The sequence below is a fragment of the Leptosomus discolor genome, chromosome 16 (assembly GCF_034619465.1).
Source record: "Leptosomus discolor isolate bLepDis1 chromosome 16, bLepDis1.hap2, whole genome shotgun sequence".
Classification (NCBI taxonomy): domain Eukaryota; kingdom Metazoa; phylum Chordata; class Aves; order Leptosomiformes; family Leptosomidae; genus Leptosomus; species Leptosomus discolor.
The window spans coordinates 10,176,378-10,248,466 of record NC_141406.1 but is presented as its reverse complement, the minus strand read 5'-3'; the positions used below and the strand labels follow the sequence as shown (position 1 = coordinate 10,248,466).

The window sequence follows — 72,089 nt, the reverse complement described above, 5'->3', positions numbered from 1 at the left end:
CAGACCAAGTGGGTTAGTGCAGATAAGACTCTGGCCAAAGAGCTTTGCATGCTACAATCGGAGCTCAGTAACTTCCACTGTTTCACTCATCTTGTAATCTGCACAATCTGCAATCTCCAGTTAGCACAGATGCTTTAAAAACACTGATTCCCTCTTTTCACGTTCATTAATATTTACAGAAAACCTGCTAATGACTTTCCCTTGTCTACAAAAACTAACCTCCTAATTCCCTCTGTAGTTATCCAAGCAATTAGAACCTGTCTCTGACAAAACCAGACAAGTGGCACATCCCCCAGCCTCCCCTCTAGTTACAAAGCCTAGCTAGCAATTACACCCATGGAGTTTGGGGAAGGGGAGAGAGGGAAAGAACACACATTAATGATAACAAAATAATTATTCTGTCAGATGTCCACTGGCTTTGTACACCTGCACCTTATAATAATAGCTGTATAATGAGGACACTAGTGGTCCTAGTGTGCTGTTATTGAAACTAAGCCAACTGTACTGCGAGTTCCCTAAGTAGTCTGAACAGACGATCAATGTCAAAATCGTTGTCAGCAGTCCCTCTTTTTCCCCCTTGTGTTTCCCAGCTTCCACTGACAGGTCTCTCCTTGGCATGTAAGGTCTCTGGGACAGCCGTCTTTGTTCTCTGTCCCTTCACACAACTACTAGCAATTAAAGCAGTACAATTACAGAAAATCAATGGTGTATTTTCCACTCTATTCTGTTTAGCGAATAGAACAGAATTCCAAACTATTACTGGCGGAAGTCTCATAAAGTGCATAGTAATTCAGGGTTGTTTAAACATTAGAACTGAACCGAAATACGAAGGGGAGGCGGGGAAAAGGACATCACTACATATGTGCTGAACCTCCCAAACTGTTTGGAAGACATTTCAGATACCGAAATAAAAACATAGATGTGAGTGCACTGCAAAAAAGCCTCTGCTGAAACCCTGCAAAGCCAGAGGTGTTCCTTGAGAGAGCCTGTAAAGCCAGTCTCGTTCAGCCACTTATATACCTCCAGAAGCCACCGGGCTGCATGGAGTGGTTGATGCCAAGCAAGACACAGTTATAAATAGTGATGGCACAAGCAGGTGCAGTCATCAGACTTCTGACCTCCAGTCCTGTGATTTAGTCACAGATTATACTATCCTTTTTTCATAGGATCATTCTGTTAGTTGCAATATGCAGGCATCTATACAGGTCCTTAGCAGTACAGAGTAATGGAAGAGGGTATGTGTGTCCGTGTTCATGGCTAGGGAGATTACGTATTATTCTGTCCCTCAAAAAAGCCTTGTAATCTCAGTCCTACAAATCACCAAGTTCAATGTGTGCCTCATTGTAAGTAAACTCAAAATAATGTCAAGCACGCCTGACGCTCACACATGCATGTTGCAGAATGAAGAAGAGTAAGGTTAGTAAACTAGCTTTTAGATTTATTTGTTTCGGGGGTATCCTAAAACTAGAAAATTTAAGAGAAAATAAGTAGGTTCTCAATAGACTTGCAAGGTTCACACCTGTTGTTACCTTACCCAGCAGAGCACTCCCCTGCCCTTTGAAGATCAAGTGAAAATCCTCTCACAGGCTCTGGTGTGTCTGCTCCTCCACTGTGTATTAACAACGAAGTGCAGAAACTCACTGACAGTTTTTCAGTTCCTTCCCTAATTACCAATCACAGCAGCTGCTTGGTGGAAGAATAACAAGCTTTCTTCTTTTTTATTCCTCCTATGAACAAAATCCTAGGCTTGTTTGGTGCACGTTTTTGTGCACTTTTTTCCACAACACTACTACCTGTTGCTGTCAAGAGCCAGTTTGTTTTATTGTTTTAGCTAAGGACACTAAGGCAATACAGGAAATAGGAGATAATTGGATACCTCTGTCCTGCATTTATTAGTTACTGCTGACATACCTAACTAAGAATAGGCCTGGACCTCAGTGCCATTAGGCTGGAAGTCATACAGCATCCAGCTCTTTGGAGCTGAAGACCTGCAGAGATGCTATTACTCAGTACTGCCCAAGGAACAGGAAGCCTCTAAGGCAGAAAACTATCCCGTAAGACCTACCCTTGACTTACTGTCTAAGCAAAATAATTAATGACTACTGGGGCAAGACTCAAGTGAATACAGCAATCTGTTCTTCACAACTAACCATTACTTACCTGGTAAAGCAGCTATAACTAACCTGCCTCCCAGCAGACGAGCTGGAGAGCCCTTGAATCACAGAATCACACAGAATCACAGAATGTCAGGGGTTGGAAGGGACCTCGAAAGATCATCTAGTCCAACCCCCCTGCCAGAGCAGGACCACCTAGAGTAGATCACACAGGAACGTGTCCAGGTGGGTTTTGAATGTCTCCAGAGAAGGAGACTCCACCACCTCTCTGGGTAGCCTGTTCCAGTGCTCTGTCACCCTCTCAGTGAAAATTTTTTTCCTTACGTTAATGTGGAACCTCCCATGCTCCAGTTTGCACCCGTTGCCCCTTGTCCTGTCATTGGCCATCACCGAGAAGAGCCCAGCTCCGTCCTCCTGACACTCGCCCTTTATGTACTTATAAGCATTAATGAGGTCAGTCCTCGGTCTCCTCCAGGCTCAAGAGACCCAGCTCCCTCAGCCTTTCATCAGAAGGGAGATGTTCCACCCGCTTCACAATCTTTGTGGCTCTGCGCTGGACTCTTTCAAGCAGTTCTCTGTTCTCGTAGGTGTTCCCACGAGGAACTCTACTGGCACACAAAAAATCCGGGACACCACCATGGTTTGAAATAGAAATGATAACTAAGCCCAAGATTTATGTGAGGGAGGACACCCGGGTCCAGTCCTGTGGCCAAGCTTGTGACTATCCTTTTACTGCACTAAAGGATTAGGCCAAAATGATCACAAAACACTTTTGGGTATAATTTAGCTTTGACCAGATGCGACTTTTATCACTCAGCTTCAGCTCACAGTTACATTAATACTTTCTGTGGGCTTTTTTCAGAATATTTAGTATTTGACATATTCTAGCTCAGTTTCAATAACTTCCTAGGGCAAAACCTTTATGTGGACTCTACTGAGGGACAGCTCACTTCAAATATTTTAAAAATTTGGGCCTGAGCTCAAAATACTGGACTAGGACTGAAAATCTGTAGCTGGTCCTCAGTTTCTCTATACTCTGTGAGCATTGCTGAACACCATCTTCTGACCAAGCAAGACAACAAAAATCTCCTTTCTCCTGGTTAAACCCTGCCCCGTTTCTGCAGAACAAGAACTCTCTTCAGTCGCTGCCTCACTAAATAGTAAGCAGGAGAGAGTTATCCAAGATAACCTTGGATAAAGATTTGCCTTTTTGTATTTTCACAGTAAAATATGATTTCTCTGTACAAAGCACCAGTACAGTTTTTACAAGAGCTTACTCCCTACAAGTTGTATGCTATCAATGTAACAAACCTTAAAAGAAATTATATGTTTCAGCTACTGGGAAATTTGTTTTTTTATAGAAGACTACAATACATTAATACGTGGCTCAAACCATACATTATTCCTATATGAAGGACAAAACAGCACGCGACCAAAGATGCATCTGGCCTTGCAGTAAAGCTGCTACTATCTGTCACTTAAATAGATGAGAAAAGTTGCCAGTAAGTGCTGCCAACTGCTGCTCCAATAAACAATATTTCTGTCTACAGAAAGCCAGCACCATGTGCTGATTTATAGTAAATGTGCCATTCTTTCCCTGTGCTATCAACACTGAAGACAATAACAAGTAGCTCAGAGCACAAGAATACATTTTTATAAAAACAAAACAGTTGGTGTCGGCACAGCACCTTATCTGTTACTTGTGAGCATAGAAGCATTTGAATTGCCCCAGTGGACACCCTAAGATCCTTTATTACATTTATGCTGTTGGTTTCTTGAGCACAGCTTTGAGAATGAAGACCAATAAATTGTCAGAGAACAGTGTTCAGCGATATATTTGTCACATTGGGATCTATGGACATGTAAGCCAAATCAAAGGCTGTGAAGAGGTAGCAGAGGTTACGCCCTGTTACGGAGGTGAGTTGTATGTGTACTCTGAATCAGCCTGAACATAAAGCCAGCGGAAGTTAAGAGTTGAGCAAATGCTCTGGTTCAGGGATAAATCTGTAAAAATTCCTTATGTGTCTTCCAAATGCCTGCTGTTCAATTACCACCACTCGTAAAGGGAAAAGGAGTCTCTTAGCACAGTACAATCCTTCTTCATCATTAACGGCTGATGGGGAAACATCCTGTTTTGGAGACTGCATTCGCTTACACAAGCATGAAGCTGCAATGTTCCCATCTCCCATCACGTTCAAGATGTTTTCACAGTCGGTTATTAGCCCGGTAGCTATACTAACACTATTTCTGCATGGTGTGCAATATGTACGTTGCTCAGCCTTCCCCAAATGCTCTTCGATTAGCTGTTTCCACATGCACAATACTGTCCTGGGGCCCATCACAATTTTCCTCTCACATTTTACTCAAATCCAATATGAAACATGCTCTTCATTCAGAATCATGCTTCTGCCTAACGCCACAACTCCTTACCTCTTCTCCAGCCCCCTTAGAGGCAGTTGCACTCCATCCTCAGCCAGCTACCCAGAAGGTCTAATCAAATGGCTTTATGGAAAAGTATCACTCTTAGACCTAGTGCAATTATTTACATTTGACTAAATCTTAATGCATCTTTTCCTAAAGTTAATCTTCCAAAAAGATACTTAAGCTTAGTTCAAAGGCATTTCAGGGCAGAGAACTATGGGATTATTGCAGCAGTTGTTATGTATGTCTAATCTTTTTTAATTGGCATATGTCTGGCTTCAGTTTCCATCTGCTGATTCTTACAAAAACACTACTTAGGACCCACACATCTTTTACCATGAAAATACTACTTCATTGTAATTGAAAAGTCTCTCAATCTCTTTAATAACTACGGACACTAAAAACTGAAAATCTCAGCCCATTTTCAGTTACACTTGCAATCTTGGCTATGCACAGTTCCAAACCATCCTCCTGACCCAAACTGGGATTACACAAATATGTTTTGTCTTGCTTTAGTTTCCCCAAACAACAAAGTTTCAACAGGTGCTCAGAAGCACTCACTGCAACCTTCCAACAGTTATTCTTGTGATTTGAGATAAAAGGGCACTAACTGGGGACTGTCTGACCAGATCCTGCCTAGAGCCGATAGTTATCTTTACAGATCATGACAGGGATGGTGCTGCTTGGCAGACACTGGTGGAAATTTCAGGGAAGCCTTCAACTGTTTTTGTATGTTTAAAGCTGCTCAGAGACAAAGACAGAGTGGTTTCAAACTAACTCACGATTAGTCTACTCTTTTTCATTGACAAACATCCAGGGTGACCACGAGCACATTAAATGTATTCTGAAGAGAGGTATTTTGGCCTACAAATTCCCATGGAGAGGAGGGGACAGGACACTACAGACCACCCACCAGACAGGGCCACTTTCAGTGACCTGGTATGTGCTGAACACAAGGCCGTGTGAGGTCAGGTCTCTCAAGTCGTAAGCAGCAGCTCCCAGTGCTGGGGCGTTCAAACCCATTTCTGTCTTGAGGCTCTGTATTGCAGGTTTGTGCTGAATCTCTGTGCAATGCCCAGCACTTCCATACCCAGCTGACAGAAAAAGGGACGCTTTTAGAAAGACAAAGAAGAATAATTTTCACATACCGCATTTAAAAGGGAATATTCCTCAATAACAGAAGCTTTTTACACCACACTATCAAGAGACTGAATTTTTAGTTAAGGCTTTAATATTGCTCAAACACAAGCAAGCATTTAATTACAGGACAGTTCTAAAATAACACATTAAGGAGAAATTTAGATGAAATTGAGTTCTATCCATCCAAAATCAGAATAGGCCATGACTGGCTAATAAACTACTTCTTCCTAGTTGGGAACTTTCACCTGGTGTTTTAAGATTTTTTTAAGCAGAAAATTGACTCTACAATATGGGTACATTAAAGTATAATCATGAAAATATTTGCTATATAAATGTTAATTTGTTTGAAAACACAGTTTGTTCTGTCCTTAAATTTACATTTAATGGGAAACACATCAAAGGATGAAGTAACTAATTAGAGGGACACATGTTTGTTTGGGACCTACCCAAATAGCTAACAGATCTGGGCAGAGAAACACAGGATCTTTTAAGTGAACAGTAAAATGCTGTAAATTAAGTTACTTTTCTGGTATTTTCTGTGCATTTCTTGGGTTAGCTTTTGTTTGTTTGTTTGGGGTTTTTTGTCTGGTTTGGGGGTTTTATGCATGTTTGGTTGGTTGGGATTTTTTCAACTGTTGGTGCAAATCTGACCAATGCTGTCCGTTATCTTACAGAGCTGATTGATTACACAAAAGGTTTTTGAAACAGCTGCATGATCCAGAGACAGAGAAGCTGGATCAAACTAGTGCTTTTTCTGCCCTCTTAAGCATCAATGATCAGCCAACAGTCAAGGCAGACTAATTTAACCCTCTAAGTTAGCAGCTTTCTCCATGTCTGAAAAAAGAGCTGGTGATTTCAGTAGAAAAAAGGCTTTGGACATTTCTAGATATCTAAGGACTGGAGAAGAGGATATAAAGAGCCTACATAGCCCAGAAATCAAGCAGACTGCTCAAAACTCCACCAAAACAGAAAAACAATGCCAAGCTCTTATATACTTAACCTTGTGACACAGAGAAAATTTTTCTTTAATAGCTTTCCTTCTTCTGCAGCAAAAGTTATGATCACATTCCAGAAAGGTGACTGGGTGCTACTTCAGATCTTTATTTTTTTTAACAGTTAAAAAGAAAACTAAGTAGTAACTGACTCCTTGATACAGAGAAAACACTCTGCTAAAAGTATTTTCTTTATACTGAAGACTACACTGTTACCCTTTGTTACACAGAAACTGTGGCTCTTGTAAAAGTTGAATAACATTCACCTGGGAAACAAAGAAAGAAGGGGGGGGGTGGGGAACTGATCTTTAATTTTGTCTCGGGCTTTTGCCCTTCTTCTGAGATTATATGAGAAGAAAATACATCTGGAGCCTTCTCTTACTGAAGCTGACAAAACACTTTTCAGACCTAGGCTTTTGGCAAAGGCGGCTGAGGAGAAGAGCTTAGGCAATCAGGTGTAACGTGGAAAGTTATCAAAAAAGGACAATGTGTTGAATATTCTTTTTAAATGGTAAAGTTTAATAAACAAATTTGGCTTTTTTTTTTTTTTTTTTGCTTTCTGCCATTAAGTTGAAAGCAAAGCATAGCTTTTCAGTGGCCTTTTTGACCAAGTCTAAAAGAAATACTGAATTCTTCTGTAAATAATCCCACATAAAATACTACCAAATTACAGTAGCATTTCTTTAACATAACAGTTTGAGGGGGGAAAAAAAAATCTGTTAACGGTTGGCAGCTACTGTACATAGCTTCCCATTTTTCTAGAAATCCAGCCAAGTATTCCTCCTCCCTATGCACGGAATTAAGGCCATCATGCTAGAAAGCATGTATTACCAAACACTTAGGAAGAAACAAACATTCTTAGGAATTCTATGCTAAACACAGAAGGAAAACAGTATCTGTTTCACGTGGGAAATGTAGATAATCAATATGAAAGTTTAATTTTTTTGTTCTTTTAGCTAATTACAGAGTAGTTTTCCTTTAAAAAGGATGAGGCATTGCATTGCGCTAAACGCAGTGAGATTTTGAGAAGCATCGTAAAGATTCAAACTTACAGGCTAGTTTTCGAATTCCACATGCTTTTTCCTTTTCCCAAATATCTAACTTGTGCCTTTCTTCACTCCAGAAAGAGAAGTGAAAATCTCACCATCCAACGTGCAATGTATATATTAATGCAGTTTGGCTGCTAACAGGCCACTTGACAAGAAGGCCTAAGCAAAGTCTCAGGGACATTGTGATGAAGCGAAGTGTTCTACTTTTGTATGAATTTTGGCTTTTGCTAACATTTCAATTAGGGGTTGTGAAACTGTTTGAAACTTTGGGTCGTGAAACTCTGCATAGCCTGTTTGCTGATGAAAGAGGAATGTACGGAAACTGCAGAAATCCAGGAACAGCAGGATCTCCCTCAAAGCTATATATACACCAGCTAAGGAGACATCAAGGAGACAAAGCTATCTACACATGCCGGATGTTGAAGTCTAGCAAACAACTACACGATTGTTACAAGAGGTTGCATCAGAAAAGGGGCCCTGACTTGCGCTCAAGGAGGATTCAGCTAGAGGACACCATGAAGAAGACTATGGACCACCACTAAAGACCCTCGAAACACCACTGACCCATTTAGTTCTGCTTGACAGAGCGTGCGCAAGTGGGAAGGAACCTATGTAAAACATTTCTGGGAAATAATTAGAATAACACTGCCTTTTTGGGGAAAGATGGTGAATGTATATTGAGAAAGGTCTATAAACGCTGTAACCATGTGACCAAAAAGCGTGCTCACCTCTGAGAAATGATCCGCGTGTGCACCCAGCACTGCAATAAAGAATGCCTTCTAATACCTACAAATTGGTCTTAGAGAGTTATTGATCCGATATTTTGGTAACAGTTGCAGCCTGCTGTCCAGACCAGCAGAACTTTCTGGGCACACTGAATGTGAAAAATAGCATAGGAGAACTAATTATACTTTTGATCCTATAGGAAACTATGATAGAGGGTAATCCCTTTTCCATAGTCTTAGAAGACAGATTTTTTTCTTCTACCATCACTACACTGAACATGAAAGCATCAGCACTACTGATCTTCACATTAGCTTGTGCTGTTAGCCCTGAATATTGTCCAGCATCAAATTATTCTGTAACAGATCTAAATATGCAATATATTCCAGTTACAGGACTTCACCGAGCTATTCAGTACTTCTGACATCACTGAGCTCTGCTGCCCTTTTCTTAAAGTCAGCCGAAACATCATGGGGTTTATTTTCCCTTTAGCCTGAAGTGGAGCATTGGCACATGGTAAAGGCTCCCAGGATATTCAGGCAATTTTGCCAACAGATGCTTTTCAAAGCTTTCCAACAGCAGGAATGGATGACTCTCACGGCAAAACATTTTACCATTTTCAAACGCCACTGCCAAATATTAAGTTGTGCTTCTTCCAAAACCTAGGGGTATTACTACCCAAGAAATAAATTAATATAAAAAAACCCAGCTTGCCAAAACATGCCCCATGCCCCCATCTAAACCATTTTTTTGGTAACAAAGATTCAAGCCAAAAACTTATGCAGGAGAGGAAAATTTCATGCCCAATACTTAAAGCTTGATAGAATTACAGTTTTTGAAGCTGAAAACTATTTTTCAGGAGAGATTTTTAGGCAACCTTAAAAGAAGAGCTACAGGTCAATTTAACACTTTTTATTATTATTATTATTGTTTTGGAATTTTGGCCAGATCTGAAGTTATTTACACTCCTATTGTACTCAGGCTTCTCTCACAGCAATACCTCAATAACATCAGAGTTTTTTACCTAAGGAAGGAGCCAGGTAAAAATGCCAGACTAATGGCATAGAAAATAATTAAACCCCACACTGCAGTCTCTCACTAAGTATCCAGCTTTGCTGGTTCAATATACCAAATCACCTGGGAATTTTATTTTTATTTATTGTGAGTGGGCTTCACTACATCTGAGTAAGATATGCTCTTATGGGAGCAAGTGGGTTGTACTGGATTTATAGCAGAACACCACAAAGACCAGCAAAGGAAAGACTTATTTTAATACCTTTTCTTTTTTTTGTCAATAAACTGCTTATAAAGAAAGACTAAGATCAGATGCAATGTGGAATTGATGTTGGAGGAGGTATGAAAAGATTCTCATTTTCTGTGTCCTGTGATACGATCATGTCTCAAAGAAAGAATAAACCTACCAGACTTCAAAAACGTGGTTAGAGCAGATTGTCACACACGAGAAAGGCACAGAGCGGAGTCATTTCCAGCATTACATTCCTGGCAGCCTGAATTTTAAGATCGATAATTAATAGAAAAAATTCTTCCTTTGGGATAACAGAAATCTATTTTTTTTTCTGGGCATAAACTTCTGAAAGCCACTAATAAAATTACCAATAAAAAGAACAAAGAAGCGAACTTTGGGGAAGTTCCATCAAGAACAGGTTGTTGTGGGGAGAAAGGAAAGTGCTTCTTCACTAGACTGCCATGACAGAAGTATCCCAGGAGAAAGTCAGCCTTAAATAATCCTGCTCAGAGTACGCATTTGGGAAAGGTTTGTGTGGTCAGATCCTGTCTAATGGCAAAAATCTGTGCAGTGGTTTCTTAGATTAAGTGTTTCAGCAGACAACTACCCATTTGAGAACACAATGGTATTCGCTTCTTGCATTTCTGAAACACTGTATTAGACCTTCTCAAGCTTCTCATTGCTGTAACAGTCCCCACGGAAAACAAGGAAAACAACACTGAAGTGCTCCAAGTGAGTATTTCTGACATGGCTGAAAGTCTCTTTTAACAAGCACTGTTTCTTTTTCCAGACAAACCAGCAGTAACTAGGTAGGAATAAGAAAGTCACCTATAGATTTTTTTGTAGTTGTGAGGACCAAAGCTGCAAACAAAGCACTCCATTCCTAGAACACATTCCAAAAACACACTGACATTTTACAAATACAATTAGACCAACAATTAACTAGTGTAGCATGATCCAGAAAAAAAATCTTATGAAGACAGCACGTTGTCAGTAGTCACCCACAAAATAAACAACCAAAAAAGCAAGAACAGTCTGTCCCTGCTTCAGTACAGAGATGATCCCATTCCATCTCTGTCAAATCACATAGCTTTTTTGAGCACAGCAAATTGGGGTTCCTGCAGCTTTGCTAAGACGATGCTAGGTCTGACAGCATTAAGGTCTTTTACCAGTGTGAGTTCACTGGTGTCTGAGCTCAAAATGCAGATTTTACCTTTGGAGGATTTTCTCTAATCTAGGGTTTCTCTAATCCTGATGTCCTGTTTACACAAATTGATAGAAACCTACGTTTGAGACATCTACTTTCTGTCAAAGTTCTCCCACAGAGGCTTTCAAAGATTTTTAGTCAGCCTCTGTGTTTCAAAAGAACACATTTTCTAAGTCTTCAGCTTAATGTTTGCATCTTGCTTAAAGTTTGCATCTAGTAGTTCTGTGCTCTGTCTGGTTCATGCCTCTAACCCTCAGTTCAGTGATCAAGGCCATCTGATGTTCATTTAGTTCAAACTCGGTCCATTCCCAAGTCTCCACACTTGAACAGAAGTCAAACCCAAGTCAAACACAGTCAATTAAATAATACAGTGTAATCCCTGACAACCTTCCTCTAACACTCCTTGTCAAAGCCCTTTAAACCTGCTCTCAGATTATGAGACAAGACCAGAAATTCAAGGAAGCAAGTGCTCTTCATTCTCCTGTTGCTAGCAAGGCAATCACACCCTCATGTATATTAGTTCCAGCTTAGCCCAAACCAGGACAGCAGGTACACACCCATACATGTTATTTAAAATTAAAAGCTTTTCATTGATCCAATTCTTGGCAGAAAAGTGTTAAGTGTGATTCACATAGATGTATTATTGTCTGTCTTGCTCAATGAAATAACCACTAGTCTTTTGAAGATTGTTATCTCGCCTGCTGGCAAGCATGAGTTCCCAGGAAATGCAACAGGGAAAGAGTAACAAACTGCACTGAAAAGATGGAAAAAAATGAGGACCCTTCAGCAGTGGCAGCTTCCTGCATGACGTGTAATTTAAGAAGCCTTGATAATAAAGAACAATGCAACCCCAGCCAAAATTCTGGAGAACAAGTGGAACAGTGGCTAGAGAGGAAAACTTAAAAGTAGGCAAAATCCACATTTTAGTTTTACAGCAGCATAGACCCAACTTGCTACCCATCACTGCCTGCATCCCTAACGGAGAGACAGACCCTGTAGAAATTAATGGGATCATCTATTCCTCACACTGAGTACGTGTCAGTGGAAGGGATGTACAGATTCACAGGATCATTCAGATTAGAAACAACGTGGAGGGGGGTGGTCACCAGCCCAACCTCCTGTTCAAAGCAGGGTCACTATGAAGTCAAACCAGGTTACTCGAGGCTTAAGCCAAATTCTTGGGCTGGGCATTGTATGTCTTTCAGATCTTTTTTATGTTACAATCTTCTGAAGATACTTCCCCTTCCGGAAACTGAATTTATGGAAACTGCATGAAGTGAAGCTTGAAGAAATCACCTTGCCTGTAAAGTACCCTGGAAAATAAGAAGTTTGCTATGAAATAGCAACCCTGAGCCTCAGGGGGGAGTTCATTACTCCAGATTTTAAGGATCCCTGTGTGGGGTTGATTCTATTTTTCCTTGCTTCTGTCATTAGGACAAAGATATAAAGTAGTTTCACAATATCATGTGTAATGTGCATAATTAACATTCTCCTTTCAGTTTGCATGTTATTTTCATCCATCCTAGCTTGAGTTCCTGTCACCAAAATGTTGCTGCTTATGCCATAAATTAGATCTCTAAGACATTAATTCTATTTCCCAAGACATATCAAAACCATATATGATGTTATTGTTTTATTTTCCTTTGAAACATGAAGCAGCTGTCTGATGCAATATTTCAAACCTGTAAGTTCTTAAACAGAAGCCACAAAGGTATTGAACATAAATGACTTCTGCTGGAAAGAACTTCAGGAATGACTGACTGCTGCGCAGCATTTATTTCCTTTCCACATTACCACATTTAGGTGTGCTTTCCTTCAGTCTGATACTTTTTTAACACAGTAAGATATGACCAAGTTTGTGCAGATCAGAACAGAAGCAATCCCACTATAATTATCAAGTCATTCTGCCTCAGGTCTGTATCAGTAGAAACCCTTGGGCTTATTGAAGAGGTTAACACAAAGTGATCTTTAACACACCTATTCCTTTCCTTGTAAAGTTTTTCTTTGACCCATCGGATTATTCAAGAACCACAATGCCAGTATAAACAAGTTATTCTGAGACATGATTTAATGTCTTCAACACAAGTGTACTCCATACAAAATGCAAATGAATAAAGATTTAGATTGCAAACAGTAGCGAGCCAAGAAGAAAATGTTACTAAAATTCTCATCCTACGACTAGATCAGCACAGGCACACAGACATGCCTGAGCAGCTGTACTGATACACAGATCATTTTGGCTGCGTGGAGGCAGATACTAGGCTGAGAGCTTTGCCTTTGAAGTTTTCCTATATTATATAACCTACAAAAATAGGAAAAACATCACAAGGCTTGGATTGCTTGTATGCTGAGATTCCAGCCTATCGTGCTGATCAATGATGTCTCCTTACTGTGTGTGCTTCCCTTTTACGTCAAAACTGCACACAGCATGGAGATGGTAAGTTCGCCTTGTCTGGGTGTCTTTACTAATCGAGCAGATTTTATTAACTTACTCAGCACTATGAAGCATTTGTTTTGGCTTCTCCTGTACAGTCAAGTCGTATTAACTGAAATGTCTTATGCAGTTCAGACTTTCAAGCAAAGAAAACCATAACCATTGTATTAGCAGAGAGGCACCTTTATGAAGCATCAAGAATCTTGGAGCAGTTTGCTTCCAGATTTGGTTGCTCAGGTTTTTCCCCTCAGAGCAATAATGTTCTGAGCCTTGCACACAGAATTACGTATCACAAAAAGCAGCAATCAAAGAAGAAAAGCTGTGCGAACTGACATCAATAGAAGAAGACGGTACAACAGGAACAACTTTGAGAAAAAAAGTCAATGAATTTTAGAATAATGAATTCTAATATAGGATGTCCCTTTCATCACTTAATTAGTGTTTTCTACTCAAATATGTCTCAGATTGAAGTATTTGAGCTAAATAATTGGATCCAAGTACAAGCCTTTAAGTACAGGTATCCTATTCATCTTTATCCACCTTCAGAAATGGATGTTACCTCAATCACATATAGCAGAGGCTAAGGTATTTAAGCACATTTCCATGAACAGTGGCAGTGAGCTTCATTTTTAATTTGGATTCAAGTCTTAGATATTGCCATTATGGAAAACCTAACAATTTTATACCCAGTAGATACACCATGAAGGGACAACAGCTCCACCAGCCTCCCATGTCCCTCACTTGGTCCCAATCAATGTGCGAACGGGAAGGACAAGAGTTTTGCAAGGGATGATGGCGAGTTGCACCAGCGGAAAAACACATGAAGAAAGTGGCAAATTACACATGGCTTTACACTGACTGATTTGAAGGCACAGTGTGTAGCACACTCTGAAAGCACCAGCTGTTGAGTATAAAACACTTGACGCTGCTGAGACATTTGGAAGCCAAACATCAAACACTTAAAGAGAAACTTAAGGATTTTTCATCCAAGACAATTTGAAGCCTTAGAGGGAAGAGTCAACTGGATTTGATTACTCAAACTGGCGATATCAATATGAAGGCACTTCAGCCTTCTTATTTGTCATCTCTGTGAATCATGTAGCCTTACAAAAGACAGTGTTACTGGAGATCTTCGCACAATAGTCAGCTTCAAGATGCAGACAGCCATAAGCAGCAGCATGCAGTCTATTGTCCCACTGTGCCATCTGGCACTGGGTTAATGTGACTATCAGCAACTGCTTTCACACTCCTGACAAGTTATTACTCAGCTACATAACTGATAGGTCTACTTTGATTTGTAAGCTTTCTACCCAAAAGTCACCATTTTTTAAAGTTAAAGACTCAAAGAAATCTTTATTTTAAGAAGCATTTTTCAAGTGTTTTAGACTTACAAATTTTGCTGCAGTAAGATCTAATAAAAAAGCATGTATGAAATATCACGGTCACAGCAGTTGCGTACTAAGGACAGCATATAAACAAACTTTTACTTCTAAGTCCACACAACTACATCATTTCACGCACATTATCAAGGGCTTGATAGCAACATTCCTGCCTACAGGCTTGTTAGGCAAACTGTCCATGTAGCACTTGTTCTTGCATCCGGGCAGACTCCATCAGCAATCCTGAATGTAAACCTTACAACAGACAACTTCTCTCCTTTTCACCCACACACAAAGGTGCAGTAATGTTGATTCCTATCTGACAACAACCAACATTACAGCTCAATCTAGTCAAAGTTTAACTTGATTTTCCATCAAGCCAAATACAATTGTATTCAAGGCTGATATCCTACAATGTGGACCAAAAGTTCTGCTTTCTATTATGGACCAACAAAAGCCCCAGTGACGTGAATGGCAGTCTAGCAAGCAGATGACTCACTGCACAGATGGATTAACAGACTTAAGAAATTGCTATTTGCGAACATTCACAGGAACTAGAAAGTAATTGTGAGGCAAACAACAACTAAAAAGTCAAAAGGAAAAGACAGTAAAGTATACTTCAATCTGTTCACAAACAGTATGGCAACAAAGGGGGGAAAAATAATTTTTGGTGGTTTATTTTATCTTTTTATAAATTCCCATGTCTCTTCTGATGGATTAAAGGAACCAATGAACTACATTTATTGACATTCAACTACCAGCATTAAAAACAAAACAAGATCACCACCCAGTATAGCCCCTGCCATGGGAGGCTTAAGAGCTCCTCTGACGTCTCCTATCTAGGAAACCTTTCAACATGTTATCTTGAATGACTAATCTTTGGTAAGGCATTTAAAAATTAAGCGCAAATTAAATTAAAATCTTAAAAAAAAATACTCTGTAGAAGAAATATCTCAACATTAAAGAAGCTGATAAACAATACAAACTGCTGCTGCTCCACCTTTTTCCTCTACAAGTGACTAGTAGTCTACCCAGCCCAAATCTTCAGCGATTATTTCCACACAGGAGCACAGTATTGATTTCTCCAAAGCACACAGAGGGCCAGGAGTGCTTTAGCATTTGAGAGAGAAGCCTCAAAAAAGCAGTGGCTGCTGAAGAACATTTACTTCATTTGCAAAAAAAACCCCGTAAAATTAATTGCCAGAGCCATGAAGTGTGCAAGTAAGCCTTTCCCTAGCTTCCACGATCATTTTATTGTGTAAAATGACAGCCAACACTAATCTGTATTTCCTTGTTGTTATTAGTAACAAATATGGCCTCACAATCCATTAAAGCTAATGAATCTGTCTTGGGTCCTTTAAGCATGCTATTATTATAAATAACTAACAGTGGCTTTAATACAGGGTTACACAAGGACAGACTTTGACCTTTCGATGCTGTATGCTCCCAACAACGTTATAAACAAACAAACAAACAAAAAAAAGCAGAAAGCATTTATTTCTTCATGTATCAAGTGGGGTTCTCTTCAAGAAGCAGATCAATGATCATCAAGGTTTACTCAGGAATGCTATCACACCGTCAGACAAATGGTACTGCTCATAAAAAAATCAGTTTATTTTCTGTATGCAGTAAACCTGCTCAGCTATGACCTTCTCTTCTTTTGCAGAGAGGATTCCTCTCAATGGCTAAGAGGAGATGAAATACAATTGGCCTGACTGTAACACAGGGTTAGCGGTTCTGTTGCACAAAGGATTTAGTGTAAAACCTCCCTGCCATAAGATAGGTACACTAGAACTTTGAAGGTTGCCCTTAAACACATCAGTGCTGTCTACAAAGCAGCAGTTCATTTTGATTACTTTATCTGCAAGACAAAACATTACTTTAAACACAAGAACAAAACAGTGTAAGTTACTATCCAGTGAGACTACGCTTTGCAAACAAAACACATTCCTTACAGAACCTGTGTCATGGGCTTCCACAGTAAAAACAAAAGCAAATCTATGATGAAAGCTGAATGTAAAGAATTCGGTTAATCACAAGCTGATTATATTTTAAGACTATTTTACCTTCTCTATGAATCTTTTGTACAGTAATAGAAATTTCTTGTTGCACACTTTAACTGAAAATCTCATACACAAGCATTTCTTTTGCGAAAAACTGTAAGAAAACAAAGCTGCTGCTGTAAGAGAATTCAAGAGCACATCCAACATTGATTGTTAGTGCTACTCGTAAGATTTAATTTACCTTTTTCAAACACACAGTAATAAAACACCTTATAAAATACAACAGTGAAGATGGTTTTGAATAAAGAAAAGAGAAAGCAAAGGGAAGAGAGACGGGACAAGCTTTGTGTGTTTTTTCTGTTTACATTTATGTGCATCTTTGCTTCTTACAACGAGCCTCAAGAAAGGAGTCCTCTGGCCTAAAGACTGTAACCAAATAAATTAGTCACTGAAATTGGCAGGCTGTGAAATACACACACACACAAACCCAAAACAAAACAAAAGAAAACCACTACCAAGGGATACAGGGCATATCGGTGCAGCTTGCCAGCTTACAAAAGGTGGTCAACAGATAAAAACACAGTACTAAAAAGAAGAGAGGGAGTTTTACCTCATTTTTTTAAGAGAAAGAGGTAAATAGAATCTTTGTACAATTCATAAAAGAGGTAAGCAACTCTCTGGATATAAAGTGAGCAACTAAGATATGAATTACAGCAAGCTTATAATTAAAAAGAGCTGGAAATCCTTAACCACTACTCTGCACCCAGTCATTAACGCAGCCAGTACACACTGCAGTCATTAACATACCCATAAATTGTTTACCTAGCTACTGCTATACAGCATTTCTGTATTTAAAATGTGATTCCAATTCAATTGGATTGGAATCACCGTATGTTTTATACGTGGATGCTACAGTAACAATAAAATCTGCTCCAAAAGTCATGATAATCTAGAGAATATCTTTAAGAGAATGATTATGTACAATTTCGGTGTTCAAGGAAACCTCGCAGGTTCTGTACATCCTTCCCTAAAGAACACAAGACACCACTGAGACAGAATAAAGTCTGACGGCAGTGCGGGTTCCTGCCAAGTTCCATAATGAACACATGATGACCAAGAAAAAAAAAAACTTAGATCTTGGCTCCAGCCTGACTAAGCAGAGCATTTTCTACAAAATTAACAAACATACTTCTATAGTTTGAGAGTGCTAACATCAATATAGTGATACACAAGCTTCCTATTTTTCCTATTAAAAACATTGCACTTGTGTTGATCAAAAAAAATCCTTTATGGTAGCACTCTCATATACAGTTTTGTCCCGTTATAACAATATAGAAGACTACAAGCCTGTTCTTCGAATTTATCGCAAATCCCACTCCCAAATTATAGTTTCTTAATTACTGAAAAATTGCATGTGTTTCTGTACTGAACTGCTTACCCATCCTGTGCTTTGTTTTCTGCAGAGTCTCTAACTCCAGAGCTTCAGATTTCATATCTCCCATGTGCTTGGAATAACATTTGATGCATTCTTTTGGTATGCTGAAAATGCCTTTGTATCTCTGGAATGTTATATAAATGGTATTTTTCATTAGAATCGCACAACACACTTTTCTTTCAAATCTATTCAGAACTAAAAAATAATGTGCTATTATAGACTTTTAGCTAAAGTTAAACTTTAGATGACTACACTTCCATTAAGATAGAGGAAAGAAAGACTGGTGTTGGCCTAGGAAAGAAAGGTTTGGTTTTACTTGCTTTATTCTTGCTTTCCTACCTATAGCAAAATGAAAATCAAGAGAGAGAGACTAATTTTGTAGATTTTTCCTGTTAGAGCCAGCCTTTCTTCATCACAGCCAGGACAGTTGGGACTAATCAAGGATCTGAATGAAATAACATCCACATCCTACCATATAAAGACTTTAAACCAGAAACCTATAGTAATTTCAGAGTACTTTTTCTTATTATTTGGATGTGTTTTTAAATGTGGTAAAAAAGCATACCCTATATGATGGTTAGCACTGAGTTTCCTCATGTGCTGTACTGCACTGATATACAGTAAAAAACCCACCCAAAAAATGTTAAAAAGTCCACTTCTTTACACACAGTGGGAAAAAAAGGGAGGAGTGCTTTCTCATTAAAACGCAAATTCATAATGCACTGTGACATGCTTTCTTACATATGTTAAAGCTCCCTGAATGAAGTCTGCTCATGTTCCTACTTCTTTTCCTCAATAATCTGAAAATAACTATTGTGCTGTAGAGTTGTTCTTCCAGAAACCTCTCTTCATCTCTTTCCTGTTTACAGGCTAACGACATGTGAACAAATAGCCTAGAACATCACATGCTGCAACAAACAGCAAGATGCTGCCCCAGGCCTCAGGTGTTATTTTGTCCCCTTTTTCAAAAACAGACACAGGGTTTCCCTTTTCCATTTCTTCACATTATTTTCAAACCACCAAACTAACATAGATTAGTTTTTAAAGACTTATTCTTAATAATTCAGTGGGAACATTATCAACACCTGGTGCTTTATTGTTCCTGGGTGTTCTGGTTGCCTCTTGATTCTTCTACAAATGGCTCAGCTGCCTGGAAAACTGCCGTTTATTTGCCCCAATCCACTTCACCATTAAAGAGATCATTAAAATACTCTATCTTTCTGTAATTTGCATTCTTTGTAACTAAGATTTCCATCTTTGTCCTCTATCTGACCCACCCACTGATCGCACCCTTGTCTCAAGTGCCAATATCCCAGTGAAATGGTCTGAGGTTACCTTGTTACACTGCCACGTCAACTGCACACAGCCATTTTTGTGCCTTACTACCTTTTTGCTGAATCATTTGCGTTACCAGAGGACTTATGGAAGTCACTAAATCCTCACCACATATTGCTTTCTTATGCTGCCCATCTTTTTTTTTTTTTCCTTGGAATTCTTTCTATTGTTTTCTCCTGCTCTGTCTGTGCTCCAAACATTTCTCATCTGGTATAAAATTGTTGCACAACATTCAAGCATGTTCTCACTTGTCTCCTTTGTGTTCAGGTCTGTATTTTGTTTCTCAAAGGCAAGTGTTACACTTAGAAGTTCTCTCTTCATTAAAACAACCAAGTTATTGTTTTTATAAAAAGCAGTATGTGTAAAGCATCTATCTTCAGCAGATTTTTTCACCGATAGCTTTGAAGTATCAGATAATTACTGGTAACTTTCGCACACTCATTGCAAAGGATACAGATGTTAACTTCAGTAGATTTTCAACCATCTTTTCTAGAACACGGAATGGCAGATGGAACTGTGTTTGTATCACAATTACCTAAAAGTAGCATTAAAAAGTTTACTCAGATTTCATAGTTCACTTTGAGAGATACTGCAGAAACTCCATGTATCACTGTTTTCAGTTTCATAACTCCAGATGAATAAAGCATCCAAGGAAGTTTCTAGGCTCCTCCTTCAGTAAGTTTACACGGTGGCAGGTATCTCTAAACGCTGACACAAGCTATCGGTCTCTTTTCCAGTGCTCAGGCATCGCTTTTCTCACACTATTTTACATATTTCGTTCCTTTGTGTACAATGATGCCAGTAACTTTGCACAGGAAAACCCTGGCAGCTCCGCCAGTGTTCATGGGCAGCCAGAATCTCTCATAACAAAGGCTACGGATTAACTCCCATTGTCAATTGCAAAACACAACACGCTTCCTTACAAAACTTTATTTTAAAATGTGCAAAACAAGGTGTTTCTTCATACTTCTTGAAGAGCGATGACAATAATCCTGAGGTAAACAATACGAAAATTTCACCCCATCTTACACAATTTTAGCAAAACCAGACTAATTTACCCATTTTGGGGGGGAAAAACCTTCCTCGGGGCCACAGCCTTTCCCGCTCTGACTCTCAGGCCCGCTTTCCCCTCGAATCCCCCAAGCGCAGCCTGAGGCCAACCCCCGCTCCTTGCCACCCTTCCCCACTCTCCCCCGGCCCGTCCTGCTGCCCGGTAACCCTCAGCCTCGCCACCTCCCTCCGCCTCCATCGCTGCCCGCCTCGCCGACAACCCCCCCGCCGCCAGGCGCCTGCGGGGCTTCTCAGCCGGCGGCGGACACGGCTCCCCGCCCCGGGCAGGGCCTCCGCGACCTCCCTCGTTCTCTCGTTCAACTCTTCAGCGCGAAACCGCCTGAGCCTCCCCCCTCAACACCCCGGTGCTGGCGGCGGGAACCGGCCCACCCCTCTCAGGCCCGCCCCCTACGCCTCCCCCCCCCCCCCCCCCCATTGTTCCGCACTTTCGTCACGCTCGCGGCGTCACGCTCCCCGCCTGGCAACCGGCCGAGGTCACAAACACCGCGCTGCCCGCTGGCCGCCGGAGCCTGGCCGCGCCGCCCCTTCCTCCGGTGCCGGGCTGGGGCTGTCCCGGCCGCCGGCGAATCTGCGGGCTGCCGGAAGGCAGGCGAGCCCCTGCGCGGCCAGCGGAAGCGGAAGGGTTGCCATTTTGTTTCGGGTGATGGCGACTGTGGTGCTGTGGAGCTGGGGAGTTTAGTGCGGGCCCGGCCTCCTGCGGGACTCGCTTCTCGGACAGTCGTTGTTGCTGCGAGTTTCCTCCTCCTCGCTGCATCCCCGGGTGATGTACGGGGGGGTCGGAGGTTCTCGACGGACTGCAGAAGAAGCAGGCCCGCCGCCCCTAATGTTGTTGTCAGGCGGGGGAGCGGTCCCCGGGCCCCCCGGAGGAGGTGGAGGAGGAGGTGGAGGTGGGAATAGCCGTGTGGAGCTGCTGGTGTTCGGCTATGCCTGCAAGCTGTTTCGAGATGATGAGAAGGCTCAGTACCAGGAGCAGGGGCGACATCTTATTCCTTGGATGGGAGACCCCAAGATCATGATCGATAGGTCGGTGTAACACAACCCCCAGACTGCTGCGACATCTCCTGTTATAGCCTCTTTCTGTTCCTCCCCTTATGCTGTGGGCAAGTGAGGGCGGGGGATGAACAAAGGGCTCACTGTGGCAGACGTGTGGGGATCTTCTTCGCTGGCGGACTTGGAGGGCAGCTCCTCCTGGGAGAGTGCTTCGAGTGCTGCTGTTGTAACGCTGCCGGGCCGCCCCCCCCGGCAGCGGGAACTTGGGGTTCCCCGCTCTGGCAGAGCTGGGAGGGTCCCCTCCTTCTGGCAGTCAGTGTGCGTTGGGTCTTGCTGCTCCGCTTCGTAGGGTAGGGTTTGCAGGATGGAGTGGAGAGTGGGAATGGTCTGTTCCTTTTCAATGCAAACCACAAACATCATCTTTTCTCACTTGGAAACCAAGGGAGCCTTATTGCGTGAGAGTACGTATTAGGCGCTTTGTATGTTCTCTGAACAAGAAGGGTGCAGTGTGGGGAGTGGAAGGTGTTTATCCATCTTAGGGGAAATGGGGTTTTCTTATTTCTCCTACATAATCTGGCTGCAGGCTGTTGATGGGATACCCCAAAAGCAATTCTTGGCTTAATTACTTTCTCCTTGTGCCATGATTAGGCAGAATGGCTTTGATTTTGGGTGCTTGCTTTTCAAATTTTATGTCAGGGGTGGCTTTTTCTGGTTGTTTTGCAGTAGGTACAGGTTCATGGCCAGAGAGAGTAATAGAATCTGCTTTGATGTTTCTTCTGGTTTCTAAGTTGTTTCAGCAGTTCAGGGTGGGATTTAGAAATAAATTAATTCAGAATGAATTTTCTGAATATTTTCCTGGAGAGAGGGGAAAATAAGAGGTCAGGTTGGGTATATTTGAGTGGAGCACTGAAAGTGCGATTTAAGAGTTGTGGCTGACCCTGAAAAACTCAGTGGGAAAGATGGAAGGATTTTGGTTTGAAAAGGATCACATGACATACTGTAGATATTTGGTCCCTCAATTTCATCATTGCTTTAGTGCTATACATGATTTTTCTTGTTTTGATTTAACAAGAGTATTTGGCTTGGAAAAATATCAGTACGGGAAGATCTTCTCATTTCCTTCCTTAAGACTGGAGAAAAAAGAAATGCCATTGCACCATTTTGGCGTTTACGCTGTTAATGATTTTTATGATTGAAATTAATTTGTTAAATTGCAATAAACACAGATGCATGAAAAAACCCACCATAAATGTTTGTAGCTGTGTTTAATTTCTTACTCGCATGGGAATAGAAGTGTTACGATGCACACTTCTAATCCAGATCACTTTTGTGACAGATGTCAGTAGTAGGCAGAGGCCATTTTTGCGGTCCTGTGCAACAGTAACCCACTTCACAGGCGTTAGGGAAATTGTTGGGAGCAAGAACTAAGTATGTGCATGTATGTACGTAATAATACTGAAAAATATAAATAACATACATTTGTAAGTTAAGGTAGCTTGCAATTACTAATCTTACAAACTCCTTTGGAAGCTTAGATTCTTTTCATCTCCAGCAGCAGGAAGTCTTCATTTTCACCATTTTGAGAAAAGCACATTGCTATGAGAAGACATGGGTTGAAGTTTGCCTGTGGACAGAGCTTGATTAACCAGACCTACGTGTTTCATTAACTTTTTGCTATGAGAATATTTACTTTCTTTGTTTTTAGTCTAGCAAGTTGGCACAAGTCAAGAGTTGTGTGTGGGAAGACACCTCAGCGGAGTCGAGTTTACTGTCACTTTACTTTTCAATCAGTTTCTCTTACTGATGCATAAACATTATCCCAATGCAGTGCTTTTCCTGCAAATAAAGTGATTTCTGCTTAGTAGAAAGGAACTGTACGTCATTGAACTTTGCCGTTTTTACGGTGAACCTCCTTAAATTGCATGTATATGTTACTGTTCCTATGTATGTGTGTCTCTCTATCACATAACCCAGAACTTATTTCCTCAGCCAAATGGCTAGGGGCCGAGCCTAGCCATGATTTTACCTCCAATGGACGCAAGTTTCTATGGTGAAGATATCTCCTGAGAGTTCGGGACTAGCAGAAAGAAGCGAGGAAATTTCGACCGTTTGGTTCTTACGGATAGGTATTTATGTATTCGGGTTTGTGTGAATGTAAGCTATTTGACTTTCCAGAAAAACGTATTTTGCAAGTGACATTGATTGGTTGGTTGAAGCACGTACGGTAAGAGCTGTTAAGGAAATGGATCCCACTTAAACTATTAAAGGATACCTTTGCCTTTAATTGTAATAATTTATTAGTTTCTTTGAGAGGAATTTAGACTATTAAACAAATTTTCGATAGTTGGTGACAAATGATTAACAAAATTAAACGTAACTTCTAAAAGGAGATATGCTTTAACGTATAAGTATTTTTTTTTTCATTTTTAATGGGTAAGTATTTAAGTAGTCGCCTAAACCCAAGCCCTAAGTTTTCTGCATTGACCAGCTGTTTCATCTTGCAGGTACGATGGGCGTGGTCACCTACATGACCTTTCTGAATATGATGCTGAATATTCCACGTGGAACAGAGATTATCAGTTGTCTGAAGAGGAGGCCAGAATAGAAGCCCTCTGTGATGAAGAGAGGTATTTAGCCTTGCATACGGACTTGCTTGAGGAGGAGGCGAGGCAAGGTATTGCTCAAGGAAACTTCCTGAGTTTAGCACATGTTTAAATAAATAATTATGAAATTAAATTTACTCCTAATTTTATACTCTCTTTTCTGATGTTATCTTGACAGTATCCAGTGGATTCGAAAAACGGGAGTCTTTGCGTATGTGAGAGGACCTCAGGATAGTTTAAATATAGATCCACACAGAAATTGCCCAGATTCTGGGGGCAGACTGGGATTTCAGACCCCAAAAAACCCAAAATAAACATTCTGCTACATTTTTAGTGTTGCGTAAATGAAATTCGGTGCTGTTGTATGCATAATTACATTAGAATGTTTTAACCCGCAGCCTTTATCTCTTCAGGAAGAAATACATGGTCAGCATATGTACATGCTGTGTTTTTTCTATTCAGTTTTTAATGAAAGCTAAAATGATTAGGTGAAAACTTCTCGTTTAAAAACTAAAGTAAGAAATATTACTTTTCTTTCTTTTTTTTTTTTTTTTTAAGAAATTAGCTTTTAAATATGTTCTAATGATTGGTAATTGCATTTTTGTTCAAGAGGAGGAATATAAAAGACTGAGTGAAGCTTTGGCAGAGGATGGTACCTATAATGCAGTGGGGTTCCGTTATGGCAGTGATTATTATGACCCTTCAGAACCCACTGAGGAGGAGGAGCATCAGCCTTCAAAACAAAGAGGTAAGGGGTGAAAATAGCAAGGGTTAATGGGTGGGGGAAGAGCATAGCACCTTTGTGTCTCTTACTTGCAGTTGAAGGTTGAAAGTATGTGTTTCATTAAAGCGCAAGTAAAAAATCTCAAAGCATTTCAGCAGAGTCTTTATGGAACTGTTACTGAGTTTTTGCAAACTTTTTTCTTAGTGTGCTTAAATGTTTTCCTGCTATGGCACAGTCAATGGTGCAGTAGTCAGGACAGGAAATTTAATTTTGCTCTCGTGCAGGTTCTTATTCAGAAAAAAATAGTAATTTATCACATGGGTGTTAACACAGTGTTTCTTGGCAAAGAAGGAAAAGATCATTACAAACATAGAATAGTAATCAGTGTGAATATATATATTTTTTAAGTTAAGATTTTGTCATCTTTATTATAAACAAGTCTGTCTTCAACATAGTGTCACTCTCTCCATGATCTTAAAAAATGCAGAATGCAGGTTCTCAGGCTCCCATTTTTAATTACAACACCTTTGCATTTTTAACACAAAGTCTTAAGCTTTCAAGTGCTATTGAACTATGTCTTAGTAAAGATAGGATGGTTAATTGACAATTGAGTTGTCCAACTACATCTTGGCGGGTTACTGAGGTATGAGAGGCACTTTTTTACCAAGGTGTATGCTGCAGTGCAGGATCGCTTTAGGTGCGAAAGCTTATCTAGTGTATTGTGCTGCTGTGTGTGAGAGGTTGTGTCAGGGCAGTGTCCATGCGCTTGCGCTCTACAAAGGGTTTCTCCTGTACTTTTCAGTACTGATGCTGAATTGCATTGTCTTTTCTGGAGTTTATTTCACTTATTTTATTCCCATTTGTCTGGTAGATTCCATTATGAAATAGTTTCTAAGTTCTCTTTACATACAGGTTTTGACTATTTTTTGCCATAGGGGTGTTTTTCATATTGTGTGGATCTGGGATAGGCCTACTGAAAAATTGGAGGAGATAGAGAAGAACATGTTTGTAAAAAAACTGTATGAAAATGTGCCATAATGTTACAGAATCTACCTTTAATCAAGTGTGTAAGGAATAAATAAGAATTCCAGTGTCATTTGGTAAGAGACCTGTCATGAGTTCAAGTTGTGTCTGGGTTGCTCCACATCATTTTTCTTTCCTAGAACAGTGAGGTATCTAGAAGAATGTATTTCAGCCTTAATGAAGTCATATTTTTAGGAATAATGCTAAAATGTGACAACTTAGTCATTGGCAAAGAGATAGAACTACCCAGTCTTCCAACAAATTAATTTTTAGTTAATTAATATTTGATACATCATGGAAGTGTCATGCTAAGCTGTTACAAAATCGTGCAGGGTAATGTGAGAACTCTCAGCGCTGATGACAAGAAGTAGAGATCCTCATAGCAGGTCACTGGAACATTGTATCATTTGTGAGCTTTCTCACCCAACTCTTCATCCTCTAGAAAATGTTTCGTAATGATGGATAACAAAGGGGCGTTTTCTAGTAACACTTGGCAGTACTTGGGAGGAAAAGGTACTTGGGGCAAAAGTGAGATAGAAACGTCGGTGTTATGTTCTGCTGTAGTTGAACTGTACAGACCTTTAATAGATTGCTGTATGGTAACAGTGTCCAATAATACAGAGCTATAAAATCTTAACATTCATTTTTTATAAATCATAGTGGAGTAAAATCTGGTATTGGAAGATACACGTAACAGGGATGCCAGTTACAGGCTGTAGTTCTGTAGTTCAAGTGTTAGCTGGAGCTGCTACTAAAAGAAACTCCTATTCTGCTTCTCCCTCCATTCCTCGATGCTAAAATTTGTGTGCCTTTGTGGAGCTAAACTACTTGAGTTCATTTAAAAAAAAAATAAAACAATACCAACCAAACAAAAAACCAAAACCAACGACCTGCCAGACAGCAACAAAAAAGTTAACTCTCTTCTTGCATAGGTAAGAGCTTGTAGGCAGTAATTGTTATGACATCTCATGCATGATTAGGCTGTTCTGCTCTCTGTGGCCATAGTTCCATAGTCAGATTTTCATGCAGTTTGTGCTGTCTAATTTGCTAGAATAAAACCGTGTCCTGGTTTGAGTTAGAACAGAATACCTGTTCACTTAAAGCCAGTAGAATAAATAGTACTAAAAGTTACTCGAAAAAAAAAAAACCTTTTCCTTCAATTATTGTAAAAATTTGTAAAGCAAAATATTTTCTGAGGAACATTTCCGGCATACCAAATAACAATGTAATACCAGTTGGCCTTTATAAAAGGTAAATGGTTTAGGTGAGTAGTTCATGTGATAAATCTGTTAAATATTTGGGTATGTTAAACTTGATATAAAAGGAACTGTAGCAACTTTAGACTGAACTCAGAGATAAATGGCAACATTTATTTTAATCAATTACTGAGACAAGTACTGGTTTATCTCTGTAGGTGATCAAAGTGGATTTTAACCTCCCTATTGCATTCCTGCAGCACTTTCACTAGGGCTAGGAAGCTGATGAAAGTACTTAGGTTTGTTTACGTAGGCCAAAATGGGTGATTAACAGGGAACGGAATTCAGATAGACCGGGTGTATTGGATATCCATAGTATTTTAATCATTGTTAGGAAAGCATTCACACAGTGCATTGAAAATGGTTCCCCTTAATTTTGCATGGGTTTTCTTGTAAAAACAAAAAGTAACATTCATGAAAATAAATGTTTTCTGTTTGATTTGCCGCTTGTCTTCAGCAGTGTAGTCAGGGCTAAGGTTTATAGGGTTTTATTCTTCCCAGTACCTCCATTAAGATATAATTTATGCAATCTTAAATAAACTACACAACACCAGGGAGAGGAACCATACTTAAATACCTTTGGTGCAAGTGCTGGTTAGTTTCATTTGATAAATTCCTTGATTGCACATCCTTTTAGATCTACTTTATTTTAATATTTTTTGGTTAATATTTGGGTACTTTGACATGTTTTGTCCTATAGTATTTTATTCTGTCGTTTTTTGTAGAAACAGCTCAGACAGAAAATGTGGAAGAAAATGAAGAGCCTTTTGTTGCCCCTCCAGGACTGAACGTACCTTCTGATGTGGAACTGGTATGTGTGTACATTTAACACAACCTACATTGCCCTCAGTTTTCAAGGAGTTTATGGTGCTTTACTGATTTTTTTTTTTTTTTTTTTTTTTCCCCCCCATTAACTTTAGTGTGGTGCATTTTAAAATATTACAGAACAGTAGCTTCATTTCAAATGTTCTTTCTTGAATTCTTGAGTTCGATCAATTCTCTTGAGCCTTCTTTTTCACACTGAAAGTATCACAGTGCTTGTGCTAAGTGCATTTAGTATCACTTGTGATAGTGTTTTAGATAACGCAGAAAAAAGGCAGTTGTTCTTGGAAGGGATACTGAGTAAGTCAGGTCGGCAGATTCCTCTGGTCCTGCCTGCCGCAAGGCGAGCCTCTGGAACGCCGGCGGGGGCTGTGTGCGGCGCCGCAGGGAGCCCTGGGTGCCTGGCAGCGAGGGGGCTGTCACGAGAGGCGCCCCTGCCTGCAGTATGCCTGACGTTGGGGAGGAGGAGGAGGAGGCACGCAGGCCAGGGGGCAAGTCATCCGGTGGCCACTTGCCTGGTGGCTGGACAGCTGGCCACCGGACAGCTGGCCACCAGACAAGCGTCCGGTGGCCAGGAGGCCAGTTGTCCCCATGCAGAGTTGTCAAGGTTGGCATTCCAAATCTAAAGGACTGTTAAACGAAAAGATTTCTTCTGTTCAAGTTTTTTTTCTGGATTCTTTTTAATTGAGTCCCAATCTGAAGGCGGTAGGAAGTGACCAAATATAAAGCCTGTGTTTGAGACTAGCCTGTTCAAGGAGCAGAGCAATAGGTTATTTCTAGCAAATTCTGAAATAACTTGAAAGCATTAGCATATAAAGCTCTTTCCTTCCTGTGATGTTACCAGAATTTGCCTCACAGTAAACTGCAAACTTAATTGCAACTTGTGTGTTTTTGAGGGAAGGGAGCTGAACAGTGGGCTGCTTGAGTACAGTTGTAATCATGAGGTTTTTCAATTTATTTCATTTTATAAAAGATACTGGGAAGTCAGGCAGTAATCTTTCTCCTCTACTGTGGTCATGGAAGTGTTAATCTATATTTGGGCAGCCTTCTCAACGCCATAACCTTGGCCAATAAAGAGTCAAAGCACTGTGTTGGAGTAACTAATGGTGGACATGGGGTATATATGTAAGAGTGTTTTTCTGCTTCATTAGCTTTTAATTGAAAATTTTTGTTCTGTTTTTTACATGACGTAAGAGCTATTTAACAAATCTAATGTGCAACTTTACTTGTTCTAATTGTACTTCCTCTACTTTTCTTTGCAATCCTATAATACATTTTGGTAGTGAAGCGTTTACAAACCTGCTTTTGAGTTCAGGGAAGATTTTTGTACGTTACTGCCTTTAAATTATGAGTTATACTTTGGTCTTAGAATGAGAATCTCAGTAAGAAGCTGCTTACTTGGCATTTGGATGCTGTTTCCAAAATGTAACTGCTGGTGAAAGAATATTTGCTGGTTTAGATAGCTGCTTTGCTTGAATTTTGTTCTGAAGCTTAGGTTGTATTTTTACATGTAAGTTGCAGAATGCAGTGTGGGACTTACTGAAGTAATTTCTCAGTCAGCTATTGAACTCTGGTATGCTGAAATGAACAGAAAGCAAATGTAGGCATAATTGGGTTTGGTTTAAAAAAACCCCAAGATGTCTAGACAGCACTCTGAAAACAATGTATACTTGACCTTGGGTTGGGAATTGTGAGAAATTTTTTTTCTAAGCATGGGTTTGTTGTTGTTGTAGTAGTCAAGTCATTCAGTTTCACCATTGGATGTATTTATTCTATATTTTTGAATTCAATTGCTGTGAAGGGTAGAAGCCTGGTGAATTATTGGTGGGGTTTTACAGGCATTTAAAAAATACTTCTCACTCTACCCTGTTCAGAGAGAGAGATCGGTTATAAATTCCATTGCCATTATGTTGATGCACAAGTGATTGGAAAAGGTGTACAGATACATTGCTGATCTGTGGGAATGACAGAGTGCTGTTCTAGGTCTCTCCTGAGTTTACTGCTAGTTAACATTCAGGTTAAAAGACATGGGTGGCGCTTGTTGATGGTCCACAGGGGGAGGACACTTATAAACTTTGAATCATTTTGGGGAGGAAACCGTAGTGCTTGGAAATAAGATAAAATCTGAGAATCAGCTTGCTGATTTGGAGACTTTGTTCACCATCTGCAAGGTGCAGTTGAGTAAAGACAGGTGCAGTTCCTGTAATATGGAGCAATCCAAAGTGCAGATGTTAAGGGAAGACTAAGTAGTTAGGCAGCCCTGCAGCAAAAAAGATCCCGAGGCTGTAGTGAGCTGTTGAATGTTCAGCATACGGCAGCTCCAACTGCAGCAGTAACGTCATTCTGCAACTTAAAATAGGAGAGTTGTGCTGAGGAGGTCTGCCGCTGCGTAGCGCTGTTGATGCCAGGGTTGTGGGCAAAGATGGCTGTTCTTGACCGTTGCATTTTCAGAAGTGGGCCGTAGGAGGAAAGGATCAGTTACGGTTACGAGGAGAGATCGAGAATTGTTTGTTTTGTCCAGATGAGAATATTGAGAGGCAACATAAGACTTAAAATTATTTTCCAGGCTTACTGAAGATTGGAGGGTAGATGCTTAACTTGCAGTAAGAGAGACTCACTGATGAAAATATTTTAATTACAATATTGATTGAAGATTGGAACAGAACATCTGGCTATACGATAGCACTTATGTCATTGGAGTATTTTTCAGAAGGGTTTTTTCTCTGCTCTGGCAGTACTGTTACTTTCAGAAGTTTTAACAGTTCTTCTCAGTTTAAATGTTTAGTGTTTCTATTAAATGTAATCGCAAACTAGAATATGTCTATGATATCTGCATCTCTGTTTGCCGTTTAATGTTTTTCACTTGGTGAAGTTTCTAAAGTTTTGTAGATCAGTGGTGTTAGTAATCTTAGAAGTCAATTAAAAGCATATTACCATCGGTAGTACCTGTTTTCCAGAGCTTACAGTGGTATCAGTTGCAAATTCAAGACCGGATATTAATTTCAGATACAATCTTCCTTGCACTTGCTTGCTGATTTGCAGCTTTGTTTATGAATATCTTGGCCTTAAGTGTATTTTGTATTTCTGCATAAGAACTGCAGATTAAATAGTGAAATTGGCAATGCACAAAATGTTACCAGTTTGTTGAAGATTTCTTTGCCTCTAATTAAAATAATCTTTGGCAGTGTTTTAGAGGGACAAGTAAAAGTTGAAACAACAAATTATTTTCCACGTTGAACATGTTGTTCTAGTAAAGGATCCAATAGGCTGAAAATAATTACTAAAAATGTGCTGTTTGATCACATTCAGACTTTTTTCCCTAAATACAGCACCACTCACTGTCTTGTGTGCTTCCAGTCTTCTGAAAAAAGTTTTCTAGCGTTTTTAACTTACTTCTGTGTCTACACCAGTACAAATGCAAAACTGAAACGAGTCATTAATGTGACACTTCAGTCTTTATAAGCACACAGAGTATGTGTTTCTACAGTTTGTCGAGCACAGGACAAAACAGAGCTATCTGAGTATGAAATTAAAGACAGTGAATGGTGAAGTTAATTCATTCTTTAACTATATTCTTGTTCTTTTCACTGCTTGTGTTTGATATAGCAGTGCTCCTTAGATGGGATTTCAGGAGTGGAAATGCATGGGTGCTGCTTAACTATTAATTTTCTTTTTTCTTTTATTGCTGGACTGTTCAATGACTGTGGGAATGGGACAGCACGTAGGAATTGTTACGTTGGTCTTAAGATGCAACATGTTCTTTCCAAGCAAATGCATAGTAACAAGCTTTTCTAGTGGGGGAACAATGTTTGTGCGTTCAGTGATAACAAAATAAATGACAGCTGTTGGGAAGACCATCCAGGTTGAGTCTTCAGAGCACCTTGAGCTGTTGTAAGATAGGGCCACTTTAAGTTGGCACTGCAGTTTCAAGAAACACATCTGCCTCCTGTCTTCTGCCAGCAGAAGTGTCTGTATGGCCGTGGAATGTACCTGGCTTAAAAGAATTTTTTTGCTGCCTCAAACTCAACCGGGATTTGTTCTCTTCAGTTTGGTGTGTGATGGCAAAAATAGTTATGCTGGTAGAAGGAGAGGATCTTGCAAAAGGAAATGAATGAGCAGCTAGGAAAGATTGAGACTGTTTTGGATTTTTTTTAGTGCTGGTATGCTTTCACTAGTTGAAAGTGATTATGAAACTGAGTTGGCAGAGAAAGCTGAGAAGAGGGGCAGGAAACTACTGCTCTTTCTGATTCCCTCTGGAGTTCTAACACACTTCACAAGCTGCTTATGAAAACACAAATATATGTTATTTTACTCCCACAGCCACCAACAGCAAAGATGCATGCGATTATAGAAAGAACTGCAAACTTTGTCTGCAAGCAGGGAGCACAGTTTGAGATTATGCTAAAAGCCAAGCAAGCACGCAACTCCCAGTTTGACTTCTTGCGGTTTGATCACTACCTCAACCCCTACTACAAGTTCATTCAGAAGGCTATGAAAGAGGGACGATACGCTGCTCCTTCTGAAAATAAAGTGGACGAGAAAAAACGTAAGTTGTTGCTTGTCAAGTGACTTTAAGATGTGAATCATTGAAACATCTGCTGGTCTTTTTTGGCAAAATAGCCACATGTTGTTGGTGCATTGCAATGGCAATACTGTTATCCTGCCACTGAGATTGGTGTGAAGATTCAAAATTTTGCTTAAATTGGAGATTTTTAAAAGAAAAGATTGTTTTCAGGTACAAGAGCTGCTATGATCTTGGAGCTTTGAGAAGCACTTGTATAGCTCTAGTCCAACAGAAAGTTGGTCTGAGCACTTTGGTTTTAGTTTTATGGGTGGTTAGCAATACCTTCTTGTATCTGTTTCTGTGAATAAGCAGATTTATGAAACCAGTAGTTTCTTAAGAATGTGCGCTTGTCCTGTACCATCTTTCTCTCCCAATACAAATCCATAGCAAACCCAAATGAAATTCAGACATTGCTTTTATTTAGACTCAAGAGTCAAATCTGAGGAAGAAGATGATGACGATGATGATGATGATGGAAATTATCTGCATCCAAGTCTCTTCGCATCTAAAAAATGCAGTAGGCTTGAAGAGCTCATGAAGGTATTTGACCCTATTAAAATTACTTTCTACCTTGTAAAACGTCTGGTTCGTGGTCACAGAAATTCTAATATGCAGGTGTTAAGATCTTTTGTTAACAAAGACTTTTTTTTTTCCAGACTGTGTCTTAGTAATTTAAGTCTGTTTTGATAAGCTTTCAAGTTACATTTTCACTAGTACATATATTGTTATTTTTCCATTTGTAAGGAATTATATTTCTATTTTTGATGCCCTCTGGTATTGAGGGCATCACTCAAGGATTTATCGCACAGAACCTGGTATTGAAGCTGAAGAGATTAAGATATTTAATGCCTTCTGTATATAAGCTGAGAGAGAATGTTGTCTTTTTAGGTTTTAGTAGACAAAATGCTGATGTGAAGTAATAGTTTCTGCATATATTATTTTGGCAGAATGTACTACTCATTAAATGTAAATTTTGCTGGATTTGTTAGTTATTTTTGTTTTCTAAGTTTGAACAGTGATGGAATAATGGGAATGTCAGATGGTTGTACACATTTGAGGCTTTCAGAGGAATGGCAGTGGTGCTATCTGATATTTAGACAGGTCAGGTTCTGTGTCTTATCCCAGCCTTGGCAGTAAATGAGTAAGAGTAATACCCACTTTTTTCTTTTTTTTTTTTTTTTTTCTTTGTCGTGGATTTCTGTTCACATTAAATTTAAATTAAGTATTTTTTAAGTATTTTTTGTTTTGTTTCCACTAAATTTCAAAAAAGAAGTTGATTCTGATGTGAGAGCTACAAAAACAGTAACTTCAGTGTTTGGATGATATTATTGATGTCTATTAATGTAGATAATTTGCTTTCCGAATTAGGTTGATACTATCATGCGCTAATCATGTACTTAAATTTTTGATCTTTTCTTTTCTGTTCTCAAAATTTTTTCAGCCTTTGAAGGTAGTAGACCCTGATCATCCACTTGCAGCACTGGTGCGCAAAGCGCAATCAGATAATAACTCGTCTACAGCACAGTCAACAGATGGGGCAGCTGTTCAGACATCCCAAGCAGAATATTCTTCTGATTGTAAGTGCATTGTGATTAGGCAGCTGGTGGTGTGCCTTGATGAATTGTATGTGGATGCTGGTGGGAAGAACATACGTTAGCTTCATACTTGATCATTTGTGACTGATATTTATTCTTTTTCAGTCTCCTGAATCTTTGAAGGTGCATTTGTCCACAGAGTATCTGTCAAATTGTTAACTCCCTAGGAAAAACAGAAATGGGGTGGAGGGGGTGGGCAGGTGGGAGGCCGAGTCTCCAGTCTGTGAGTGTGGTTTAGCACAGTACCCTTAATGGTTTTTGATAACTTCCATCAATTTCTATTAATAAAGCCTAATGAATGCCTTCACTGTTGCATGTAAAACTGTCCTATAAAGTAATTAATGAGATTCTCATTAAAAAAAGCTTACTATATTAAACAAAATGCAGGTGTTCAGTCTACTTTTAAACAGTTTTGCTAGTGTCTAACACTAAGAAAAATCTGCAAAGATAAGTAAATGGAAGGATCTCACTGAAGTGATAAAATCAGGTTTTAGTCTAATAATCTGTTCTAAAGTTGGAAGACGTTTTACGGTAAATAAGTGTTCTTTAATGAAAGAGTAGATGTTCTCTTTTTATTTTTTTTCTCAAAAGAGCAACAAAAGCAACAATATATTTAAATTACAAGCAAGCGACGTGGAAAGTAGCATGCTTAACTGCTTTTTCCATGCCTGACACTGAAACACCAAGACTTTCACCTGTCTCCACGTTGTTACTAAAACTTTAGTCTTAGATTTTTCTTGAACCATTTCAGACAAATGAAATACTGTCCTGTCTATAACCTCTTTTAAGAATCAACTTTGCTGTGAAATTTTTATCAACATTATCTTCTCTGGATGTGTCTGGTTTCTATTATCTTTGAAGCTGCTTAATGCAGGCCTTGTATAAAACTCCTGCAAATTTTTTAGAATCTGATTCTCAAAAAGGTGAAGTCAAACTTAATTTGGTTTATGTACCTCTCATTCTTTTCAAATTTCAGAATTCTGAAAGACCTCGATTCCTTAAATATAGAAATGAAACTTACCATTTCGTTTATGGGATTTACCATTTGAAACTACTGAGATACGAGAAAATTTATATTGCAGCTTTCACTACAGTAGGTTCTCACGATACAGGAAATTTGTAGGAAATGAGTAGTGTTACTTCAAGGTGGTGGTGGTGATGGAGTTCTTGATTTTTTAGTAAAGTTGTTGCAAATAAGTATCACCATAATGATCTGAGTTGATTTTGATGCGCTGTAGGTTCAAAACCCCCGAAAGGATTACAGGTCTTGTCAGAGTGTAATATATGGAGAGGAATATGCATGGAAGTAATTTTTATTTAAAACTGTAACTTAAGAAAATCTTGATAAAACTGAAATAGGGTTTCTGTGGATAAATGGAAAATTACTGGTTACTTCAAGGAAGACTAAGATCAGACTAAGTATCTCCGTAGAATAATGCTCAACAGTTTTCCAGTTACTTTCATGTCAGGCTTGAATCTGAATGTATATGATGCAAACTAGGAGATTCTAATTTAGTAGCAATATAAGTTAAGTTTGCAACTCCTCTCCCTGCCTTTAAAACCTAACAGATTTTTATTCTGCTCTCCTTATAGATAACTTACTCTTTGAAGAAAGTAAATACTGCCACACAGGAATGTTTATGAAACTTTTGAGAGGATAATTCATTATAATTTAATGCAGTGATTACACTTTGCCTGCAGAAATGTAAACTCTTCCTGTAAATCCTTTGAAATATTTCTACCTGAATACTTTATGTTTATACATATTTCTTCAGAAAGTCTCCAGATTTACAAGAAATAACTGCCATTTAAAAATGATAAGCTGATAGAAGCATTGTAAAATATTGTCCATAAAGAAAGCAAGCCATAAGCCTTTGCACTCTCAAGAAATAAATATTTAGAATCGAAGAAGCCTCTAGTATGGAAAGCTTGCTCAAATTGGTTCATTGTATTGGTGTTAAATTGCAAAACCTGTTTACTTTTCGAGGTTTCAGTAAGTAGGTGTGTGTCTATACATAACAATATAGTGAGTTAATATATATATAGTGATACTAGTGGTTTAATTTCTCGATGTTAGTTTTGAATATATGCACATTTCTTTCTTAATGCATACATAGTTTTAACTGAGTTAAACAGCCAGAGGTGTATTAGATTAGGAAGAATGATTTCATATTAGGTCATTTTTTAATAGGCCTTTTCTGGTTCACTTCTTTATTCATACCTATCTGGCTTCCAGCTGACCTTCAGTACTTTGTGATCCTGTCCCTTAATCTACAAATTTTTTACTAATCCTAAGTGTATTAATATTTTTAACATTAGCATTCTTTTTTTCCTTTGTTCTTTTTACACAAGAAATTAGATACCATTTCTTAGTGTGGTGTGTGAATCTGGATTCTCAATGTGTTTCTACTGATGTTTGTTTTTTTTTAATTGGGCATTTTTCTTCTAATTAGAATGTTCTGAAATATGTCTTTTTGCAGCAACTGTGGCAGCCATGTATTATAGTTACTATATGCTACCTGATGGAACCTATTGCCTCGCACCTCCGCCTCCAGGAATAGATGTTGCCACCTACTACAGTGCGTTGCCTGCAGGGGTGACTGTATCAAGCACTACAGGGGTAGCAACCGTACCTCCACCCCCTGGTACTACACCTCCACCTCCCCCGGACACAACCGACAGCAGCAGTGCGTTGACTTCTACCACGACATCTACAAGGTACCACGTACAGATTTGCTTGTTGGTGGGAGAGGTCTCTTTCCTGCACTTCAATACCAAGTATTTACTAAGGGTTCTGTTCTTGGTGATTCCTCAGCAACATTCGCCAGTCTTTATACAGCTTTGATTACCTCCACTTTGGTCTTTGATATTATACGTGGTTATTGTTACTCAGCTACTATGAAGTTTGTTCGTGATGGAAAATCAAGTTATTTTAACTGCATAATGAACCCAGAGAGCAAACCTCTATGTAATGTCTTTTTTTAAAGCAAGAGTCTGAAAGATATTTATATTCTATTTATAAAAATGATGTCCCTTTGATGTTTTCAGCACAATTGCTCCAGTGGTTGCCATTATACCTCCACCTCCAGATATCCAGCCTGTTATTGATAAGCTGGCTGAGTATGTTGCTAGGAATGGGATAAAATTTGAAACCAGTGTTCGTGCCAAGAATGATCTCAGGTAAGAGAAAACATTATTTTAACTTAAAATTTAAAAGTTGAGGTTTTCATTTTTAAATATGTTGCTAGCACATGCAGGTCTTGAGAAGTACAATCTTTTTTTTTTTTAATCACAATTCAAGGACATACTTAAAGGTGATGCCAAAGCGTTATTGCCCAAATCCTCAAAACAGCCAGCCTAGCAAAAATGTCTCTAGAAAGCATGCTCTGATCATGTATCCTCTGGAAGTTTAGGCATAAGTTATGGTCCTTGCAAGCATCGAATAGCGTTCCATTTGCTAGAGAAAATTAGATGACAAAGGATTGTTGGTATTTAGTATGTTCGTGTGCCTTTTCACATATTCGTTTTTCTTTTAACAGATTTGAGTTCCTGCAACCATGGCACCAGTATAATGCTTATTATGAATTTAAAAAACAGTTCTTTCTTCAAAAAGAGAGCAGTGACAACTGTCAGGTATGTGTGTGAGTGTATATACTTACATTAAAAATGCAATGGAAGTGAGAAAAGGACTTGCTTATCTGTTGTGTTACCGTGAGATGTTTTAAAAATGGAACACTGAATAATTGTTCAGCAAAGGATGTGAATGCACTTATTTTGTTGCTTTTTAGTTTTGTATAACATTTAAATAAGGATATGTGAGGTGGTATGATATTTAGTTCTTGCTTTTTGGTATAAGAAGCCATTCAGTGTGGTCATAATATAAAATGGCAACCTGAAAATCATTTGGCTTTCTATAGAACGGAATATATGCTTTGTGAAGGTTTAAAGCTTTGTAGGATTGTGATTAGCCTTCTGTTGTCAGAAAGATTAGGTGTAGCTTTTTAACAGCCATACCTTCTTATATGCCTCATGGTTCTCTGTAGAACAGTGACAAGACTATTTTTCTGACATGCTTTTCTCTGAGAGAGGTTATGTTAAAGATGAGTCCTGTAATGATTGACCAAAACAATATTGGAGCTTCAAAATCTCACATCAGTTTCCTACTTGCTTTGCTTCTTCTAGTCCATGTTATTAGAAGATGATACCCAGACTTGGCATCCTTGTTTTTAACTATTCTCATGTTAACTAATCTCATTAGATTGTTCTCTTACTGAAAAGAAAATTGCAAATAGTGTCAGAAATACATTATCTGATGTTAACTTTTCATGGGAAAGAGCTATTTTTTTTTTAGGCCCTATGTCATTTGTCATCTCAAGGCTTAGATTGGGGAGCCTTAAACTGAAGAAGGTAGGCCTGTGGGTAAACTCCTCAAAATCGCTTTGTGGAAAATGAAGAAATTAAATACTAGTTGCTGTTTGAAACATTTGTGTCTAGTATCTTGTTTTAGTAGTGAAAAACATTTTGAAAATGCTGTTTTTAAAGATAAGTTGTGGTAAATATGATCTTATGGAGTTGATAAATTACATGCACACTTGTCCTGTACCACAATGCTGATTATTATTGTAGAATTTCTTATTTGCAGTATTCATAATACTTACATAATTAATAAGGACTTGTTAACATTTGTTTCGGGGGGGGAAATCGTACACTAACCAAAGTGTAATAATAAAGGATTCATTTTAAGTGTTCAAATGAGTGCAGCTGAGAAGCAAGCAGAAACTGGTTTAAGTCCCTTGAGGTCATGTGTAGCTATGCATATTTTCCTACTGCATGGTTTTGTAGATAATGCCATTCTCTTTAATTTTGTAGAATAATGATTTCAATATTATCTTTATGCTTTAGTAATGTACGTATAGACAACTAATTCAAATGATTGTTCTCCTTTTGGCCATTAAAGTTAATAAGAAATTGTACTACTGGCTTCAGTAAATACAGGATGAAGTCCTTGATTTCCTTGTGGTTTTCCCCTTTGAGGATTTTCAGAAATTAGTTCTGTTGGTCAGAGAATGACTGCAGGGAGCAATGAAAGTATCTTTTCAATACCTGGTATTTCAACATTAAGTATACTTAACAGCAGCCAGTGGAAAGCAACCAAACTATTTATTGAGAGGGGCTCATTTACATGTTACTTTACTTATCACCTGACTCACCATGTAAATATTTTTAATGTTCTACAAGATCTATCTTAAAATTTTCTTACTGCGAGTTTAGAGATAGTCTTGAATGATTCGGTCCTGGATTGTAGAACCAGTAATTCTTTACTCTTTTGAAAATCTCAGCACATCTGTACTGAATCAATTTAACACCACAAAAAACACTGACAGGCCCAGCTATCTCGTGGAAACCAATCAAACACATTAACCTGTGTTGATCCCTGTAAAACTTGATTTTGTAAAGAAGATATCATGGAATTGTACATTCGGAAAAATGTCATAAGCTTTCACTCTGTTGCTGTGAGTTAACTTTAATGGTTTTTGTCCTGGACCCTGGAGATCAAGACCTAAAAGAATATACTTTGGGGAAAAAAGAAAAAGTATATGCTTTTAGAGTCTAATTTTAAAAACGTAATTTTTAAGGCAGTTGTTGATGAAGGAGTACCAGCTGAAGAACATTTTCTTCGCTGTAAAATAACAACACATTCTTACTGTAGGTCAGTAGTTTTTGCAGCCGGTGGGTTTACATGAAGCAGTGCATTATTTCTAAGAAGCAGACTTTTGGTCATGAGTGGTTATTGATGTAAAATTAGCTGTTATGTGATTAGCTGATAATGTAATGTTTGAAATGGCTGGCAAAATTGCAACTCCACAGACACTGCATTAATTCTTTCATGAAGTACTCGGTTAGTAAGCTTGCACATTTCTTTTGAAAAGGGAGTATCTTCATCTGAAGATGTTCCAGCAGATACCGCCAGTGATACACCAAGTGAGACTCAATTTGCAGACGAACATGCACCTGAAGATGCATCTGAGCCAAGTGCTAAGGGAGTTCCAGGAACTAAAAAGGATGTTCCTCCTTCTAAAACTGTCAGTGATGGTAAATTGGTGAAAGGTATGTGAGCATGATTTGTTGGGTGTGAAAGTATTTGCTAGCATATACTTAAGGAAAAAAGAAAAAAAAAAGGTGAGGGGAGAGGCAGGGGGAAAGTAGGGAAAAGAATTTCATTATGCAGAAAATATTTTCACTGGAAGCATCAGAAAAGGACTGAAGTAAGTAATTTGATTGCTTTCATATTTCTTTCTTACTAGACTATCAGGTATTTATGGTCTGACAGAATAAATTGTTTTATTTCAGTTTTGTGCAAAGTTGAAGGCTTTAATCAGTGACCCCAATAGAAGCTTATTTTTGTCATTTGAAACTTGACAGTTACAAGCGCTGTGCAAGAAAGAAGTTATTCCTTCTGAATAAAAGCAGTAGCCTTATTTGAAACCGTACATACGGAGGAAGTACGGTAGGCTTATTACTCAGTTGCTCACTCTTCCTGTGTTGGACGTTAGTCATGCTGGAAAAAAAGACCCTTTTCATGTCTAAGTGGAATATTTTTCCTCTTGCAGTCATAGCAGAGGGACAAAATGGGAGGATCTCTTGGAAGCCAGTTAAAGTCAGCTAACGCGCAATTATTTATATGTGGGAACTGATTTCCTGGCCTATCGGGAAAAGATATATTAAAATATCTTGTTTTCAGTAAAAACTAGAAACTTAAATCTTTTGACTAGAACTGAAGGCCACTGAAAAAAAAAAACAAACAAAAAAAAACAACAAAAAAAAACATCCCGAAACAGGAAAAACATTCTTGACCTGTGTTCTCATGGATGGGTACTGCCTTCCTGCCGCTTCAGTGGCTTTCTTAATTGCTGATAAGTTTAGCTACTCCCTGTGGTCCCTTGCAATTCTCTCTTCCTGCTCCTCTCTGCAATTTCTTTCCCTCCACGGGCTGCAAGCTCCAAGCTCAGTGCCGTGGTTGTCTAGCTGGCCGTACTCTGTAGTTTCTTCTCTCGGCAGGTTGAGTAGCTTCCCCAGGGTAGGAGCGATCTTCCCTGTCTTCAAAGGTGCCCTATTAAGAGAATGTAATATACAACAGAAAATAATACCGTTTCTTGTGTTGTGTTATTAATAAACGGCAAACCAGAGCCTGTGCTTTAATGATGATAATCTGCTCAAATTTAGATGATGGAACGTAACCAGTGAGTCATTTCATGACAATCCTATTCCTATAAACTTATTTTCATTTCCTCTAATATGGTACAAATCCCACTTTCTTGTAACCTAAATACAGTACTTGGATGCAATACAGGCATAACATCCGCGCTAGACTTTTCTTCTGCCTCTGAGGGAGTAAAATCGCATTTTAGGATTTGTTTTGTCATATGAAACAGTTGGACAGTCACTATTATATTATCTCATCTCTTGGAATTCTTGAGTTCTTTATTTGTGAGCCTATTTCCTTACCTCAGAATTACAAGAAGCAAAGCTTATATTTTATAAACCTTGGTATGTAATTTAATTATTGTATTTAAATTTCCTTAATTGAAATCTTACAGGATATATATGCAAAAGGCATCCTGAGAAAGATAAATATTGCAGCAGACCATATGGTAGTAGGTTGCTTTGCCTGAGATGTGTGAGAAATTCCATTCTTTATTCTTAGAAGTTGCTTTTTGGATAAATGGTTTAGAGATTAATTTTTTTTTTTTTTTTTTTTTTTCCAGAAAATGATTCTCAAAAAAACGTTCCAAGTAAAATTCTGTAAGGCAAAAGGATTAGTTCTGACTTAAATACAGAAATATATTAGCTAGGCTTAGTATTTTTTGAAGATCCATTAATACAGCCTAGTTTGAAGTCTTCCACAATTTCCTTTTTATTGTGGTATTCTATGTTTTTTGCAGGCATTCTTTTTCCTTTGGGTGTGCTGGCATGAGTCTGCTGTGCTGTCCTTTTGTGTTGGAGTTGTAGGGGCTGCTTGAAAGGAAGAGTTGACCACCAGTCTTGCTACAGCAAGACTAGCAAAGACGTTTAGGGAAAAGTACTTAGCTTTTGCATTTATAGCTCCTGTAATGAGATGTTGTTCGTTCCCCAAAGTAATTAATTTTCGTATAGATGGAAATAAGTCTTTAAATACTGTTCTGTGAGCCTGCCAAATGCTATTGTTGTGCAAACCATTGATTTAGTGTGAAGGAAGCATAAGGGACCATATCATACTGTAGTGTGTCAGATAGGAGCCTGAGCACAGAGCGTTTTCATCTTAAGCCTGGAAGAGTAGATTGTTCATTTGGGAAAAGAAGAAATACGGAAACGAAAATTTATTTGGGACAGAATATGAAATTATTTATCTCATCTCAGGAAATGTAATTCCTGAGATGGTTTTAAAGTAACTTTCTTTTTCACTGTTGCTACTGAAGTGTTAGAAAAGACTTTGAGATAGATCTTGACAAGGCAAACAGTCTCCAACATTTGTTTAAGAAAAAAGAAGATTATGTTGTCCTTTTCCCCAAAATAATTAGCATAACGTAAGGATAATACAAGTTTTGTTGGTTTTGGGTTTTTTTGTGGTGTAGTCTGCATGAGTAATGGATAAAGCCAAGAAATTCAACCTGCTTTCTAGTGTAGTCTAATGATGTATAAAATCTTACCCATTCATTCACAGCATCGTTCGCTCCAATAAGCTTTGCAATCAAGGCCAAAGAAAATGACCTTCTTCCTTTGGAGAAAAACCGGGTTAAATTAGATGACGACAGTGATGAGGAGGAAGAAGAGGGCAAGGAAGGCCAAGAGAATGCTAATAGTGCTTCAAACCACGCTCCAGCTGTTACTATTCCTTGTACTGCTGCTGAAGAGAAAAAACCTCAACTTACACAGGAGGAGCTGGAAGCTAAACAAGGTATCCCATGTCACGCTGAAAACAAAATGAAAGATTGAGTCCTTCAAGCAAGCTACAAAAGTGCCATGTGAAAAAGTATGGCATTTTAGGTGGTTTGAGTCTTCACCGTCCTGCTAACAGGAATCAGAGTTCTTGCCCGCCGTTTCCTGCCTATTGTTAAGAATGAAATCTTCATTGGTTGCCTAGCTAAAATCAAACTTGGGGCACACTGGGGTTGAGTACTTTGCCCTAATGCATGGTCTTTCTGAATTTTGTTTTGCCGTTACAACCTCTGAGTAAAACACTAAACTTCTAGTTTCCAGATTGCAGTAACAGAGCCCAGAAAAAGGCAGGTCAGTTTCTCATTTTCTTCAGAGAACAATGAAATGCTTCAAGCTATTTTTCAGTGATGTAGCACTCCCTTATAGACTAACATCACCTCGTTGATGTTTTGTTACTCTTACAATGCAATGCCATTAAGTCTTCGTATGGGTTTTTCCTGTGACTCTGTTTATGCATGTAAGGGCAGAAGGCTATGCTGTGTGAATTTGAATGAAATGATCTTTTCAAGGTATCAGATTTCCCCCATTCCTCCCCAAGGCTGTTTCACAGCAGAGTGTTTAATAAAGTGGAGAATGCTGTCAGTGTTTACCAGCTTAAAAACTTAGTATTTCTCTTACAACTATGAGTATGCCACAGGAATTTAATTTTTCATTTTCAAAATGTTTTTTTGTTTTGTTTGCTCCTAAGTAGCAGTTCCTTTGTAAACTTCAGTAGCGTAAAGTATGCTATGGTGGTAGATACCAATAGGCAATACTTCGTATGATAATAAAAATGAAGTGTAAAGCGTATTTGCAAAAAGTTGTGTGTTGGAAGAACTCTGCAGTTGAACAAAAAAACTAGTGGAAGTGTAAGATGAAAAAGGTTAGGCAAAATATCCGTTAGGTGCGTAGTTAAATAAATTGGCTTATTCTCTTTCTGTAATCACATAACAGTAACTGTTGGTTGTAACAATGGTGAAACAGTTTCTGAAAATATTTGAAGCAGCCCTTTGTGTAAACATGTAAATAGGGCTGGCAAATGTAAGGTAGTCATCTGTGGAAAGACCGAAATGGAGAGTGTGCATCACTTTAACAAGGAAAAGCTTCTGAATTTACAGTGCTACTTTTTTAGATAGCTTTTGAAAACAGAAAAGGACAAGTATCCTGAATTTCCAGGACTGGATTTTCATGTCATTTTCTGAAGCTTAAAAATTTTTACTTCAGCTATACTGGTTTTCATCAAGCAAATGATATATCTATGAATTAAGATGCTTGGAATTTTATAATTTCAAGCTGATGCATCCTTTTTATGTCTTTCAATGGATGTATTAGAAAGGTTTGAGAATGGTTAAAGGGGCTGTTTGGTTCTTTGTGATGGTGTGGTGTGTGTGTTTGTTTCAAGCAAACCTAAGTTCCCCAAGTGTGACTCACTCTCAACTTTATGTTTGATTGTCTTTCTTAGCAAAGCAGAAACTAGAGGATAGATTAGCAGCTGCAGCAAGAGAGAAGCTTGCACAGGCCTCCAAAGAATCAAAAGAAAAGCAGCTACAAGCAGAGCGCAAAAGGAAAGCTGCACTGTTCTTACAGACCCTAAAAAACCCTCTGGCAGAGGCAGAAACTGAGAAAATTGAAGAGAATTCTTTCAATAACGAGGTAAGCAAGATATAATAAATTTCTTTTTACCATAAAGCTAGCAGAAAACTTACCTATAGAGTGTGAATCTGACAGCATGTTATGAAGTTGACTGAAGAGATAGAAGCTTTTCTAAATGGGGATAAATTTTAATTTTAAACACTGTTAATCTTTTTCCATTATCTTACATGTGTCTCTCATCTGTCATTAAAGAACTGGTCGAGAAATACAATGCATAATTCAGGGGTCAGCCAGTTACAGAAAGGAAAATGAGCTTACAAGTTTAACTCTGTGCTAGTGGTCCATGAATTAGAATGCTTACCTTTCAGGAGTATTTGGATATCTCTTGTGGTGTCTACTCACATCAAATAAGTAAATATCTTCAAGTTCAGAAATGATTCACAGGCGACTGAGCTTACTTTAAGACTTATTTTGCACCTGTTCTGCTGGGTTTTGTTTGATTTTTATTAATTTAACTGACATGAAACTGAGATGAATAGTTAGTGAACTTACCTATGTGATTTAAGATTTCTAACTGGGATGTTGCTAATGAAGAAAACTGATACATAGGCGAGAGAAAACCAGGCTGTATAGTGCTTGCTCTTCATCATCTTTTGTGTTAGTAATTCGTGTAAACTCCTTAAAAGCTCAGAATGCTGGGATGTTTGTCTCTCTGTTTTAGGCCCAGGTTTAGTATGGGAATTATGAAAGATTTTGGTTTGTTATAAGGATATGATTTTAAAAATAAAGCTAAATTTACAGATAGTGGCACAAAATTTAAACAAATGCCTGTATACGTGTTATTCACTGGGCATAGTCAATGAAGAGTCAAAACAAGAAACTCACAGTGAAATAATTGAGGGGGATAATTACTCTGCTAGCTGACTTCCAGAGAACTGGAAGTAGGCACACCGCCTGTGCCTGCTTGGTCATGAAATGACCTAATCCATTTGGTTTGTTCAACAGAATCTCTTTATTTTGGAGAACAGAAGCAAGTACGTTTCTGTAGCAAATCGATTTGGAGCGTTAGTATTCCTGCACTTCTTTCAAAGAACAATTTTTGATAATTGTCTTAGAGAGTGGAACCCTCTGCTTCTTTCTAGAAGACTGCTAGGAAATAGTCATGTGGCAGAGGCAGACTGCTTTCCATCTTTCTTCTGCCTTGTGGAATTCTCTTGTCCATTTGCGCCCATTTTCATTGTTTGGATAGTCAGCCACAAAAGATAATACCAGGGTAATGTCAGTTTGAGGGCTTTCAGAAGCTCTGTTTTGAGTAGGTTGTCATGATACTGCACTCTTAGGCCAAATCTAAGAGTAACCTGTGTATTGATGATGACTTACTGGGTTTTAGGAACACAATAAAATTGCCAGTTCTGTTGCTGTTTGGCTGTTTGGGCTGTTGTTTCAAAAGGAAATTAAAAGCTAAGTTCACATAGCTATACACTGGATTACTAGAGTTTGTCACAAGAGGAAGAAGAGGATTTATCATGCAGAAGTAACTGCTAATCAGTTGGTTGGCATTATCTTCTGCAGTGAACAGAACTATTACTAGTCAGTCTGTTGATGAGTAGTTAGAATAAAAATATCTTTTTGGGTAGAGCCATCTAGAAATCAGTTTTATAAGACTTAGAATTTTTGAGTAGACAAGGTTAAAGAGGAATCTTGGGCCAAAAGTCTTCAGTAATGAAATACAAAATGAAACTCTAAAAACCTGTATTCATCAAAGCCGCACATTTACTTTTTTCCTTACTAATAAACAGAAAATGCCGTTTAAAATAGCGAAGAAATAATGTGTTTCACTTTCTGATTTCAAGAAAATTACTACAATTTTAAAAGCCTAAATGAGGGATTTGAATTTATGATGTAGGAAAATCCTTCCAAGTATTGATTTGTTCGTGCATCATAGTGCTGTCCTGAAGCTTTTCTCTCCATCTGCAGGTTTTGGCAGCAGAGCTGTGTTCTCTATGGAAGACTCACTTTCCCATTTACATTGTATATTTTCCATTTAAGTTCCTAATTGCTTAACTTCATCCATGGAGGATAATAGTCTATTTTCCTACTTGGTTGCTGTTTCTTTTTTCTTTTCCCCTTGTTCCAGCCTTTTCACTGAGCCACTCTCTCTTTCTGCCAGTATAGTGCTTGTCCTAGCTTAAGAAGTGGTAATTTTACTTCCAGGAGTGTCACCCATTTTTATTCAGCCTAATCATCATTTTATCATAAGTACATCCTAATCCAGTGTGGTCCGATGCATGCCTGCTAAAAGACGGAGGAATCTGTGTTTTCAGCACCTGTACGGACACCTCCAACAAGTCCAGACAATCTCTTTTCTTAATGGAAGAAAAACTGTCAAAATCCATTTTCAACAAAGTCTCCTTAGACTTATGTCTTCACTGCAATAGCTGTAAACAGCTGTGGGGAAAAAGTAGGAATGGGATTTGTAGTTTCCTGAAACATAACCTAAATAGGGTTGGAAATTTATGCAGCTTAGGGTATTGTTGCAGGATCCTTCACAAGCCGGATTGAAATTTCTGTGTTTGTCTGTATATGCTGCAGTCAGACCTTCCATACACGTTGCAAATACTAAAATTGTGGGGAAGTAGAACCTTAGTTTCCTGGTTTTGGAATTATATTGCTTCCAGAAAAGCCAGTAAATCACTCATCACTGCAGTGACCAAGCAAAACTTCATGTCTGGGTACTGATAGAAAATTTCAGACATTGATTGTGACAGACTGGTTACAAGAAGGAATGACATAGCTTTCCATTGTTTCCTTTCCCACAGAAGGAACTCCAGTACCTGACAAGTAATTCATTGCCCAGTTCTTGTTTTTCCAAATGAATCAGGGATTACACCTGAAAACACTTTCCAGAGAACAGACACTTGAAAGAGGTATATCTGCAGTGTAGGTGATCCATATCAGCATGGAGAAGCAGATATGCAAATCGAGCGTGGTCACATCACAGAAGAGATCCTGTTTGGCATTCTCATTGCTACTGCTAACAAATTTTCCCTGACTGGCACAAGCGTTCAGTACTTTTTTCCAGTTATATATCGAGGAGTGAATGCAAAGAGACAATGACAATGCAAAACTCTCCAGACTTGCAGTTCTGCTCTCCTTGTTGAGGGGATATGTCAAGGACGTAGATATTTCTAAGCTAAAGTTCTTTTGATATTTTTCTTCAAGAGAATGCCTGAAATAACCACTAACTCTTCAGTAACAGCTGACTCTTTTTTGGAAGAGCAGATGAGTGTCCTCACTCACATCTGAACTTACTGAAGTTCTAAGCTGAACTTAGTAAAAAGCAAGTGAACTTTTCAACAAAAACTGCACCCTAATCCTGCTTCTCAGTAACTGACTTGCTGAAAATGTCTTTTTCCTTCTCCCATATAGGTACAGTTTCAGAGAAGGCATCTCTTTTTCTCGTACAGAAAAATCCAGTGTATTTAAGAATTTTAAAGTAACCAGTTTCACTGCCTCTTACCAATAGAAATGGTTTGGAGATGCTTTCTTTATAAAAGGGTTTATTTAAAATTTTAAATATATATTTAAATGTTGCTGATGTGACCTTGCTTTTAGAAATAAAATTGTCTCTTGTATTGAGAATGTTAGTACTGTGTTAACGGACAGTCTAAAATGCCATAATGTCTTTAGAAGTAATATTCCTTCTAAGTGTAGTTCACTTATTGACACGCTTTTGTATGTTTATATGGATATATGCATGTAGATTTTTGCATATAAAAGTTTATTTTGCAACATGAGGGTTTTTCAAGCTGTTGTCTCTCTATTTGCCGTATTTGAAAAAGCTTCCATCTACATTCGTTCCAATGCATAATTGCCTTTTGCTCTACTTGCCTGGTTTGCCTGTTTGTAACAGCCCATTTGATTCAAGAAATTTTATTGGGAAAAGATAAGAGAAATCGTCCTGTGAATGTGTTAACCTCTGTTGTATATACACTGAGAATCCAGTAAGCTGCATCATGATGTCTAAATCAGTTTATAAATAAATACATAGCACAGGGGTTTTCTTAAACTTTTTCAGTCATGTTTCAGAAACAGAAAGATGCATTTAAAAGCACTGATTGCAAAAGTAACAAGTAACTACAGTGGCTGTAATTAAAAAAAAAAGTATATGTAAAAAGTCAAGAGAGAAAGATATGTAAATTCAGTTTTGTAGTTTGGTCAATGGAACTAATTGTGGAAATTTCAGAAAACAAAGGGATGAAACAAAAATGTAACTTAATGTATTCCATCTCCTACATTGGGGGAAGGAGCATCCAATGAGGAGTCCAGGAAACAAAGATTGATATGCCATAGTCATAGAGTTAATGTAGTGGAATCAGTTTTGTAGCTTAAAATGTGTCTCAAAAATGGAGTAATGACTGAGATGTATAACAAAGCATGAAGAGGAGTTGAGAACGTCCATGGGAGATGCATTAATTCCCATGAGATTGCCCCTGCCTAATAACTGTGTAAAAGCTGCTAACACTATCTCTGTGTATACACAGTGTGCATTTGTGCTGCAAACCTGCTTGTCGCACTGTGTAGAAACGCATTAAATGAGCAAAGCTTTTTTTACCTCTGTCAGATTTTCCTGATACCTAGTATTTCTTGAAAGAAATGCCAGTACTGAGAATACATTACACCTTTGACCAAAATCATTTCTAACTGCATGTAAAGGACAGTCGATACCACAGAACGTAGCGCTTTTAAGCTTTTTTGGCTTCAGTTGAATCTTAAAAATAGTCAGATCTACTTTTTCTATAGCTGGATTATTTCTTTTACATGGTTTTCCTGTTTTTCCTTAAAGTGAAATCAAGCAAGAAGAACAAAAGGCTGAAAAATGAGCTTGAGCAATGAAGCAGCACAGCTTTTCACAAACGGCTCCTCACCGTTCTTGCATGCATTACAACAGTATAGTTATGCATAATATTTGCTCCAACCAGTGCTTGGAAAACATGGAGCTTAGCTCAGTTTCCAAAACTGATGAGCTGCTTTGTCCTTTTTCAGGACATGGATAAACAGTAACTGGTGGCATCTCACCTCTTGTGTTTACATACATGATTCTCGTAGGCACTGTTGTAAGAGGAGAATCACGCCAACTGGCACATCTGTCAGTAGAGAGAAGTGCCGTCATTCTGCAGTGAGCATAGGTTCTTTGTCCTACAGCAGCAAACAGCCTGAGTTTTAACAACTGCCGTTCTTCTAGGTAGGCAGAGTTGGAGTACGCCAGGTTATTTGGAGTGCTGCGGTGAAGTGCTTTTTATTTTTAAACAAATAAAGTAAGGTGTTTCATAATCTGAAATGCAAACCTTATTCTAAAATTACTAAAATTCATTTAGATTTTTAAAATTAAGATGATATTTGGGTTTATATATATTTTTGTGTGAAGTAGACTAAAGGCTGGTTGTGCACGTTCCTGTATATATTTACCAAAACCTGAATGAGTAGGTTAGACATTGGGAGAGCTCACATTAAGATGGTATGTTTGTTTTGTTTTGTTTTGTTTTACTCCCCCTGCCCCAGCTTAACAAAGCAAATATGCTGACTCTTGGCACGAGCTGAATTCCAGGTCCAAGTGTCACCCGTGGTAGTAGGCCTTGGTACGGCACCCTGGCTATACTAGGCCTGTAACATTTTTGCCACCTTTTTCAGGAGTTAAAATGTTGTTTGTCTACAAATGTGCAAATTCAAAACTTTTTATTATCCCTAACTCTGTCCATCTGAGCAGCATTGTTCTTAGGTGCATCTGGGAGCAAAAAGTTGAAAAAGAGAAAGGAAAAGAATCTCTTACGGGGCCATGGTTCTCGATCTAGGCACAGCCAAGCCTCACAGAAGCAAATTTGCATGGTTCAGTGTCTTGCTGGTGAACACGCGCTTAATGTTTTTGTTCACAGGAGTTGATAATGGTAGCAGGTTATGGGAGTCTTGCAGAAGGAAAATCTAAGCTGCCAAATCATTGCTTCCAGCAAAAAGTTCTGGTAAATTATAATTTGTGTAGGTAAAGTCCTCTCCCTGCTGTCCTGTCAAAGGCAGGCCTGCAGACCTGCATTTTTGTCAAATAAATTGGTTGTGAGTGACCATTAAAGTAATTTAATGGATAAAGTGTCTCTTGAGAAGCTACTGGTGCTGGTAATACCTGACAGAAATAGAAGGGGCCAGCACTGGTGCCTGGGCAGACATGGCACGGTGTGTTTAACTTCTTCAAAAAAGTTACTCGATGTAGTGATAGGTGGTCCGCAAGAATAGGACAGTCTGATTTTTGTCTACAGGGCATGATTTAACTAATAATGTGTCTGTTGGGTTTCTAATACGGATTATTCTGCTAATCGTATTTTATCCTGTGTCAGAAACGCTTTAGGGGTGATAGTACTGTGATATGCATGTAAAAGATAGTTGGTAATACCTGAACTGTTACCTGTAAAAACCTTAGTATCCGATTTAAACAAGGAGGGAAATCCACAGTCATAACGCTGCAAAAACAGACAGGCACATGATTTGAAAGTAACTCTATTTCAATGGCTTGTCCCAAATGTCATCTGCCATTGTGCCTCTGAATATAAAGATTCTATAACACAAAGCAAAACTTAACTTCTTTTGGCTCTTTCATCTTCCCTGTTTTGAAGACGTGTTTTATCATTTGTTTCCTTAGATGGCTTGTCCTTACTTTTGTCCTGTATGTAAGAATGATTTTGTTTTTCTATGGAAAGTAGTCTGTTTACAAGTGAAACAAAGTGTGCCATGTTTAAAAATAAGATGCTGTTCAAGTTTTGCCGAGCATAACAGGGTTGTTAACAACTGTAGATAGTTAGTGTACGTCTTTCACGCTTACTTCATGGTTCTACTTTTTTTAGCAGTGGACTGTAGATATTACTACATGCCTCTTTGGAATAATAATATATAACATAATTTAATGTTTGCCTAATTTCTTAATGTTAATTTGTGAGCAAAATGTAATTGTCTAATGAAAACCATCCAATAAGTATTTAGAGAAAAAATGCTTTAGAATATTTCAGGGTCCCTCATTTCTTCCTTTACTTTTTTTTTTTCCAGAATACAGGTATCTGTATCTTCTGTTTAGTGTGGGGGGCGTGGTGTTTGTCTGTAAATTTCCCTTCTCTTGCTTTTTCAAAAAGACAGATAAAAACATAAACCAAAATGCAACATACTAATGTGGCGTTTGGGGGGTGGGTAGCTTGGTGGCCTTTGGGACTTTTTTTATGGCAAGAACCCTACTGTCAAAAATTACTTGAGTTGTAATTCCTCATGCTGCAAATACTTTAATTTTTAATGGGGGGGGGGAGGTAAATATTAGGAACTGCCATTTTAATTAAGATAGGTGAGGGAGCTAAGAATGTTCTATGCCTTGATTTTTAGTCTTCAAAGTACTCAAGATACAAAGGCATATTGATCTATACAGCAAAGAGATTCACAGCCACTAATTCTTTACAGCTGACCTTTCAAAACTGAGAATGCAAAATCCTGTCTGTCTTTGAAGAACTTAGCACAGTCAGTGTGCTGTTAATAGCTGTGTTTCAGTGCAGCAGCTAAACCCTGATGAAACTGTTGAGTCTTTGAGTATTGAGTATTTAATTTGTTCTATAGGAATTTATGCTATAGGAAATGTTTTTATTACTTCTATTTAATCATTTTGGGCTAATTTATTGAGGCTAGGACTGACAAACTCTTCTAAAAGCAGTCACTGCTCACTTTGATGTACAGAACGATAATACACTTCCATTGCTGGTAGATAGTTCCATACTAATTCTCAGTCAGGCAATACATCTCCATAAGCTTTGGGGAATCTGCGGTAAAAAAGGTACGGTGGTAGAAAATAATCTGGAGTATTTTCATATTTTAATGAAGTAAAAGAATTGTTGATTAACTCTTCACAGTTCTAACATGCTTCACTCTTTCCAATTTTGATCTGACATAGGATTCAAATTACTGCAAAATTCAGCTGTTCAGAACGGAAGAAATATTAGCCATTTGTAAAAGCATTAGTAACATTATTGATAATGTTCTTTACCAGTTGATTTTGTTTGTACCAGGAACAATGCTACTGTTTTGTTGTGTTGCAATAAGCACCTTTTCGTTCACTTCTAATGTTGGCTTTGTGTATCGATTAAGTAGTGTAAGCCCAGAATAACTAATGTGTGTTCTGGTCTTATGAATACTGCAAATATGCAAATGTCTTGTAATGAACTGAAGTGCTCATTTCTGTTCTCATATAGCTATAAATTCTTCCTGATTCAGAGCTCTTTCCTTAGCCGTTCCTGCTAAATGGGTTGTTGAATCATCTTTGTTTTCCAGAAAGGTATCTCTGAAACATTTTTTTTATACCAAGTGTTTACTATGGGAAGTGTTATTTTAGTCAGTTTGCTTCAGTCATGCAAATAAAATGCTGAGGAACAACTCTGCCAGTGAAGTTATCTGACTGTAGCTTTTATATAAGGGCCAAAAAATGTGCTGTTATGCAAAATGGACAAAGAAGTGAGATTCAGTGAATGCTATCTGAATGTTTGAAGATAACTTCTTAGAAGAGCTCTGAAAAAATTTAAATCTTGCATCTTCAAGGGGTCCATAATAAAATTCATCAGGTAACCAGTTCATTGCCATGCTTTCCAAATCTGTGTTCTGTTGGCCTGCAGGTGTGAGGAGCCTGGTCAGTAAAACAGAGTGTTTCTGCCTTTTGGAAATGCTTAATAATCTCCCAGTATCTGTGCTTGCTTTGACACTTTTAATTTTTTTTCTACATTCTTGCTTCCAATTTTAGTTCCCATTACTTGCCTGGATCAGCTTTCACTAGTAAAAACACAAACCACTGACAGCTTCTTCTATTTGCCAGACACTAAGACAGTTTATTTTTTTACAAATATTTTTATTCAGCAGCATTACTTATACACCTACAAATTTCCTCTGTGGCCTGGCAACTTGCTGATGTTAAGTTCTTTCACTGAGCTCTGCGTTCTGCTCTGATGGTGAATCGGGTCATTTTGCTGGTGTTTTTTTTTCTTGAAGGCAACCAGAGTTGCCACTGAGGGAATCAGCACATTTGTTCACAGTTGATCACGCTGTTGCAACCTGACAACGATCAATCACCTGAGCTCGTGGTCGCAGTGGTGCGTTGCGTAGGTTTGGATGGGTGGATGACTTCTCCCTGTGTATTAGCTGTTGTCTTGCACTCCAGAGCCTACATATTTCCATGGGGTAGCTGAAGTTACTTCTGTCTGGCTTTCCAGACATGATTCGTCAGTAACCTGAAGCAGTGGTGTCTGAATCGCCAGCCAGCCAGCCTGCAGCTTTTCTCAGAGATACCTGGGCAGTGCTGTCACTCTAGTGTAAGCATCCTGAAAGTCAAGGAGAGCCTGTGGTTCAGCATCCGATGCTTTTGGTGGATACACAGGGGTGCTTCGCGTTGTGGGCTTCTTCGTTCTGATTGCTAGAGAATCTCTACGTGTGACCTAAGAGTAAATGTGTCATTCACTTATTAAGTTCCTTTTTGGCAGTGGTACGATAGCTTGTGCTTTATGCGGCCAGATGAACTCGGGTGCTGAAAACCATTGTTCTTTGCTTCCATCTCTTCTTTTCCTCTTAACTCTACTTTGCCTACAGCTATTTCGTTTCAAGCTATTAGAGGTGTCTACTTCAAGGCAAACTGGTCTATTACATATTCAGTAGTGTTCAAAGCAAAGGCTAAGATATTGTATAAAGGGCTGAATAACATTGTCAAGGAACAAAAGTCGCTGCGGTGGTCTCTTTGGAAATTCTGATATTTGGAATGAGGTGTCTGCAATTACACGTGGATTGTGAAGTTAGTAAAATTGGAAATGGGCCTCTGGTAAACCAGTCACTCAAATGATCATGCTATAACATGTTTATAGTCCTTGAAGCAAACTACTTTAGTACTGCTTTGTTGCTGGTTTTGTAAATATTGTGATAGCAGTTGTCGGTTAAAGCTTAGAAAAGTGTCATGGCTCTATACCTTGAAGCTAAGCTGGATTTCTGATAATCCAAATGTGGTCAATTACTGCCTTGACAGACATATTCACAGTAGGAGAAGGGTAAAAAGAAAGGAAAATATCACCTATTTCTAATTCAGTTATTTCAGGTTTTAATGTATTCCTTTTCATTCCAATCACGGTAAGCATCTCTGTATCAAATGGTGAAAGTGTCAGATGAGGTGGAGCAGAAATTATGACAGAGGGAAGCTGATTTCTCCAGTTGCCTTGATATAGCAGCTGGGGGAATGACAGGCTTTGAAATGAAGAGCATATCTATAGTGCCTGACTTGAATTGTTCTAAACAAGGTATTGAGCAGAATTCTCTCAGGTACAAGCTGATAATTTGAAAATTTCTTGGAGTATGGTATGTTGACTGCAGTCAGAATTATTCACTGAGCATGAATTGTGTGTGGACCTGTTCTGTCTTTGAGGTTAATGATTTTTGTGATCTTCCCGACCCTTTATATGCAAAACATTTACTTCGCAAAGTACAGAAATAATTTGTATCAGCACTAATTAAATTTCCTGTTCTCCTTGAGGTTGTAATCTAAACAGCACAGTTCAGGAATGACAGTGACACTAGAACTTGACTTTGAATGTCAGCAGTTCCTGATTTGTATTTTCAGGCTTATCCTTTTTTTAAATAAAAGGGATAAATAGATGAAAAGATATCTGATAGAACACATTTCTTCTAAAAACTAAAGATGAAAACTTCAGAACTATGTCCTAGTTAAGCTGACAGTCTTAGCATGCAGATCCCAACTTGCATATGTATCTTTGGGGAACTGTATAGGCCTCCATTAAATACTGAAATGCATGTTTTTGAAGATGTCAGCCTTACTTAAGCACACTTTACATAATACTGATGCAGCACTGTGAGGTTATAAAGCGTTCGTGGGAGGTAAGATTGTTATTGATTTAACAATTATTTTCTTAAGATGGATGTATTTCTCATGCACTTTCATGAGTCAAAAAAATGTAAGGTGATTGTTAGTTATTATTTTCCAGCATTTCTGGGGAAAAAAACCCCACCCTATATTGTATATTGGCAAGACTACAGAGCACGATATCGTAGAGTTTCTTTGCCGGAATGTGCATGTATGTGGCACACACAGGAGTAGGTGTAGCCCTCTGTTTAGTATAAAGGACTAGAGATGCTTGTGTGTTGTCCACACTTAACAGGACTTTCTCAAATTAAAAATTTGCATGCAACTTTGAAAACTGAACACTGTTCTTTGTTTACCTTTGATTTCAGAGTGTCAATAGTATACCATGTCCTGTGACTGCAGTCAGAACTTTACCCTCCTTAGAAGTTAAACAAGCGGAAAGGCCTGCAAGCAAAAGCAAAGATCCTCCTAGGGATGAAGAAAAAGAAAAGAAAAGAAAAAAACACAAGAAAAGATCTCGGTCAAGATCTCGATCACCATTCAAGTATCATTCATCATCTAAGTCCAGATCTAGATCACATTCAAAAGCAAAGCACTCACTTCCCACTGCCTATAGAACTGTCAGACATTCAAGGTGGGTTTGGAAACCAAACATATTCTTTAGAGTTCTGTGTGGACTAACAAAATTTTTTTGCACTTCTTCCATTATATATGCGTCTTTGTACCCATTACAAAGGGCATAGTCACCTTAAAGACAGTAAATAAATATCATCAAATGCGGAAGGTCTTTGAAAATAGTTTCAATGAAATAATGAGTTGTTAATTTCTAATTACATAGCGCAAAGTTTGTACCAGTAAATGCTTTCTCACTCTGGTCTGTGAAATACCTGTCAATAATACGTAGGAATGCAATTATCGCAGGAAGACAACTTGCTAATAAGGCTGTGGCTGTTGCTGGGGTAAAGTAACCAGACAATATTAAGATAAGAAATAGAGGTAGAGAACCAGGTGGTTGAACAGCAAAGCTCAGAAGGAAAGAATGCAGTTGGGTGATATGTGAAAAAATATGATGGATGAACGGCAGGAGAGATCCGACAGGAATCCAAGAAGGGTGAAAACAGAGTTGATGAGGAAGGGAGACCATAAAAAAACATAGCCCAGTGCAGTTAACTCTATAGTTATATAATCATTAATGAGATTAAATTCACTACATTAATTATCCAGCTATAAGATGATATGTATTGTGTTATATTAATACTGTTAATTACATCTAAGACATTTGATCTAGGCATCTTTAAAGTTTACAGTCTGTGAAATTTGCCATATCTGAACGCCCTGCTATGTAGCAGTTACTGTGGTCATAGGAAGGGCTTATTCTTGAGGTTGTATTCTCTGGATCATGCTACAGAACAGTGTTTAAGTAACTAGTAGTTCAAACAAATTGTGCCTAAGAATACTCCCACAGCTACATATGTATGCGATGGATGCCAAATCATACATTCCTTTGTCTTTGTGGCCATGCCTGTGGCATACGCTTCTTCCTGAAAAGCAACTTCTAGCCCTTTATGGCGGTACGACAACACTTCTCATCTTAGATTTTCCTTGTGCGTTTTTTTGTTTGTTTAGCAAAGTGTTTAACTACACTAATACAAGTAAGTGTTAACACATTACAATCTTTTATTTTGCACTAGATTTTTAAGGTTAAATACAATACTTTGCTGAAGACATCTCTGCCATTTAGAGATGCAAGGAATTAGATGAACATAACTTGGGCTGAAACTCTGTCTAACATGCTGCTTATTTGACTGCCTCTGACAATAGGTGGTCATGATACTCTGTGTTACAAGGCACATTCCAAAATACTGCGTGCCATGCCTTTTCTGTGCTTAGCAGCGTGTAAAGGGAATGATGCTGAATGAAGCTTTGTTTAAGAAGCGAATGCAAGTCTTTACAGAGTTAAGGATATCTTGGGGAAAAGTCTCCTCAGGTGAATCACTCAACTTTTCAACTCCATGTAGTATGTCAAGCCATATCTTCACTTGAACCTCCCATGTCACTTCCTCCAACTATGTTGCATATATTTATCCATGATTTTACTGATACATAGTAAAATCAAGGAGAAACATCACAGTAATGCTAAAAAAAATTAAATCATCTGTGGTACCTTGAAAAGGACAAAGAATCATCTGAGAAGATCCTTATCAGTACTTGGGCATGCTACTCAATAGGATAAAGATAATCCTGTATGTAGCATAAGTTTGCATCGGGCAGTAGCCAGATTAGTGGGAACCTGCAAGTTCAGTTTGATGTATGCCGAGATATGTCTTCAGTGACTTGTCATTTATAGAGGCTTGAATACTTCCACCAGCTGGTCTACATTTGGTTCTGCTGGTGAAAAGACAACAGTCTACTGAAGTCTACCGCATACAGAGTGGATAGTCTTACCATGTTCTGGTTGCTTGTTTTTTGTTTGTTGGTGTTGGGTTTTTTTGTGGCCATAGTTCAGCCACAAAAATCACCAAGAACAGTTAATATACCGGAGCTCATCTTTGTGTGCTGTCTTGAGTGTGCGTCCTGGCACCTGTCAAGTAACAGACACATAAAAGTCTTAATATCATGAATCAACACGACACCTGATTAAATCTAGTTGGATATTTCCTAGATCGGCTGTTGCATTCTGCAACCTGGGAAGTCGAATAAGCTTGATGCTGGCTAGCTGAATTTTAAAACTGTTTCAGAACAAGTCCACCACACTGAAAACATTCTGCACATTATAAAACTTCAGAGGAGTTAGAGCTGAACGGGAAAGGGCTTTGCATTCAGCCTGTCTTTCTGCTCTGCAAATACCAGTTTAAACAAAGGTTTCTGGAGGGGGTGTCTCCCATTCAGAAACCCATTGTTTCTGGGAACTTAAGGCAGTATCATCAGTGCTGAGTGGGTGCCCTTTCCCTTTGAGATTTTTGCAGGCAATGTGAAATGCTTTTAGTGGTAGTTATGTCAGGTGGGACACCTATTAGAAATCTGAACGTACCTTCCTATCTATGGCATTTCACAGGAACGTGGCTAAATCTAAACTTCTGCCCAAGGTAGAAATTCTCTTGAAATTCAATTCTCATTAATACCTTTCTCCTGCATCAGATACTTAATGTAGTCCCTGTATTGGTTTGGTTTAATGTAGTCAGTAAAGAGAAGCAAGTGTTCTGTAGGATGCATCAAGTGGCTTCTCATCTGGAAGATGATGTGGCTTTGTTTGGCCTCAGCTAGAGTAAAGTGTCCGGTTTTGTGCATCCTTTAGAAGGAATTCAGTGAGCTGGAAGAAGTTTAGAGGGAATCATAAAAAATTTTCAGAATTTGAAAAAAAAAAAAAAAAAGCAGGGGGGAGAGTTGGACTCGCTGGGAAGACTGAAGGAAGATTAACTGAGTCTTCATGTATGGCAAAAAAGAGGGAATAGAACATTCTTCTTCAGTCCTTGGGGTTTCGGCAGTAAGTAATGGATTTATATTGGTAACAGAGCCTAGAAAGTTTTTCACAGTGTCTTAGCGGTAAAAGTGGTTAATACAGCTTGTGAACATTCCATTGTGGTAAATTTATGTATGAAGAATCACAGAATAGTATTATAGTTGGGAGAGTATTGTATAGTCTTACTTCTTGAAGTGTTTTCTAGCCCTGACTTTCTAATTAGGGTCCACATGGTCTCACATACAAAGAAAGGTGTTTGCGACGCCTTGACATGCTCACTGTATTTCCAAAATTAAAACCTTTGCTCATGAAGCCAGAAAATTTGTAGAGTAACGAACATGAGCCAACAGTGTGTGCTTGCAGCCCAGAAAGCCAACCGTATCCTGGGCTGCATCAAAAGATGTGTGGCCAGCAGGTCAGAGGAGGTGATTCTGCCCCTCTGCTCTACCCTTGTGAGACCTCACCTGGAATACTGCGTCCAGCTCTGGAGCCCCTAACACAAGAAAGACAAGGAGCTGTTGGAGCAAGTCCAGAGAAGGGCTACCAAGATGGTCAGAGGGTTGGAACATGTTTCCTAAGAGGACAGGCTGAGAGAGTTGGGTTTGTTCATCCTGGAAGAGAGAAGGCTCCGGGGAGACCTTAGAGCGGCCTTCCAGTACCTGCAGGGGGCTACAGCAAGGCTGGGAGGGACTTTTTACAAGGGCATGTAGTGATAGGACGAGGGGTAATGGTTGGAAGCTGGGAGAGGGCAGGTTTAGGCTAGCTGTGAGGAAGAAGCTTTTCACCCTGCGGGTGGTGGGACACTGGCACAGGTTGCCTAAGGAAGTTGTGGCTGCCCCCTCCCTGGCAGCGTTCAAGGCCAGGTTGGATGGAGCCTTGAGCAGCCTGGTCTAGTGGGAGGTGTCCCTGCCATGGCAGGGGGGTTGGAACTAGATGATCTTTGAGGTCCCTTCCAACCCAAACCGTTCTATGATTATATGGTAATCAAGAGTGTGAGGCTGATTCATATCTTGGTCAGGTACTGGTGTATTTTGTGTCTCAAATGTTTAGGCAAAAATAATGCCTTGTCTTAGTAATTGCCAAAATTAGGCAAATGTTGTTGTCTAGCTAGAAGATACAACTGTTTTTTCTTTATTTTTTAAATTTATTTATGTATGTAGTGTTGATGCAGAGAAAATTTTTTCCATGTGTTCTCATCTCTTTCAAAACATGGTGCCTTTCACATGTTTTTGCTCTTCAGTTTGACCAGAGCTTCACCTAGAACAATTTTTTTCACTGAATTCCCAGAACATTGGATGTTACAGCTTACTGCTGAATGGTTGTGTAGAGAGTCATACCCTCCTGGGATAAAGTGTAAACTATTTATGGAGCTTAATGTGTTCGTCTTGTATTAAGTGGATGGTGCTTAGAAAGAGCCTTTGTGGCGCGGACATTGATGCTAAATTATATACTGGAATATCCGTATTTTGAGTAACTGGGCTTTATTTGAATGTCTCAGTCTAAAGTATGTTTGAGATTTTGTTGCCTTATTTTATTCTGTTCAAAATGTATATTCTAACCTACAAATCTCAATATAAAATGATTGTGGATGCTTTATTTTTCCTCAAGAGTGGACTGAAAAAAGCTGGAATTTTCCCTTTCTGAAGTAATTACTGCTCCAGTTCCTGTTAATGAAATAATTTAGAATAACAAAGAAGATATTAATAAACAAACCTCCATAACCTTCTTAGAGAGTAGCTTGTTAGGTTTGAAGTATCTGCACAGTGAATCTAAGTATTTTGGATTTGAACTTATTTAAACTATGATATTTAAGTTAATTGTGATAGCCAAAAGAGAAACTATGCGTATTTCATAATTTTTCATTAAACTGTATTGCATTCAGATGATAATGCATTGCAATCTCTAAATTGTAGTAGTGGCCACTCAACACATGCCCTGTATTTGGGGAACAGTCTTAAAGCCTTCCATTTTTGTGAGGTTTCCATATAAACGTTAGTTGAGCCTCTGTTTAAAAACACTTTGAGTAGTTACTATTTAATGGTATAAGTTGTTTCAAAAAGTAAGATTTAAAACACCTTTACCGTATAACTTACCGTGACAAGTTAATAGGGAATGAGATGTGGGAAGTGAAGTTAAACACAGAAATTCGTAGTAACTTTCTTTGCTCTTTATTCAAGTGATGTTCAGTATACTTTTCAAGCTCTTTCTTTTTCGTTTGTGTTGCTTCATTTATTTTTTTCAAAATGCATATTGTGCTTAGAAATCCTACAGATGAACTTTGCAATATACTTCTCTGTATACCTTTTTATATCGCTTGTTTATAATTTGTTTTTTCGTTGTTAGAGGTCTAGAGACTGCGTTTAAAAACAGTCTTTGGTGCTAAGATACAATTTTTGTACTGTCGCATTTTTTTTATCTTTTCTAATGCATCTTCAGCAGTATTAAAGTTGAAAAATTCTGTTCAAATAACATGAAGTTGATTCAAAGCGTGTTTTGGATATTCATTTTTCTGGGTAGCACAACCAAACCTGTTTTACAGAAACAAGTTTAAAAAATTGTAGCTGTGCATTCCAGAACCCAGATATACTGGCTTAATTGCTGCATGTGGTGTGCTAACAGCAATTCTCTATATAGATGCATGTTATTTGCTGAAACAAAATTTCTGTACCAAAATTAGTCCCATAAAGCTCCTGGTATCATACAGTTTTAGTTCTAATCAACGTGACAGATTAAAGTTAAACAAAAGTCATGGAAACTGTAAGCCATGTCCAAAAGTGCTGTAAGGTATTGCAGCACAGGTTGCTTTGGTGCTGTTAGTCTCCAAGAGATAATTAGTTATTGCAAGCGAGTACTTAATGTCAGGGATGGGGCTCATTTGTTAAATCTATCTTAGAAAACAAACAGCTTCGGGTCCCTTTTGGTCATCTGTAGTAAATGCTTCATCAGGGTCTTTTTTTCTAATCGACTTCAAAGCACCATTAAAAAGTTTGATGTGAAATGTACCTGACAGTGGTGCTCTTTAAAGAAGTGCAGGTTGTCAGTCACTGGCGTTTTCAGCGTGCTCTTCTGGTGTGTGTCAGTGTGGTTTGTGTGCATGGGAGAGGAGGAGAAGGGAGCGGAGGCGCTCGTTACGTACTGAATGACTTGCTTAGGTGAAATTTGGATGTTCATTTTAAACTAGAGATGGAAAGTCTAAACTTCTCTTCGATATTGATCATTTTTCTTTATGCTGTCTAGTAATAGAGTAGGACTAAGCCACATACGTTATCTAGTTAATGAACAGTAATTAGTAGTGGCATACCTTATTAACAGGTTATTTTTCAGTGAGTTTGGGTAGAGTACGCCTGCCTGTGTGTTTGTATGAGACTTTTTGCCTCAATGTTAGGATTTGAAGAGACTTGGAAGTAGCTGTCCTTTGTAAAAAAAGTTGTTTGGGGTTTCTTTTTCTCCTTCCGAACTGATTTACTCATTGCTGAGGCAGTGCCTATTCACGTAGTTTTAATTCCTGTTTTGCAATGAGACACGCCAAGCTTCGTAACCCTTTGAACGTTTGGGACGCTACTAAACACAAGAGACATTGACTTTAAAGGAGTAGGCTGCCTTTGGAAATAAGTCTAATGAAAGTAATAATTGATGTATTGCAATAAAACTGTTAAGCTGTTTTTAATTGTTTGAAGCTAATGGCTGAAGTTGTTAACATTTGGTGATCGGAAGAATGTTGTAGAACCACAAACGTCAGTTCATGAAAATGAAGCTAATGCCTTTTTCTTTCTGATTGTTTGGACTTTTTTTAGGCTGGTCCATGTAGGCATGTTTCACTAAGGTTCAGCTTTTGGTTAAGGGACTGAGCCTTTTCAGGATTCTAGTTAATACCAAAACTAGGACATTTTATTCTGAATGTGAAGTGTGTGCCTCCGTATCACAGACTCACAGCATCCACAGGGACACTGAGCATGGAGCCAAGTCTGAACAGCTCATCAATGGCAGCAGCAACAGAGCGGGAAAATTATCAGGCAACTTCGACAACGAAAAGATTTGACTGCTGGAGCTCTTTTGAGGGAAATCCTGGTAAAATGTCAAGGTGTCTGACTGACCTCAAACTTTATAATCTGTTGGTTTTTTTCCTTTTTTAATCCTTCTGAATGGCCTGGTAAAGATCAGATTTCTAAGTGACAAAGCAGTTAGTTTGCAGCACCTAACTGCATTGTGATTACTTTTTTTCATTTTCAGTTGATCTCTTTTGTTGTAGGTGTAAGAGAAATGGCTCAGAAGTGTGTGTGTGTATATATTATATATATATGGAGCGAGTCTGGAGAAGATAAGTGATTTCACAAATGGCTTGTCTTTTAGTCACTGCAAATTAGGTATTTTGAAGGACATGGACGTTTGGTATACATGGAATGACATACCTATAGTAAATAAATAAGAAAGGCTTTAAAATAAATAAGCAAGTAGAAGTAAAATTACTAGAACTATATATTTTATTGAGAAAAAAACGTTACTATTAGGAATTTTGGGCAGATTTGGGGTGTGTTTTTTTCTTTTCTCCAAGCTGGGTCCCTGAATTGTCCCTTTCTCCATCTCCCCCCCTTCCCCTCCATCTTTTGGGATTTTTCTCATTCCATTTATTTTGTTACTAAGAAATACTCACGTTGCACTTGCACATCCGCTTAGTTCCAAATCATAGAGAAAAAGAGTTAAGCTCCTAAGTTGATCTCTGATCTTAACTGGGCATGCTTTCTTTTCTCCCCTCTTGATCTCCTTCTCTTTCCCTCTCTCACTTTCCTAGGAAAAATATCTCGAGTCGAAGTGCTAGTGCCAAACAATGCCAATCATGGGTTGTTGGTCACTTGCACAGGTGAAAATATTGGCTATGCTAGGATTATTCTGCAGCATCAGGGATAAAATATCCTGGACTTGTCAGTGCTGGAGATGTGCTGAAAACAAAAAACTTGTATTTATCTCTGTGATGCAGCAGTTCTGAAAACACACCACTAATTTGAGAAGGCAAGGTCAGGCCTGACAATCCCAGGCTTCGAGCCAAATTGAACTTCCACATGCCAATGTCAGTAAACCCTGTTACCACAAAAGGTGACTGGACTCAAGTAAAACTTCCCCGCCTACTAATACAGAAGCTGACATTAACACACAATATCAAAAAATAATTGCGTTTTTCCCTCCACTCCCCATTGGGAATGAAAAGCAATGGATAATTTCATCCTAAATGTCTTGGATGGGTAAGAACTTTTTATGCAGCTGACAAGTCTTGGACACTGAATACCCCATGTTGGGATAAAATAGGCATTTGAAAGGTGTTATATTTGTGTTTGGTGACAGCACAATTCCACTGAAATAAAAGTAATAAGTAACAAAAAGCAAACTTTTGGATGTTTTTTTCCTGCTCAGGTCACGATCAAGGTCACCTAGGAGAAGGGCTCACACACCAGAAAGGCGGAGAGATGAAAGAAGTGTTCCAACAGCTTACCGCATTAGTAATAGTCCTGGAAATAGTAGGAAACGCCCACGTTCCAAGTAAGTGTACCTGGTCCTGGGGAAGGTTACGTCCCGGCACTGTAAGAGACTGTTAAACATTGCCTGATGTGTTTTTGTGTTCTGGAGCTTTGTTTTTTAATAGGCAAATACTTCTGTGTAGAAAAAAACAGAAGCAGTCATCTTCTTCCCCCGTTCTTGCATATTTTTGAACACTAAATGTACAACCAAATCAGTGAGTGTTAATATGCTACTGTCTCCTAGCTGTGAGAGTTCAGATTTTATTTGAACTTTCATATTTCCTTCTTGTTGGGTCATTTTCTTATGCTCTGCTTGTGCAAGTTATATGACCTCTGCACAGAGGTAGTATAGTGGTATTATGTTATGCCTACTGGTGTTGCTTGACATATCTGCCCAAATAAGGGGAAACTCCAGTTTAGCAAACAGTGTGCTTTATATTTAGCAATTATTTTACTGGCAGAGTGGAATGTGAAATGTGAATCAAGAGGTGCCTTTTTTGAGAGCACCTTGCATATAGTCTCTCTGAACCTATTATAGTCAAAAAGGCACACCAACTGTTATTTCAGCCCACCAGCTGCAGAAGAAAAACAACTGCAAAGCGTGTGCCCAGAAGACTTTGAAATGTTCTGTGTGTCTAATGTTTTGTGTCAACATGCAAAGAAGTGAAAATTTTTCATGCTTGTATTTGTACACCTAAAGTGTACACAAAGCCCAACACATTGAAGTCACTAGGCTGAATTTTTCTCCACAGTGAAGATTTAGTGTGTAATCTGTTTCTCCATATCTCTTGTGGAATAAGAAGCAGAGATGACTTTCAACTTTATGATTATTAAAAAATTTCTGTTGTTTCTTAAGATAACTTTCCCTCTCTTGACAGCCTCTGATCAGTTGATGTGTGGTATGTATGACTGAGAACTTCATCAGTATACTTCAGCTGATTCAGTTTTTCACATTCATCAGCTCAGGATAATAGAGGCTTCTGTGGAATTCAGCAGGCAAATTTGGTTAAACAGAAAAGATACGGAAGCTTAAAATGTTTTTCTTCCTATAAACACCCCCAAGAATTTTTTCACAGCCCTATGCAATTTTTAATGCAGTACTGGTCTGTCCATTCAGCATTTTAAGCTCTAGATTATTTTTAGAGTTATGCCACTCCAAGTGGTACATTACAATGACAATTTTGAAACCAACTAGATTCCTCTTCAACCAATACTGTTTATGTAGGTGGAAACTGTAAACTTTTGTTAGGCCTCAAACAGGAAAACAGAACACTAGACAATAAAATGTGTCAGGGCAAAAAATGTAGACTGAGGAAAGACTATTGTAGTTAAACATAGATGAGGATATTTTGCATTGCTGATTGCAGAAAGCCTACTGTTTCAGCCCTGTTAGGACTGACAAGTTTTCAAGTAAAAATGTAGATGCTGTGATGACCAGTTTTCATCTTCAGTTATGGAGTAAACTCCGCCATGGTGTCGTGGAAGCAAGGTTTGGATTCCAGGTCTGTTAAAAACTAATTAGTTTACTTGGGCTTTCTGTGAGTGAGTAGTATATATTTTGCCTGATACCTGAGAGAAGGTTTCAGTCTTAATGACAGCAGTCAACTGAGTGGTTTTTATTAACTACTTACGCTATGAAGTAGGCAAGCTTTAGAATCCAGTACCGTCAGAGGACTGAAAATAGAATTAATAAATACTGCCGTGTTTTAAACTTGCTTGGGGCATTAATCTGATACCAGTCGTGATGCTGAATAGCTAGCATTGCTTGTAAATTTTTAGGTATATTTCCAGAAGAAAATCTGTAAGAACTAGCAAGCTATGCTTTGTTTTGTCTTGTTTGGGAATTACTGGCTCACTGCTTGTAGAATGAGGTGTACTTCAGAATAAATATAACAAGTTGTTTTTTCTTCCACTTACTCTGTGCCGCAGTTGCCATCATAGTCACTTTAAAAAGAAGTCTAATGTAAATTAGCATTTTAATCTGACTGCAGTGAATTACTTTCCACAGAGAATATGCATAATTCTTTTATGCTAGCTTTTGTACCTAGAAAAATATTGTAAAATAAGCCTAGTTTTAGCAAGTAGACTGTTCTAAAACCAGAAAATTGATAGACACATTCATGCAGCTGGTTGTTCATCGTAATCTGAGATGAAAAACACTGAAAAAGCTTACTGTGAAATAATATTCTTGCATGATGAATATTTGCTGAGAGTTTCAAGAGTTAAGTATGAAATATATTCACAGCTTGATTACATTGTGATGTTTTAAGAAACTGAGCAATTACAGTACATCATTAGCAAGTCAAGGAAGAACTGACTTTGTAGCTGATGTTTTCCGTATAGTCGTGAAAATGTTAGAGGCCATTAGAGCTGTAGGGTTTTTCTTCAGCCACTTGATGATTATTTATGCAAGAAAAGTATAAGGAGGTTTTGCAATTTTAAGTCTAGAATGATAAATTCTATCTAAAAATCAGGTATTTGACAATTCTAAGCAAAGCATCAGAAGTGTACAGTATTTGTATGGGAATATAATATGTTATAGCGTAGCTGCTTTTAAAGTAGCAAATTTCTAAGAAAATCAAAATAAAGGAGCCAATAATGTGATACTTAAAAGATAATATAAGTTTTACAGTGTTTTAAGATGTTCTAGAAGCTTCACAACATTCTTCTCAATAGACTTCTAGCATTGCATGCTAAAGAGAGAGGCCTACAGTGAGGTATTGCCTGACCGTAATGAAGGCATTACCCTAGTAATTCTGATTACAGTAACATCAATGCTGGTATGTAAATCATACAGACATAAATTCGTAACTATGTATAGATATTCTCTTTGAGCTTAATATTGCACGTGAGGAGGATACCTCTTTTTTCCCCTTCTGTCAATAATGAACATATGAGGTATCCGTAAGTCCTTTGTTCCAGCTCTCATAGTAACAAACATTTGTGTATCTAATTTCCAAGTCATAAACAGTTTGCACTTAAAACATGTTGCTAGGTCTACGTTTGAGTGGCATACAAGAGCTTGTTTATAATTTTGAGCCTGGGGTTTGTTGCATTGTAGGTTGGATCACAAGAAAAGCAGTACTTTATTTTAAAAAGTAAACAAACAAACCATAGATTTACCATGTAGATCTGTTGCATAGCTATGATTCCATAGTTTGTTCATTTATGAGCTAGGAATACTGTAAGGGAAAGAATACAGTGAGAAATGTAAGAGTTTGTAAGTGTCTGGTGTTGTTTGGGAAGGAACTTCCCTCTAGCAAAGTTATTCTGCAAGTCTCCGAAAGACTTTTCATTGTGGTCCTTCAGACTATCAAATACTGACCACTAATTCCTGTGTACCCATGAAGCAGCATTCCAAGTGAGAACCTCAGGTACTAGTAGTTGCCTGATGCAATATGTTCAAAAGAGCTTCTGAGAAAGTATTTAGCACAACCATAGAAGCGCAGCATTGAGGTCAGACTGATACTTGCTTGAATGCATGAGAAGTTTCCTGTGGAAGAGGGCTGCATAAACTTTTAGACTTGTGAACAGTAACTTCAGTTTAGCTACTGTAATATTGCTTTGAATATCCTTCAATAAAATATTTTCTTCTCGCAGAAGTCCCCATGAAAAGAAAAAGAAGAGGCGGTCTAGATCACGTACCAAATCCAAAGCTAGGTCTCCTTCACCATCCATGTCACCAGGAAAACCATCCACACACAAAAATTCTGTACATTCAACTAGTGTCTCTCCTGTGGAGAGCAGGGAATCCAGCCAGGAACGCTCCAGGTAATATGCTGCTCTTCTGTAACACTGCAGTGCTGATGTCTCTTGACTGTGACCTAACTTGTATGGTGAGAAGCTCTGTGTGTGTGTGTGTGTGTGTAATGTGTACTTATTAGAAGTAGCAGACACTGGCAGGACAGCACTATGTGCATCGGTCTACTGAAGACATTGGATCTCTGTTGCCTGGTGGAGTAAACATCTCAACATACTCTTACAGTAAAACCGGTGCAGAAAATTCTGCAACCTGATCCTAAGTTAGAGATTGGAAACTCTCACTAAGTGGGATAGCTCTTTGAAGTAGAATTTTAATAGAATGGTTTGAATTGTAGTGGGTGCGAGATTCACGATTAAATTATTTCTACAGCACATAGAACAGTCCTGTTAAAAATTCCTAGGCTGTTGTTGAGATGTGTCTGTATCAGTTGTATGAGTGACTCTTCTCACTGTGACGTACCATGGCTTCTACTTGAATGAGAGAACTGTTGACTAACATATGACAGATTTGTACAATAAAACCCAAAATCATGGTGGTGTGTGAAATGCATCTTTAAAACACTTATTGTAAATTTCTAATTCTAAGTTTACTTTTTTTAGGGGAGTTTCTCAGGAAAAAGATGGCCAAATCTCTTCAGCAATTGTGTCTTCAGTGCAGAGTAAAATCACTCAGGTACAAATAAACAAATTCAGAGCTTGTTGCCTAATTAAAGTGTGTCCATCATACCATTTTCTGCTCTTAATACCTTGTACAATTCTGAGCTTTGCCTATGGTGTAGAGACACGTTCATTGTCATTTTTAATCTGTTTGCTTATGAGAAAAACAGTTTTGTTGCTTCTCTAGCTACGGTCCTTTCAAGTTTAATCAAGCCTCTAAAGGCCAACTAAATCAATTATGCTGCAGTATATCCACTGGTAAGCTATGAAAGCCCACGTTATGCTACAATACCCCGGTTACCAGTAGCCCCTCTTACTGTGTAGTGCTTTTAACAAGTTCTGTGGAAGAAAGAAGGAAGGGGAAATAGCTTGCAAAGGCGAAGTTCTGGTGTTGGCAGTAGAGGAAAAATATGTGTCCTCCTGCAAACTGAAGTAAACGTATGCTTTGCATTAAGCAGTATCTTCAACTCACTTACCTTTCCTTGTTGCTGTTTACGTCTCTGAACTATTGTTGTTATGATTTTGTTGATATATTCAAGTTTGCTGAGTCCTGGCATATCAGGTGTGTGCCTGTATATGCTGTGCAATAACGTAAATGCATTCGACTTCCCTAATGCGGTTTTAAGATACCCAACCTCCTTCAAAATAGTTCCATTCCTTTTTTGAAACCTACTGCATGGTATCACTCTTCAGAATTTTTAATTTCGCTCATCCTCGTAGAATCCTCATGCTATTTAGCTTTCTTTCAGTTGAATATGCCAAGTTTAGAGGAGGAAAGCTCTTAATTATGCTTTGGAAAATTTACAATGTGAAATCAGAGTTGCTTTTTACGTTCTCATTTTTTTTCAATGGATAGATTATTCTTTCAATAAATTAACATAGTTCAAAGATTTAGTTCCACTAGAGAAATAGTGGTAGTTGGGAATTAATACTAGTAGACTAGTGCCTTACTTACCATCTTTCATCCATTTTTGATGAGAAACCCAAACCGGGAGCGTTCAGGAAAATAGAAAATAGCAAGTATAGGGACCAGAGAAAGAAAGTGGCCGTAGCACTTCTTGGGCTACCAAACAAGTGCATGGAAATTCCTGGTATGAGAAATGAGATATGAACTACATCATGGTCTTCAAAGTAGAGTAAACATCCCACCCTTTAAAAACAAATACCCTTCAGACAAAGGTAACTGGTTCACATATTTCTTGGGCTACGTGTTGCTTATGGCATAGCATTTGGTAGTTTAATATTAGTCTGCTTTCTTGAAGTGCAGCTGTACTATATTAAAATACAATTCTTTGTCACTATTTACGATGAGTAAAAAAAAAAGAGAAATTAAACTTCTGTAAATCTGCAAGATATTTCCCAACATAGATCAATTTAGCATCTTTTCATCTTTAAGGGCCCAAAGAAATGTAATTTACCGAATTATTAGTAAGATTATTTTGCTGCCTGTGAGCTGGCTGACCCTGACCAATTCAGTATCTTTTCTCATTCAGATTCTTACATCTGTAAAGTGGAATAATGTTGCTGAATTCCCCTGTGAAGTGTTTTGAGAGCATCAGATGAAAAATGCTTTAAAAAAAACAAGGATTTTAATTCATTTATATTGCATTTGTGAAGAGATGTTTTAAGTAACTTTGATCCATTATTGATACACACTTTATTTTGTGGTGGTTTTTTGCAGCCCAATTATTCGATGCTGTTTACATGACATTTCATTTCCTTTTGTAATGCTGTTCCCACTGGATACTGAGACTGGAGACTGAGAGTTGCTGTTTGGTTTCACAACAGTCTTAATGTTTCAGTCTCACTGTCATATGTGAAAAAGCTGTGTAAATTTTTGGTTCAGGTTTACAAACGAACAAAGCTTTCTGTTATAGAGTCATTGTTAACACGCTCTTCTTACCAGCTCTCTCCTTTTTTTTTTTTTTTTTTTTTTCTCCTTTTGTTTAAACCTTCAGTGGTTAATAGTTGTGTGATCATCACAGGTTTTGGAAAGATTCCTGTGTTTTGTTTTTGTTGTACAGAAACTGCTCTAAATATTTATGCACTTCGTTGCGTTGTAGTAAAAACAGACTTCAGTTGCTGTCATGTAGGAACTTTCTGTAAATTATTTCACTCATTTAGCCTAGGGACTGTTAATATCTGATGATCACGAATCCAAGTATTCGATGTGACTGGCGCATAAGCTAACCCTTTCAGGCAGGTTTTTGTAGTCACGTGCTTTAGCGCTGCTCAAAGCCCAGACATGCCTGACTGTTTTCCTTTTACTTTCTGCAGGATCTTATGGCCAAAGTGAGAGCAATGCTTGCAGCTTCCAAAAACATACCATCTAGTGCCTCCTGAGACCTGTTGAACTGACCATCAAGAAATTGTGTGAAAAAGAACAATATTAAAAAAAAAAAAAAACTGCCTCATCTCAAATGTACAGCTGAGCTTAGCTCACTTGGTTCACAACTCGTCTATTACCAGAACTCGAGGAGCTAAAACCTATCTTTCTGTACAGAAGCATCTCCTTGAAATTTCATTACTTTTTCAGCCAGAATATCTTTGGAAAGTTTTTGGTTTTTGTAAATTGATTTTTTGACTAATTCTTCAGTAACATTTTATGATCAGCAGTCTATATGTGTATATTTGTAAATACCATGTTTCTGTGAAAGAAGTATTACAAAATAATAAAGGAAGAAACATCTTTCATTAGCTAGAGTTTTTGTGGAGTCCTTATTTGTTTGCAGTTTACTTTTGGTACAAATTAATTTTCTTTAGTGCTTGCTGCTTTTTAAAACAGCAGCTGTCTAGCCTGCCTGACCACCTTAGCTGAGAAATGCTTTTTATCTTCTTATATGCACAGAGTGATCTTAAGAAGAATGCTTCTTTGCTTGGATGTTAGTAGTGACAGTTTTTGGACAAGGGACGTGATTTTCTGTCCATCACTTAGCACAATTTCTGAGCCTGCGTTTGAGGAGCTGACCCTTTGAAGTCCGTAGCTAATGGTCAGTAGCCCCTTTATGTGCCTTGATCTCTCTAGTTTGCTACAGAAAAGAGAGTATGTTTTTGCAGTCATTCCACAGGCATACTTTAAAGAAATCCGCCATTCTTCTG

At 38.4% G+C, this 72,089-nt stretch overlaps 1 protein-coding gene across 4 annotated transcripts; it reads left to right on the top strand.

The window, feature by feature from the left end:
* The first annotated feature begins 21,205 nt into the window (after positions 1–21,205).
* On the top strand, positions 21,206–71,687 carry SFSWAP (splicing factor SWAP). 4 transcript variants are annotated; one of them, XM_086474035.1, is made up of 19 exons: positions 21,206–21,572; positions 24,044–24,213; positions 24,753–24,890; positions 27,871–27,956; positions 32,288–32,513; positions 32,956–33,071; positions 33,973–34,108; positions 36,607–36,844; positions 37,175–37,306; positions 37,666–37,759; positions 40,057–40,234; positions 42,828–43,061; positions 44,544–44,734; positions 55,970–56,235; positions 63,311–63,340; positions 64,468–64,593; positions 68,172–68,342; positions 68,934–69,027; positions 71,268–71,687. In XM_086474035.1, the coding sequence occupies exons 1-19, from the start codon at positions 21,313–21,315 to the stop codon at positions 71,331–71,333; spliced, it is 2,952 nt and encodes a 983-aa protein (XP_086330161.1). In that variant the 5' UTR covers positions 21,206–21,312; the 3' UTR covers positions 71,334–71,687. The 4 variants fall into 4 exon arrangements, with proteins under 4 accessions (XP_086330161.1, XP_009946927.1, XP_086330163.1 ...); XM_009948625.2 differs by lacking the exon at positions 63,311–63,340 and adding an exon at positions 62,987–63,142 and having other exon boundaries at positions 68,934–69,006; XM_086474037.1 differs by lacking the exons at positions 21,206–21,572; positions 63,311–63,340 and adding an exon at positions 62,987–63,142 and having other exon boundaries at positions 24,155–24,166; positions 68,934–69,006.
* The last annotated feature ends 402 nt before the right edge of the window (positions 71,688–72,089 follow it).

Excerpts from the sequence above, each read along its gene's own strand:
- SFSWAP (XM_009948625.2), top strand. The coding sequence starts at position 21,313 with ATGTACGGGGGGGTCGGAGGTTCTCGACGGACTGCAGAAGAAGCAGGC. Across the intron at positions 33,072-33,972 it reads GGCTTGAAGAGCTCATGAAG|CCTTTGAAGGTAGTAGACCC; the intron begins GTATTTGACCCT and ends AAATTTTTTCAG. Across the intron at positions 63,143-64,467 it reads AATCCTGGTAAAATGTCAAG|GTCACGATCAAGGTCACCTA; the intron begins GTGTCTGACTGA and ends TTTCCTGCTCAG.